The sequence below is a fragment of the Cyprinus carpio genome, chromosome B15 (genome assembly GCF_018340385.1).
Source record: "Cyprinus carpio isolate SPL01 chromosome B15, ASM1834038v1, whole genome shotgun sequence".
Lineage (NCBI taxonomy): Eukaryota > Metazoa > Chordata > Actinopteri > Cypriniformes > Cyprinidae > Cyprinus > Cyprinus carpio.
Genome location: NC_056611.1, coordinates 11024317 through 11096405, shown reverse-complemented (window position 1 = coordinate 11096405; position 72089 = coordinate 11024317). Strand labels below are relative to the sequence as shown.

The following is a 72089-nucleotide window of genomic DNA, read 5'->3' as shown; positions in this document are numbered from 1 at the left end:
TTTTTTTAATAAACAATAAAATAAAAAAAAACAAAAATATAATGATGTGATGATGCTTTTTTAGTGTGCCTATATGTTTTAAAAAACATATTGTAGTGTTTTTTTATGTTTAGGCGATTTAGTGATTGTCACATTTTTATGCTTTGCTCATGTTGAGCATCAATCAAAGAAAACAAAATCTAGTGGACATGCAATGTTTGATTGCACATTAGCGGCAGTACGGAAGGATGGGAGGAGGTAATCAAGAACGCTATGAGAGAAGTAATTAGGAACTCAGACTCAATCTATGTGTTTAGGAGATGAACAACTGAGCCGCACTGACAACAGGACCTGTGACGCAAAACTGAATCTTCAGCATCACTACTCCAGTCTTCAGTGTCACATAATCCTTCAGAAATCATTCCAATATGCTGATTTGCTACTCAATTATTATCAATTATTACTGGTGTTCAGTTATTAATAATAGTTCTTATCATTACATCTTACCCCAAATTTTTTAACAGTAGTGTACTGCAGTCAGGAATGTCCAGTATCTCTGAACTAATAATTAGTATCGTTTTTCACGCTATTCCACCGGAAACTGAAAAACGCAGATTGTTTATGACGAGAAGGAAAAGCATTATGTTGCTGATTGCGGAAATCTTAATAACATGGCAATGGTAAACACACAACCTAGAGGAGGCAGAGTCAACAGCAGCAGATGTGTGGGCAGCAGTGGAAGGCCTCCTGATGAACAGAAATAAAGCAAACATATTTTCCTGTGTGAGGATCATTTTGGAGATGCCGTAAATGTACTGTTGGGGAAGAAACTACGCTGTGGTTGCCATGCCAACAGGTTAAGAGAAGCACCTGCTACCTGCAGTTGCCGTCGAAATCCCCGCAGACCCAGGCTATCATTTTCAGCCTGCCTTTCCCATTTGATTAAAGGCTGTTATGGGCCTAACACCACACGCCTTGCATCTCTCTCTTGTTGTGGTTGCAAAATGACCCTGGACTTCATTAAATGGCTCATTACCTGCTGTCAAAGCTATCAGAGAGCCGGATTCTGTTCCAGTCTCTGTTCCTGTCTCTTTCCAGCCTAATCAGACGCTTCACATGACAGGAACATGAGCTCCTGCTCAGCTCGGCTCTGTGGATGTCGTGTAGGACAGCTGGATGGTTGGAGTCATGCTAACGCTACAAAAAATAAACACACAAATGAAAAACACTATCTATGTGTGAAAGTCCATTTCCGCCAGTTTGATTGACAGGCGATCTGACCAATCATAACGCAGAAGCTGTCATTTTGTCCGACAAACAAAGCAGATAGGAGAGTAGATTAACTTCTGTGGAACTTGAAAATGGTGTGTTGAAGTCTTTTTGCCGTTTAAACAAGATACCTTCTGATGTTTATTCATGTTTATTTTGTGCTATGACTAGTACAGAGGAAGAGATGATCTGTTAATATGCAGCTACAGTGATCTGTCATGACATTTTAAAGAGCCACAAAATTGTATTTATTGTTTGATTTTCTTTCAAATTTGAAAAATTAGAAAACTGAGAAAACAAAAAAAGAAAGAAAAAAACATTCTGTGTTGTCTGTTGGTGTGTTGTCAGTGTCCTCTTTGCACCGTAATTTATTTTTTACTATTTTTATTCTCAAATCTGAATTTATTTCTCAGAATTGTGAATTTATATCTCACAATTCTGACTTTTTAAACTAGTGACTACATGTTTATATCTCATAATTAGTTTTATATCTCATGCAATTTTGGTTTCTTTTCTCAGAATTCTGAGATATAAACTCACAATTCTGAGTTATAAAGTCAAATTCTGAGAAAAAAGGCTGTTTCTTACAATTGGCAGTTTATATCTCACAAAAAAAAAGTCAAATTTGTAAGAAAAAAAGTTGCAATTTACCTATTGATTATATATTATATTATATTATATTATATTATATTGAGAAATATCTAGGTGTTTTATTTTCTAATGGTTTGAACTTTAGATATATTATATATTGTTTGATTTGATTATTTTTGTGATGCTCTGTAGTGTTGGCTAATATTACTATTGTATTATACTCTCTTTAAAATGACAGAAATAAATTTTTTTTTTTGTTGAGTTATTTTATTAGCTGTGGATTGGTTTAATTTTTAATTTGCATTCTGGTAATTTTCTTGCAACACACATATTTGTATTGGAATTACCACACTCAAAAGGTACAGCATAATATGAGTGACTTCAAAAATGATTGTTTAACCTCACAACTGAATTTATTATCAACAATTGTTCAGTTCAAGTCAGATTCCAGCAGTAGATGAGCTGCGTTATTAACATTCAGCTTATATATTGTGGCAATGCCAGTTACCCAGCATGCTTTGACTAGTCTTCATTTCTGATTAGGTTTGGATCAGATAATTCAAAGTGGCAGTGGAGCTATGTGAAATGGATTTGTGAAAGACCTGGAATCGTGTGCTATATTGGACTTTGTGCTGTAACCCTAAGTTAAAAAATAAAAATCTTTCAGATTTCATGCCTTTGTCTATTAAGTGGTCTTTCATAATTTTTATAATGTAATGCAACCTATGGACTATATATGGAAAATATCCCATTTATAGAACAAAATGCCTCAACACAGTTGAGGTTTAGTCCTTTTTTTCCCCCACAATTTCAACACTACTCCCATGTAGTCCCATTAGATTCCATCGTGTCAGTCTTCTTCGATGGTGTGGTGGTTTGGAGACACTGATGCATGAAAAAACAAACAAATAAAAAATCAGATCTATACAGGCAGTTATGACATGAAATGGTAGTATAGAGGTTAAATGTTTAGGCAGGTGTACAAAGATCAGAAGTCTTTGTGTGAGAAACCACTTTTCCACACTTTCTTGTTGATACAATGCCTGTTGTTCTGTACTTGTATTCGAAACCAAGATTTGCTTTAAAATACTAACAAGCTGAGAACTACCAAAAGGAAGGTATGAAGTATAGTTTGGCTAAAAACTGAAATATATCCTAGGGGCAAAACTTCCTTGAATGAGTGTAACTAGCCCGACTTTCACTGGGTTATCTTGAGCACTGTTCCCACACACAGTTATCATGAGATAGCATAATGAGGCAACTTTCCAAGCCTCCAGCTATTTTCCAGTCCCACATTCAAACACAGCATTCTGTGCAAACTCAGATCTTTCACTAGTGCTTGGAAAGAGTTTAAAGTCTGTACACATGCTTCCTGCAGAGACAACGCTTAAACATAAAAAATCAATGTTAAGCTTATCATTGGTGTAGTGCACCTGAAGATAAGGTGGCGCTTTGTTTGTGGAATTGATTGGTTAGACGGCAGAATCTGAATGACTCTGCCCACGGATCGCATTACATGCACTCTGCGACACAGCAGTTTTTGCAGGTGGTAAAAAGGCCTGACGGCATGCCTGTTGGTTGTATCTAAACCTTTACCTAGAATATTTCCACAGTATTCTAAATAAAACTAGAAAGAGAAATGCAAAAAATTCCCTCATTTTGTGAGGACTCTTGAGTCTCAGTTAACCTTATTCGCAAAAGGGTACATATGCCTTTGATCTAGTGGTTGGATTAGACCTAAAATAATCATCTCAGCTGGTGCACTTGAATAATTGGTAACAAATATATTAACGGTTTTTCTTTACATTGTAAAATATTGTAGTATTCTAGCTGTTCTTTAAAGTGCAAGAGTCAGGTTCTAGAAGTAAACAACCCATTTAATTTCTCCATAGGGAAATTGGATTTGAAAAATAACTTAGAAATGGTTAAAGACCTACTGTGAGCTACGAGGTTGTTAAAAGGATAGTTCAGGCCATCTAAGATGTGGTTGACTTTTTTCCTCAACAGAACAGTAAAGAAGATTTTATCTGAAACCGAGGTCCTTGGTAATTCACATAATGCAAGTCAGCGGCTGTATCTTTTTGATAATAATAATAGTAATAATAATGAACGTATAAAGGAACACAAAATTAATGTCGGTGGCTCCTGGTGATATATTGAGGTCTTGTGAAGCGAAACAATCAGTCTGTGAAAGAAATGCAACATTATTATCTGCAATTCATAGCCTCATGCAAGCTGTCCAGAGTGATGTCCGGTTCACACGAATCATTCTTTTGAACCGTTTCTTTTTGCTGAACTATCGAACACAGATCTACAAGTTACTCAATCAAATCTCACTTTTGAACATGTCTGATAGTCTCTCCGATTTGAAATGAGCCAAAAAAACCAAAGTATATGATCTGTGATGCTGGTTTTTGCCAACTCATTCAGCGCTCAAGCCATTCAAACACTCACTGAACCAAAGAAACAGTTCAGACTCGGACCAAAGACCATTGAGCCGGTCATATGGACACGCGGGAACTGAGCAATTAAATGAAAGGGCAAAATGAAAGTTTTTATGGTTTCTCTTTGTTTATGTAATATGGAGAGCTGATGAAAACAAGAGTATTCACTTTATATGCATTAGGCAAGTATCATCCATGTTTCACATCACTGAGTTCTTTAATAATATTGTGTATACAGTACATTATGTCATTGCGTGATTATGTAAACAAACTAGTGATCTGAACCAATTCATTAAAACAAACTGTCAGGTTATGCCTGAAGTTATGGACTGCAGGTTAAAATGTTGTAAATAATGTTTAGTTTCTTGCACAAACCAATCATTTTGCTTCATAAGACCTTAACTGAGGTATTAATTTTGTATTCCTCAGTTAAAAAGAGAAAAAAAAATTCCTTCACGTTTTTGAAGGTATTAATGTTGTATTCCTCAACTAAAAATTAAAACTTTTTTTTTTAAAGGTTACACGTGCAGAAGACAATGTTGTCACAACAATCTTCTTTCATATGGATCCTAAAAAAAAAACAAACAAACAAAAAAAAAAAACTAAAAGTTCTATATTATGCCTGCTAGACCAGTAGATGGCACTTTGTAAAGAAACACGCTCCTTTGAACATACTGACTGGTCATGTAATACAAATGCCCATGACATCACCGTTGTCACAAATTTACATGTCTGTATTCTACAAAAAAGATGTCTCCTTTGATTTCTACAAAGAGACGAACAGTATTATTTTCAAAAATTTGCACTTTGGTTTTGCATTTTCAAGCACACAAAACTGCATTGTTTAATGGCCAAAACACATAAAACGTTTTCCATTTTAAATAAAAACAGTGTCATGTAAATGCCCTCTTGACTAGAAACTTCTCATGCATAAGTAATTACTTCGCAACCACTAAAAAAGTAGGTTTTATATTGTACAAACTAATGTAGTAGCTATGAATTTAATTCAGGCTAGTATTTTTGCAGTAATTGTCTTGTTGCCGAGCCGATTGTTTTGTTAGCTTGTTGGAACATTTTTTGTTTTAGTGGAAAGATAATATACAGCTAAGATTATAAAATAATTAACCTCATCAATATTTTATGTCAACGTATTTATTTCTTTGGTGAGTAGCCGTGTAATAAATGGGATAATGCACATTCTACTCTGCCCTGGGTGCCTCATAACCCTGTCTGGGTTTGTTCTGTGTTAATTACAATTCATAATCTTTTACACATAGTCTAAATATTCAAGAACAACAAAATACAGGTTTGTTTTTCTGTTGCATATCACAGTCAGCTAGTTTAACATTAAAGCATTAAAAACCCACATGAGGTTCTCGCATTGTAGAATCTGACAGATGAACAATAGTGTATGATGAGTGCAAGCTGCGAATAAGAAAACAAATTATGGTGTTTAAGTGCCTTTAAAATGCCAGCCCTCTGACAGAGTCTGTGTCATTATAATATGTCAGGAAATATTGTGACATATACATTACGTCTAAACAATGATTGCAACAAAACAGAAATTAGATACTTTCTTACGTACTTCAGCTAGTTCTAAATCAGTTATTTAAACCAAATATTGAAACTCAGTCTTCATTTATCACCATATTTAAAATTGTCTGACAGTCCTGTATGAGCAGTTATCATATCAAGGGTACATTACATGATTTTGCGAATGCTATTTGCATAATCCACATGAGCAGTGAACTGTAAAGTGCAGTACTGGCACAGAGGTGAAATATTATCCACCATGTTTGGATCTTATGCTGTCACGGGATAAAATAAGAACCTTTTAGTCATCTTGATTACAGTCGCAACTATTTGCAGACAGCAACACTTCAAGAACATGCTTGCCACAACGAATCTGTTCGGTTTAGTCATTTTATTCCAGCTTTTGCATTTCTCCTAATGCCATAAAATCAATGGACTATATAAAATGCTGTTGTAGATCTCCAATCTGTTAACTGTTAATTGGGTCCAATAATATAAGCAGGGCCAGATTTTGCACAGATGTATTGCTTTGGGGAAATGCTAGTCCTTCCATTCTAGCAAGAGGTAGACTTTAAATAGCTTAGACACAGCTCACAAAATCATACGTTAAGAATTTACCTTGACTTTTCCAGCTGACTTTTGTGCGGATTAAGGCAGATTTCAGTCATAGACTCTCTGTGTCTCTGCTGTTCTAGTAGGCCTATCTGATTAGGTTAATAGCTTTTACTGATTATATTGACTGTGTCTGGATATTACTCATTCATACCCCACAGTCACTGGTGGGTGTTTTCAAAATGATAGAATATTTTTTCAGCTCTTTCTTTGGAGTCCCAAAAGGATCCTGAGAGAATTCTGTAGGAATTGTGTGTCTCGGCTCTGAAGTAATGGATTATAAATGTATAATTCTGAGTAAGGCTATAAATGAACCGCTCAGTCTGATAGAAATGTTACATAAATCCACAGAAAATGTCAGAGGATATAGAGTGTACTTAGGGTAAAATGCTTTACAGTCAGAAAACTGTCCATTTAATTTGATTTAGAATACATTAGGCTGTAAAATGCTGGCACTGATAAATCATAAAATTATGAATACAGAACCATTAAAAATAAATAAATAAAAAGACTAAACCTAGATTACAAACTTGTTCCAGTGAAGTTTATCACATAATCAGTGGTGAGTTTATGTTGTTATGAATGTGTTATTAACTTGAGTATCATGCACAAGCAACAGTACTTTAGGAGTAAAACTTTACGTGAAAAAGCTTCAGTTTGCACATTTGACATCAGCTATCAATATCACTGGATAATTAGATGCTATTTTTTTTTTGTAACTACAGCTAGTTAATAGCTCGATAGCTAGATGGGATGCTAATAATAGAAACCAGCTGCACCACAGGAAAAAAAGAAAGAAAACAAACAACAACTGTTTTTTGACTTAGAAAAACAAAGCTTCTTTGACAAATGTGTAATCACATTCATTTTAAAGCCATTTTATGTTAACATTTCAAATAAAACTTTGTCTGTTTGTCACCTTTTAGCACTGCTTATAATATTGTTGATGACGTGATTTATATTTGTTTGAATTTTTTTAGAAACTAAAAGTCAAAGTTCTGCTAAATTAAAAAAAAAAAAAGTAAATGTATTCAAAATGTTATGCACTCTTACTTCTCATCAGAGAATGTTTCTCATCAAAATAAATGGTTTCCCTGGACATACCACAGATATTTAACAAACATTTGGCACATATTGTACTGTACAGAGATGTACTGGTATTTTCTATTGTCATTGCAATGTCCAACTCATATTATTTTTACAAATTTGGCTATATTGCCTTTTCCCACAATTTAAAAGTTTAGCCTGCTGTATGTTTCAAGGCCTGCTTTGTTATATTGTTGCCATTCATTCATAACATGTTTTGGGTATCTGAGCACATTAGCAACCATCACGGCCGCTTTTTTTGGACACAAATTTTGTCAAATTCTCATCAAATTTGCTTCAGATTATCTTCAGACATACACTGTAAAAATATTTTAAAGCTCTAAATAAAGCTAAAAAAATTGCAATATGTTTCACAAGAAAATATTATTTCAGTCCTTATACCTAAAAATGTAACATTTAGGATGTATTTTTTTTTTTTTTTTTTTTGTGAAATTTACTAGCAATGTCTGAATGAAAATCGTTTCAAACTAAATCTTACACCAAATTTATGTTGAACAAAAATTATTGAGGATTCTATTAATACAGCTACTGTATGAAGAGTTAAGATGCAAAAGCCTCTAAGTGCTATCTGAAATCTCTCTTCTTTATTGCATAGAAAAGGACCTATGCATTGCCATTAGAGTAAAATTACTGAACCTAAACATAGGAGCATGATAAAATGCTCATTTTAGATAGAAATTTCAGATGGGACTTAGAGGTTTTTGCATCTGAACTCTTCATATGTTAAACAAGAAAACACACACACACACACACACACACAAAAGGCACCTTTTAGAAGTTTAAATTGGTGGTTTTAATGATTTTCTAAAGTTTGCGAAATATCCTTTGACCTTGTCAATAAAACACTCTTGTTTAATAGTAAGACCTGCATTTTGTATATTTATTTATTTATTTATTTTGAGCTAAATTGGCTCTCTTTTTCACCTGTGACCAACCCTGCAAGTGCATTGGCATTCATTACTAACTCCACTACGGTTTGAACAACAAACTAATATTGTTGAATTCACACAGGCAATCAGAAGTGATAGGCATGTGGTAACTTAAGGGCTAGTCTGATGTCAGAGAGCTCTGGCATGAGTCACAGTGATTCATTGTTTGCTGCGTAGTTATTCTACATGAGTGACGACATCATTCTGAATGGCATGTGATTAAGAGCAATTACTCATCATGCAATTTAATAGGATCAATCTCAACGCATGTCTGCTGGTCTGAATAGATCAAAAATTTCAATGACTGATGCGTCCAACTGGAATTAGTATTTTCTGATCATTTTTCCCCTTTTGTTTTCAACTAAAAATACATGTGATAGGGGGAAAATAACCTTTTAAATACATTCCTAAGAAAATCTTGTGTCATTAGCCTATCCTCAGTTTATGAGACAACCTCAGCAGAACCGCAGGTCTCACTACCTAATGAGACACAGGCTATGCATTAAAGTACTGCACTCTCTCTAATGGTTTACATCAGAGATGACTAAAGATTTCTCAATTAGGGCATTTGGACGCTTCGGTGGCATTCTTTCCACCTCCTCATTACTTTAATATTTTATGGTCAAAGCTGTCAGGTTACCTCTGATTCGAGTGAATAATACACTCTTAATTGAGTGAACAGCTGGGGAGTTTAAAGTTGGTTTTACAAGCTTTCATAATGTGCATAATGGGAATTTTCACTTTTAATATACTGTAAGGCTGGAGTCGGACCGTCTGGACTAAGGGACAACTTTTTACTAAGAGAACAAAGGACTTTCCTGAGAATTAACATTTGAACGCTCTCTTAAACACTCTCCTGCATAAGTAACAGCACCAACCGAGACGCACCACACCGTACACTCTTCCCATCACTCTTTGTTCCCCGTCCTTCTCCCTCACCCAAAACTCACTCTAAATCTATGCGATGTTAAGTGTGTGCAACAAGGGAATATACATGTTTGGTATCATTTGAAATGTCTCAGTGCACCTGGTAGAATGGTCTCATTCTCTTAAGGCCACTTAAGGTGTGCCCTCCCCCTGGTCCTTCATTCATCCTATTTTGAGAATTCAATGTTTTGCATTGATTTGATATTCTGAATTGACTATGCAATTGGCATAATACATATTTACCTGACTGATAATAAATTGTTACATTTGAGTTTATTCTGACTTACTCTGAGATTATTGATTCTACAGGCTCTCTGTGCTCAGGTTAGTAATGGACTAAAATGTTTTAGAGCTCCGGCTAACACATTGGCATTAGTTATGTATACTTAGACTGTAGAGGCTATAGGGTTTTTCCATTTAGAACAACAGTGTGTTGATTGACCAACCTAAATTCAGGTCAGCCTCAATCTCTAATTATTGTAACATTATTCTAATTAAGTGTACATGAGAAATCACGGCATGATTATACTGTATAAAGTTACTTAGAAGAAGTTAAGTTGGTCAGCTTGGTTCTGTAGTAATGGTCATGACCTCTGGTTAGATATAGTCTTACATTAATTAAGTGTTTACAGATCTATGGGGACTAATAAAAATATTTTAGAATGAGCTAAGTATTGCACCAGCCATCAAGAATATTAGTCATTCGCCTCTGTCTAATGACCAAGACTGATGAGTTTGTTAACATGAGATCCGTACACTGGCCGGTAAGACTCAAAGCATTATGAGAATAAGATTAATGAGATTCAATACGATTAAAGAATGAAATAGAATAATCAGGTGTTCTCTTATAAATTATCAACAATAATTGGCATTTTAACCTAAACTCAAGATCATAATAAATTAGAGTCAGATTTGAATTTAACCTAAATTGAATAACTTTGAAAAAAGACCGTGCTGAAAAGACCGAACACACAAGAAACCTTCAGCCACCACTGGATACCTTCCTTGGGCCAAGTGTGTGGACCTTACAATTTTTTGACATTTTCTATTAAAAGTTGAAAAAATAGCTGGTAATGCAATGAAGTGGAAATGGAGGATTTCAAATTAAGCCATCATTCATGCAAGCAGGGATAACATCAAACAATCAATATGCCTAAATCAACACTGCAAAAATTCCAAGCTGCTTCAACTAATTATTATCTAGTAACTAGTTCTACATAAATGTTACATTCAATCAGTTTCTCTCTTCAAAGTGTTATCTGAATTTTTAGTTATTAGTTGGCTCAAACTTTACTGAACTAGTTTTCTAGTCCATTCAGCTAAAATGTTTTAATTGGTCAAACATTTAGAAAACTATCAAGTTATGTCAATTAATATTTAACCATTTACTCCATGTGTTTTATATGATACCTAAACTAAGATTTATTATTTGGGCATCATAAGAAATTGCCGTGGAACTAGTTTTTATTATTATTATTATTATTATTATTATTATTATTATTATTATTATATGGTTATATATTTATCACTAAAAAAGTCACCTACACCTACTCTCACCTACTCTCACCTAGTCTTGGATGACCTGAGGGTCAGTAAATTAACAGCAAAGTTTCATTTTTGGGTTAACTATCCCTTTAAAGCTCCAGTTGACAAGCATTGCATCTGTAATACTGTAATACCATATGGACTTTTTTGTTCTGTTTTCATTGCCCATGTGTTCTGTGATGTAATTTCTGTTCCTTCTTGATTGTGTTTTTTTATTCACCTGTGTCTTAATTATCTTAATTTGCCTGTGCATTTAAGTTCGAGTCTGTTTAGTTCGTCTTTGTCGAGTCTAAAACTTCAATTGCTACGTGTGAATCCTGCCTTCCTTCTGTGGATTATCTTGTCGATTTATTAAAGACTGTTTACGTCATATATCTTCTTTGTGCATTTCTTATCCACCGTAGCATGCCAGATACAACTACAAAATTCAGTTTAAACTTCAGTGAACTAAAAAAAAAAAAAAAGACCAAACAAGCTCACGTATCATGTTAGCAAGCAAACTTTTACAAATAGTACTACTGTTCACAATTACATCTTTAAAATGAGGCAGAAGTAAAAAATAAAAATAAAATAAATAAATAAATAAATAAATATGAACCAGGTGTTACAGTATATAAAATCAAGTCAACTTTATTTATATAGTGCTTTACAGAGTCAAACAGGAAAATAGTTTGTCAAAAATGCAAGAGGACAATAACAGAGATATTTTGGTTTAATTCCAGGCTGCAACATCGGTCAGATTGTGCAAAGGACTCGTCTGGTTCCCGTGGTCTTGCCCCGATGGCCGTCTAGGTGATGAGGTCTTCACAGGGGATCTGTCTCTGTGGCTCACCTAGCTGACATGGTCTTTGCTAACATTCAGGGCTGGTGAGGTCGTCTCTAGGTGCTGATCCACCATCTGATCTGGATGCAGTCTGGATGTGGTGGCTACGATGACCTCGTAATAAGAATGAAACAGACTAATATTAGCATAGATGCCACTGCGAACAATAAAGCACATTATAATTGTTGTAAAAACTCTAAACATTTACACATATTGCCTAGTCTTGAAAGTACACACACACTATGTAGTTGCAGTGGAGCGGTCTGGTCACGTGCCAGTGTTTGGAGCCTTGGAAGAACTGACTGGGTTGCATCTGAAAACTTGCAACGATGACAAAGCACCAATGCAACATTTAGCCAAACCCTGAAGGAAAAGAAAAGTACAATTTGTCTCAAAAAACGAGATGAATACCATGCCACTTTTTTGGGACAAAAACCTCCCTAGACTTACAGCTATGCATACCTAATAACACTGTACTATTAATGAGATGTTTTATTTCCACTTTTCAGATATTATTACATATGATCTGGTATATGATGGGAAAAGGAGAAGCACGAGTTTGACAAAAGCCAGAATCGAACTCGGGTTGATCGTTTCAAAAGCACACCTCACATCTTTTACTCACTGCACCACTGATACAGTATTATAGATAAACAGGTGTCTTTTGCAAGTGCTGTTTTATCATATCAATATATTATATTACTGTAATATCATTATTATTATTTAATATCTTTGAAATAATCAGTACTGTATAAAGTGCTATAGAGATAATTGTTAAAAAAATCAAAGAGTAGTCCAGGCCAACCTTATGAAAGTATGACTTACAAAAGATATACTTAATTAAGAATGTTTCGGGAAACACGTATAACCGGTAAGGTAGTGGTTAAGGTACAACTTAAGAATTACGTAGCATTAAGTAGGTTTCGGGAAACACACCCCTAATATGTGATGGGGAAAAAAGAGAAGAGCAAGTCCCATGTGTTATTTTTAATTTTTTTGTGGCCAAACCAGACATTGGTGGACATAATTAGTGACACTCCATTATTGAAACTGTGCCGTGATATCAGCTGCTATATAATATAATGTCCAATAGAAACTTCAAGGGTTATGAAAATAGCCTATCCAATATATAAAAATATACTGGATATCAAAATTTGGATTTTCGTTAGATCATTGCACCCTGCATTAAATCTGTCAGCTCATTCAACTGGAACAGCACTTAAAAAGAAGAAGCGTCATATTTATTAAAAAGGAGCTTGCACGTTAAAAGGTAGCAAATATTGCTTATGTTTGTGTGCAAGCATAGAACCATTTCTGTTGTGTTCTGCTAATTTTGTTGTGTTGTGGCTTGTTTCTGTTGTTTTGCGGCTTTTTTTGTCAAAAACACAAACTTGGATTACACTACTTGATGTTTAGATGACTTTTTGGAGCTTCAAAAGGTTGGACCCCATTGACTTGCACTGAACAAAATGCACAATGAGCAAAAACAGCTGGAACTACTTTGGCCGAGAGAGCTCAACACGCTGCAATTTAAGAAAACACATGCAAATTGAAAAAACACCAGCAAATGAAGAAAACATCTTCAGTTTGACCAACACAAGTGTTGCAAATCTTCACAACACATGCAAATTAAGAAACGCGCTGCAAATCCTCACAACACATGCATGTGTTGTGAGGATTTGCAGCGTGTTTCTTAATTTGCATGTGTTGTGAGGATTTGCAGCGCGTTTGTTAATTTGCATGTGTTGTGAGGATTTGCAGTGTTTAATCTGCATGTGTTGTGAGGATTTGCAGCACGTTTGTTAATTTGCATGTGTTGTGAGGATTTGCAGCGTTTCTTAATTTGCATGTGTTGTGAGGGTTTGCAGCACGTTTCTTAATTTGCATGTGTTGTGAGGATTTGCAGCGCATTTCTTTATTTGCATGTTTTGTGATGGATTTGCAGCGCGTTTCGTTATATGCATGTGTTTGTGATGATTTGAAACACTTGTGTTGTCAAACTGATGAAGATGTTTTCTTCTTTTGTTGTTGTTTTTTCAATTTGCATGTGTTTTCTTAAGTTGCAGTGCGTTGAGCTCTCTCGGCCACCGTATGGAACTTTCGAATATTCAAATAGTGAAAATAATAGAGCTTTGAATAATGTCATAATTTTTATATGAACTGTCCTTTTAATTAAGCATGCTTCCTGCTTGCTAGACCAGCACCAAACCAAAATCAAGCTCTTTTATCAGCTGCAACATTAGTTCTCATGTAAGGTAAAAAGTCTTAAAATTACATATTGAACTTATCATTTGCAGGATGTTTTTCACCCAATGTTTGCCTCATCCCTTCCGTTCCTTGGTCACATTTTTTTCTTTTTCTTTTTCTTTTTCTTTTTTTCTTTCAAATGCAAATTCAAGCATTTCTACACTCAGATTATCTGTCACATTCCCAGCCCAAGGAGAAGGAAGAAAGTTCTATCACCCTGCTTTAATGGTCCTTTTATCTTCAGTGAGCCACAAATAACCTCAGCCTTAACCGATAATGTCTGCGCAGTGACACTTGTGTTACATTACCCTCTCAATATCTCCTTGCATTGCCATTATCATTTATCTTTTTTCATTCTCTGACTTGATTTAGGCACATTTCTATGGGCTGCAAGCGATGCACGATTCATGACTACTATGAAGGCTGGAGTCTCAATGATTAAAAGTACACACTTTTTTTGCGACGCGGTTCCGCGATCAGTCAATAACCAGTACTACATCAAACCACAGTGATGGAATTGGCTCTTGTTGGCCCTTCCAAGCGGCGACATTAATCATGACCGAACGTTTGATAACAATTTCTTATCCTATCCATAGACAACAATTTCTGAGTAATTGGATTCTCCTTAGCAACATATATATCCATCTTTAGAGGTGTGGAGTGCTGAGAGCAATTCATCAGATGCCAATTCTAATCAAAGTGCCTCTTAATCACATTATTTGCTTGCATCTCTGTTTTGTGCTGAGATTAATGCTAAAATGGGATCATCCAGGATTTGATTTCTGTTTTCGGAGCGCACCTTTCTTCCCTTTTTGCGGACTGTCAACATATCCCAGTGTCACAAAACCACTTGCCGTGTAAATGATGAGAGACATATAAATGGTACATAAGAGCATTGAACCTTTGGGCCAGTAATTATTCCAGTGAGATGTGGAACTCTGGGAGGGACTAAACGGCTGTATTTTTGGGAAGACACATTGAGGGCATGTGAAGGTGGTCTACAGGGCTCCGTCAGGCTGAGATTAGGCTGCTGGGGAGGCACAGATTGCTTTAGGAATAAGCAGCACACACAGCATGGTGGCAGAAAAGAGAGGCAATGGGTTTCTGAGGCTCTGATAGGTTCTACTGTCATTATTAATAGCTTTTTTTCTGTTTCTTTGGCATGGGGTGCAGTATGCCTTGACACTTTTTACACGTTAATGGCTTTGAATTTCCAGGTGTCAGATTTATTATTACAGATCATTCAAAGCTGCTGAAACTGTAATTTCAGGAGTTACATGAATTCAGTGAAGGTCTGCATTTGGTCAGTAAATTAGATGGTTATATTTGATTATTAAAATAAATTAGGTAGATTAAGATTTTGCCTTTTTTGATTTAAAAAAAAAAGAAAAAGTTATATAGTTTAAATGCTTAATATATGGGGTATTGGGAGTTTTTTTTTTTTTTTTTTATAATTTTTTTTCATACTGTACATTATAAAGCTGTTATGCCTAAATTCACTAAAATCAGCAATTAAAATGATGAATGTTGGATATGGTGTTTAATATTTATTTATTTAGACAACATAGTATAGAATTCTAACATTGGTGATTTATCAGTTATTGGACATAACGTATTATGCACTATTGTTCAAAGTTTGGAGTTAGTAAGGATTGATTAATTGATTGATTGATTGGTTGGTTGATTGATTTAAATAAAATAATGGTTTTATTTGAAATAATGGATTGAACCATATACATTTAAGGATGCTTCGAGGGTAAGTAAAACACAGTCTAATTTTCATTTTTGTGTAATATAAATTTTTGGGGGAGTTTTGAATATGTGTTGTGGATTTTGTGTAAAGATATAAACGTGTTGTGGGGTGTGTTTTTTATGCTCCATACTATGTCTCATCCTGAAGTCAGGTATACATTTCATTTTTATTCAAAATATGTAATTGTGTTAAACACATTGTGCCCATAGAGCACACTGTATAGTTGTTTGTGCTACTACATGTGAATAGTCTAGTTAAGTTTATTCTTTAAAAACACACGATTACTTTGCTGTAAGTGTTCTTTGAAATACTTAGGTAAAAGGTTGTTGATGCTATGCATTTTAGACCATGTGTTTTGTGTTAAATTAGGATAACTGTTACATGTGTGACTATGTTAAACTTGTTTGTATGTACAGGAGCAGGGTTACCACGCAGCTACAATGTGATTCACAATTTCATCATCCTTTCTAAATTGGCTTCAAATTGTTTCATTATGTAACTGGCATGATACAATTTTTCCTGACAAATGATAAATTGTTATATTTGATTTATTCTGATCTCTTCTGAAATCATTTTTCAAGTAGATTATTGTGAAGTCAGGGTTTTTCCTGGGTCAAAATTGGTCTTCGGTGGTGGCTGACCGACATGGTCATACACACACATCAAGGAGTACCATAGTACCCACATGATCCGCAAGCCCAATATTGACAATAAATGTTAAATATAAAATAAATACAAAGAAACAGTTTGTAATTTTTTTCTTATCCTATTTATTTATGAAAAAACGATCACTGTCAGGCTAGATAGTAAAAGAAAGCGATTACAACTTATTTTACATCTAAACATCATCGATACCAAAGTATATTTGAAATGTCAAAGGCATCACAATTTATCTATTTACAAATTATGCAATTATCAGACACAGATATTGCCCTCTTTGCAAAAAAAGCTGTGATTTTTCCACCACTGGCTTTCATAGTTTTGAAAGATAAAATCCTTTTTTGATAGACCTGATAATTATTTTAGTATAATCATATCAATTAAAAAGCAGCATTAAAAACGTAGCGTTAAAAGGTGTAATAGTGTAATTTTTACCATATATAATTTAATAAAATTAGCAGCTAGCTAGCAACAGCTTGCTTTGTGCTTTGATCTAGTTTATCTCACTCCAGTCTGACTTTAAACTAAATTATTTTATAGGTAATTTACTACACAATGTCATAGGCCTATACATACTGTGGATTATTAAGGCTAAATTTTACTAAACACGCTTGCTAAATGGGGTAAGCACACTTACTTTCTCATTCCAGATGTGTATGTTCTTCTAAGAAGTAATGATTTGTTATACACCGATTCAGACACTGACGGGCAGACCAACTGCTGTAACCATTCATTATAATGAATCGGCTCAAAGGAGTCATTAGGTCGCGAATCGGACTTTAGCGGACTGTTAGGACATCGCGAAAGATTTGTCAACACACACACACACACACACACACACACTTACTTCATAACTGGATAGATTTTTTTTTCTATCGTTTATTTAAAGTTATGTCAGCTGTATGTGCGGAATGCTTGTCACAAGTTATAAGAGAAGATAAGGCAACTTTTTTTTTTTTTTTTTGACTTCAATTCACAGCCAGTGGTAATTCAGCAAAAATATTCTCCGAATGCACCACGTGAAACATGGGTTCGGTCTTCCGACCTTTAGGATCAGTTGATTTTGATGCGAGGGAGAGAGCAAAGACAGAACTGAAGACGGAGAGTGCGAGCGCGGGGGAGGGGCGCTGTGCTCGTTCTCTCCGTCACTCCGTCTGTAGCCTGCTTCACTCACAAAACCCAATTACACATCAAATAAGGCTTTGGCGGGACAAAAAATCGTTTTGGCGGCCGCCAAAAAATTTTCAATGTAGGAAAAACCCTGGAAGTCTAACATTTCCGCAAATCTGCATCCAGGGCAGATCATACTTAAGTACCAATGAGCGGGGCAGGGGGCTCTCCATTAGGGATCTTCTGATTTCTGTCTGCCACTGGCTTAACAAGTTACAATTTTTGTGATTATAGAACAAAAAAAAACAAAAAAACTTTTTGTTATTTGCTAGCAGGGTGCGACACTTTAAGGTATTATGATCACCCTGTATCCTCTGAGTAAGTTACAGAACTGGCGAGTTTGTGTCCGTGCGTTCACTGTTGGCTGAGTGAATTTCTGAGCGATGTTAGGTCCTTCATGAATGAATAATTTTAAATAATGGGATTTCCAGAATACTCAATTATCTAAATTAATAAACAATTAATATTTGTGATCAGTTTTTAATTAGAAACATTGCCTAAATTAAGTGATCATTTAAAATTGAAGTCAGATTGAAAATGGAGCTAAACTAAAATTTACACTAAATCATGATAAACAGGCAGTTGGATTCCATTTTGGGGCCTGCGGAGTAATGATGCTGCAAATTCAGCTTTGCATCACATAAATTAATTCCATTTTAAAATATATTTAAATAGAAAACTTTTTCTATTGAAATAATATGTCAGAGTGTTACTGTTATATACTGTTATATACAAAATAAATACAGCCTTGATGTGCATGAGTATGTTTATATCCCCCATTATTACATTTACAGTAGATTTTGTTTGCCATCATATAACTCGAATTTAAAATGAATCTTTAAAAACACTAATAATTCAAATTATTAAATGTAATCTTTAGCAACTCTCAAAATGAATATCCAATTTCCCAATTCATTATAATTTTGCTATGCCTAAATTCACTTGTTGCATATAAAATGACTGATATTAGTTATAGTGTTTTATATTTAATTTATTTAGATAAATAGTATATAATTGCAATATTGGCACTTATTAGTCATAACTTAAAAAATAATGATAATTATATAAAAAAAAAAAAAAAAAAAAAAAAAAAAAAACTAATCAGTTATCCCAGATTTTAACATGCTTCCTTATATCTAGGCCTTAAGTAGATAATACTAACCAGAGGTGCCATCTTTCATTAAAAATTAAAAATGGTGTTTTCATTTTTGGGTAAACTATTTTTTTTAATGTGTCACTAGACATGCCATAAATGTCATAAAATGCCCACTTTCAAATAATTTCTGTACCTGTTTTATTGATATTTAACTGTAAAGATCATGTCAGTAGCATATATGTGCTAAGATACCTGAAGCTTCCTGAAACATCTATAATCTTATCTCATTAAGTATTCTGTCCATCATTAATACCTCCTATTCGAGCATCTGTCCTCACCTTGGCTACGCAAACACAGATTTTGATCAAAACTGAGCTGGGATTTTTGGATTTGAGGAATCTTCTTTTTTATTAAAAAGGAGAGGAGATGTCATGTTTTGAGGTAAAGCCAGCTGTGTGGATATCAGATGGCTCGTCTGTACCGGTCGTTGCAACTAAGGAGTTGTTAGACTGAGAGCAGCTTTGATGGGCTGCAGCGTGCCTAACTCAGAGCAGGCTGATTATTGGATTTCCTTCAGTGTGATCTGTAAAAAAAAAACCCTGGGGCACAGTCACAATGAAAAACACTGGTCTTCTCCAGCTTTCCCCAGCTCATGCTCTTTCTCCTTGCTTTCCTCGATGTCTATTCTGAAAACGAATCTATAGACTGCAACAGACCTCAACACACCATGCTGCGAACAGTTTCCCCTCAAGACATCTTTGACTTCTTTGATGCCAAGTCGCTTCCTGTCCTTTCCTCTTATGTCTGTTCATGCTGACAGTGATTGTATCGCTGGAGGTCATCAGGTCACCATATTATTGGTCATAGTAGGTGTTCCTGCAGCTAAATGAGAGGTATTGTTGGTAAAAAAAAATAAGATGGTATTCGATTTTTGACAAGAAAACTGTCTGAACAGTCCAGTGTTGGTATATACTGAAGCTGTATATAATGAACAAGATGAACAATTTTTAATCCATGAATCAAAACATTGTTGCTTATATCGCCAGAATCACCATTTGTTTGCTTTATGCTGCATTCCATTCTACTGTATACGTAAGGGATAATGTACATCCAGCCGGTTGTTCTCGCAGAATAAACCCCAACAAAGTGATCAGGACCCTGACGCGAAGCGGAGATGTTTCTATTGCACACATCTCACGAAGATGGCTCCTAGTATGTCTGATTGTGTTTCCATTTGGTGTTTGGACCAAGTAGCTTCTTGACTCCCTGCACTTTTCCACGATAGTCCTTGGGTGCCATGTTCTCCTCTCCTTGTCCAGCATTCGTACACTCTGTCCATGGAACAGTGGAGGTAAGTCTCTACCACTACACTGATCATGATGTGTTTTCATCATTGTTGTCCCTTTTACCAGGTGTTGTCTGTGTTCCATTTTCCCTGTATCTGCATAACCTGGTAAGAGTGTGGTGATAGGTTGCCAAGGAGCAATTCTGCAGGGTATGGTAGATTACTGTCAATGGGTGCCACTCGCACCTGCAACAAGGCTACTTGTACATCTCCTTTGAGTGTTTTTTTTTTGTTTTGTTTGTTTGTTTGATGAATTTAATCTGTTTCACGTGTCTTTCAATAAATCCATTACTTTTTGGGTAGTGCTGTTAACTTGTGGTGTGTTTTATCACCCAATCAGCTATGAAGTTTTTGAAGGGTTGTCCTGTGTACTGTGGTCTATTGTCTGGGCATTTCATCAACCAAAGGGTATTTGGAATAACTGTCCACAGTAAGTAGGTACTGATGTCCATGAATCTCAAACAGATCAGATGGCAGGTAGGTGGAATGAGTGGTTCTTTTGGTTGTGCGTCTTGGTGCTCTGCACAGGTACTGCAAGACTTGCACATTTTTTCAATGTCTGTTTATCTTTGTCCAGTACACACTCTCCTTGGTGCCCTGCATGGAGCTTAATCAGAATGTCGGTGCTCATAGATTCTGGAATAAGCACTTGTCTGCCTTTGAATACAACTCCTGCTTCTATGGCGAGTTCATCTCTGAAAGGCCAATAGCTGTGTAGGTCTTTTGGCAGGTCTTGTTTCTTATCTGGCCATCCCTGATTTATTTTAATGCAATGAACTTGGGGTCCTTCACAGTCTCAGTTATGAGAGCCTCCTGCTTGTTCAGAGAAACATTTACAATTGCAACAATATGACGCTCAGGGTCTTCAAATTCTGCATCCAGTCCATCAATGTGTTCAGCAAGTTCAGTGTCTTCATTGTTTTCAGGATTTGGCAGGCGGCTGAGGGTGTCTGCAAGAATCATTTGGTTTCCAGGATGATGCATGATGATGTAGTTGTATCCCTGCATCTTGATCAGCATTTGTTGCAGCCTGGGAGGAGCAGCATGTAGAGGCGTGACGAGAGGTTTGTGGTCCATTACCACAATTAATAATTTGCCATACAAGTATTTCTCTTTCAATGTTGCTTTATCTTGATTGACACTCAGTTAGTGTTTTTGAACCAAAAGCAATGGGACTGTTGTCTTGTAGCAGTGCATCACCAGTGCATCTCTGTAATGCATCTGCCTCCAGCGTGAGGGTGGTTCCAGGGTTGTAGTATCTTTAGCAAGCATCAACAGTCACTATTGTCTTTAGGTCTTCAAAGCACTTCTGATAATCAAAGTCCCAAATTCACTGTGAGTTGCTTTTCAGCAGTCCTCTCAGAATGTGGGCTTCATCTGCAAACTTCGGAATGCAGGGTGACAGGTAGTTCAGCATGCCCATAAATCGATGGAGATCATCCTTGTTTTGTGGCATTGGCATTTTTTGTATGTCTTGGACTTTGGCTGGGTCTAGTCTGATGCCTTTGTCTGTGTACAGATTGGCAAAAAAATGATATGCTCTGCTGCTTGATGATACACTTGTCACTGTTAAACACAATTCCTGTTTCTGCAGCTCTTTCCATTAGGCTTATCACGTTCATGTCATGATCCTCTTTGTCAACTCCACATACTGTGACATCATCTGCTATGCTGATTATACTGTGAAGGCCTTCAATAATTTAGCCCATTCTAGCTTGAAAAAGGTCTTGGGACACACTGAGACTAAAAGGTAAGCGTCTCCAGCAGTATCTGCCAATATGAGTGTGGAACGTGGTTAGGATTTGTGATTCCTCATCAAGATGTATTGACCTGTATCCGGCTTTTGCGTCTAGCTTGCAGAAAACTGTTGCATTTAAAAATTTTGGGTTTAGTTCTTCCTGAGTCGGAATCTTGTAAGGGCACCTGTTCAGACTTGTATTTAATTTCTGTGGGTCTAAACAGATCCGCAGCGACCTGCCTCTCTTTGTGCTGAAGGCAATGCTGGAACACCAGTCTGTAAAAGTAAAACTAAAAGTGTTTTGGTATACATACTCATCATCATCTTTGATTCTATCTACAACACCAATGCTGGGTTCGTCTTTGCATTTGTAATCTTTCCTTGGTTTGGTGTGGCTTTGGTATCTGTTACACGTTCATGACTTACTCCTTCTGTGCTGGTTGAAAAGCTGTCTTTGTAGTCTACTCTTTTAACAACACTTTGCCCAGTGGCCTCTGTTACCACATATAGAACATTTATCATTGTATGCCGGACACTGTCTTGGCTTGTGGTTCTTGTCACAGTTTTGACATGTTCGCCCTCTTGTTATAATATGGACCTTTTCAGTGTTTGACATGCCAAGCTGTTGTATCTGGTCATTTCCAGCTGCTAAGGCTATATATTATCTCCTCTCTGTTAGTACGTCAGCAATGGGCTGACCTCTGGGCTTCCTGTAGAGATCATTTCTCAAAAGATCAAAAGGAGTACTGGCAATGATAAGCTCAACGAGACATTCATTAAGCTCATTGTCAGTAAATTGTAATTTTAGTGCTAAAGTTCTGGCTCTAGTCACAAAGTCATCAATACTCTCACTTGTTTTTTACCTGTATTGCATGGGATGGAGACTGTGAATTCTAAAGTTCACATTTAATTTTATTTGTCCTTAAAAAAAAAAAAAAATCCCACAAGGTGTCAGACTTTTTCTTATCTGCATCACTGAGCCCACTTGCATTGAGTTGTTTCAATCCTTAATCTCCAATTCCTCTACAATTTTTCCTAGCATGTTTTTCTGCATCTGTTTTCTCTTCATCCTCCAGGTACAGATTCATTTTTTTGTCTGAATAAAGACATTGCTAAACTCAGATCGGGGTCAGACCAGTTCAACATCGGAAGATGTAATGCCATTTTGTTGTGTTTATCTTGTACTCACTTTAAAAGCAGTTGTTTACTTTACATGTTTTGTTGTAACATTACTCTGGACCTATTAACAGTTATCATTTGAATCTGCATTTGGTCTAGTCTAATGAAATTTTGTGAATTCTCAGAATGACATTTTATCAACGTGCCATGGTAACACATTTTACAAAGTAAGAATTTGGACATTGTGACTTTTGGTGTTGATTGAAATGCAGCATAAGTGAAAGCATGGGTTATCAGTGATAAATGATTAACTTCAGTCTTATCTCATCAAGAAGCTGAATTTTCAACTGAATGGTAAAAACCCTGTGCAGTATTGAGGGTCAAAAAAAGAAAGACAATTGCAGAGCTTTTACAGTAATGGTTAGAGGCTAGAGTGATTAATTTCTAACTCCGCTGCACTCCGCATATACAGCAGCTAATTCTCTTCTGGAGTGAAATGCAAATGAACATCTCAAAAGTGCACAACTCATAAAAAGCTCACCAGTCTATTAGCATTTAGAATTCAAGAATGAGGTCAAACAATAAAATGAACTCAACAGGGACTTCAGGTCCGACTGAGTGAAGCCTCCCTGTAATATAAACAGCATTTTTGCAGCATATTCAGAAGATAACTCCCACCGCCTGTGATGTGTAGCACTCCAGGACACATGTGAAACATGGAAATTAGAGATGGGATTGAGGGTTTTCTGTCCTAAGCTCTTCCCTTTTATGTCCAGCTTTCAGAAATAACACCACTGAGGATTCATTGACGTCATCTTAACATATCATTTCACATTGTGAGTTGCTGTGTAATGGGCAGTAAAGCATAATGGGTACAATTGTGGGATGATGACTAAAGGTTATAAATTCAGATTTTTTTTGTAGAAACTTTACATCTGTGAATTTGGCCGAGACACTTCAGTAAAGGTTACTCCAGGTTTAGGGTGCCTGAAATAAGTGTACTTTAAAGACGTGCTTACTAAGGTTGTGTTGATGGTTTTTGTTTTTACAAAACCTCTGCAAGGTTTTTGTTTAAACATTTTATTTTTCCACTCATACTCATTCTGTTTGATCTGCCTGGAGGATTGCACATGTGCTGAGCCATACCAACACTTTGATCAATGCTATTGACTTAACTTCTGTTATGTTAAGTCTAATGTGTATATTATGTCTGTTATTATTTTGTTTGCGTGGCTTGTTTTGTTCAGATGCACAAAACAAGGTTTTATAAAAGTTTACATATGTGTGTGACCATCTGATCTGGATACAGACTGGATCTGGTGGCTATGATGACATCGGAATAAGAAAGAAACAGACTAATATTAGCGTAGATACCATTCTTCTGACGATGTAGCATGCACATCGGGTTTAACGGATTTGAATATTAGAGATGTGTTAGTGTGTTATGTGTAAGCCAGGTTAAAGAGAGGGGTCTTTAAGCGTGCAGAACAACCACCCAATAAAGCATTACAATAATCTAATCTTGAGGTCATAAAGGCATTAATTAACGTTTCTGCATTTGACATTGAGAGCATAGGTCATAATTTATATATATTTTTGAGATGAAAAAATGCAGTTTTACAAATGCTAGAAACATGGCTTTCAAAGAAAAGATTGCTATCAAATAGCACACCTGGGTTCCTAACTGAGTGTCATCAGCATAACAGTGAAAGCTAACACCGTGTTTCCTGATGATATCTCCCAAGAGTAACATGTAAAGCATGAAAAGTAACGGCCCTAGTAATGAGCCTTGAGGTACTCCATACTGCACTTATAAGTACTGTATGATTTGAACCATGCTAATGCACTTCCACTAATGCCAACAAAGTGTTCTAGTCTGTTCAAAAGAATGTTGTGGTCAACAGTTTCTAATGCAGCGCTAAGACCCAGTAGCACTAATAGAGAGATACAGACATGATCAGATGATAAGAGCAGGTCATTTGTAACTCTAATCTCAGTACTATGATAAGGTCTAAATCCTGACTGGAAATCCTCACAGAACCATTTTTTTCTCTAAGAAGGAATATAATTGCAAGGACACTACCTTTTCTAGTATCTTGGACAGAAAAGGGACATTTGAGATTGAGTTTTTGAATCGAATGTATTTTTAATGACAGGCTTAATAACAGCCAGTTTGAAGGTTTTGGGGACATATCATAATGACAATGACGAATTAATAATAGTCAGAAGAGGATCTATGACTTCTGGAAGCACCTCTTTTAGCAGCTTAGATGGAATAGGGTCTAACATACATGTTGTTGGTTTAGATGATTTAACAAATTTATACAATTCTTCCTCTCCTATAGTAGATAATGAATAGAATTGTTCCTCAGGGGATCTCTTATGTGATACTGTAGCTAACAGATGCATGGCTACAATTTTATCTCTAATAGTATTGATCTTAGAAGTAAAGTAGTTCATAAAGTCATTACTGCTGTGCTGTTGGGAAATGTCAGCACCTGTTTTGATCAGAACGGAAGAGCGGTGTTTTGACCCTCGACTATGCCGCCTCACACCCACATCCGTCATCCAGTCGCCCTGTACAGGACTCCCTGAGCTAGTCGCATCCAAAGCAGTATACAGCCCTCACATTCTTCCTACCTTCATTTAAAGTTTGGATGCTTGTCTCTAATTCTGAAACCTTCTCTGTCAGCCTAACAATTTCCCTGCATGTATCACATGTGAATCTCTCACCTCCAGCAGAGAGAGCTAATCTATACATGTGGCAAGTGGTGCAAACAACAATAGCAGGAGAAGAAGCCATTACTCATCGTGATTAAAGAATGATTCTGACTTACCACTGTTGTTTGATGAACTGATGTTTGAATTGAATTGATTGAATTTAATTGATGTTTGAAAAACAGCGCGAGAGAGAAAAAAAACGGCAAGAGAAAAAAGAAAACTGAAATAGACGTGAATGGAAACGTAAATAAGCTAACAAATGCTAACTCGCTGTATGTGCGATGCACTCACAAAGTTTATATTTTATCACTTTAGACAACAGAGAGTGATAGTATGAGATTCAACAGAAAAGCGAAGCTACATGAAGCAACAATCACAAACCACTCAGCGGCACGCAGACAGGAACCGGAAGTCTAGATGATCTGTGTGTTTGTGTGTGCACTCTTAGAAAAGATGTGTTAAAAATGACACAACTTGTGTTAAATTTTAACACATTAATGGGTGACTTCTGGGACAAAAATTTTTGTGTTAATTTTTACTCATTCATTGATAATAAACATTTCTTATTATCAATGTCTGTACTCCTCCATCTTTTCCACAGTATAGGAGTAAAAGTCATTATCAAAATAGTCTTTTAAAAGCTAACACAATGTTTTTGTCCACCTCTGGGAATAAATGAACTTCACCTAAGACTGGACTCAGAACTTGACTGACAACATAAGAATGTTCCCTGGTCTGTATGTGTGTCCACAAACACAAATGCACTCAGTCCTTCAGTGAAGATCCTGGGTTTCAACACTATATTAAAACAGCAAGAGAGAAGAAAATTCCACATTAATGTCAATTTATTTTTAACCTACATTTTTAAACCTTTTTCAATAACATATTTAAAAACATTTCAGCTTTACTGTAATCTAAATTATACCATATTTAATTTAATACTTACATTATCCTAAATTTCTGTCCAAAAATGATGAGATTCATAGAGAGAAAGACTCCAATTGAGGATTTAGCCCTCAGCTTGTCTGCAGTGAAGGGGTAGCTATTTGAGACAAAAACACACTAAGACACATGCAAGAAATCCCTTTGTGATGATCTTTCTCCTTCTTACAGTAGTTAACCCACCTGTGTGCTGATATCATGTACCTTCCTGTTCATGTGGAACTGCAATGGTAGAGAGTCTTCTGCCTAATAAAAGATCAAAATAATGCTAAAATATAAACTAAAGAATGCTTGATTTGGTATTAATTAATGGTTCAGTGTAAGTTTTACTGCAGTGCTTACCTAAATGGTGAACACAGAAAATGGTCCATCTTCTGATTGGTTAATTTCCTGTGTAATAAACATAATGTTAACCATCACTTATTTGATATAATGGTAGCAAATTTAGATTGTAAGCTACCTGGTCTGCAACAGTGGCTATATGGCACTTACAACATATTGCTAATAATTTCAGCAAACTTTAAATCATCTGCCACTACTTTACACATAATAAATAAAGAGCATTGCTAGCACCATTTCTTTTTCTTTCTCTTTCACTCTTTTTTTTTGTACAAAAACAGTGAAATACAGAGTTTAAAAGTTCGGTCACATTTACCTAATTTAAATATCTTCACTCCCGGGGTTTTTTTTTGTGAAAGTGTGTCGATTTGATATCAAATTTAAACGCATTTTCGCCGTTCTAACCAACAGGAAGCTGCTTTGTTTACAGTAAAGTTATGTTACATGACTATGTGCTTCAGCTAACGTTACACTATTGACAATGGCCGCGTTTTGACCACAAAATTTCACTGTGTCCGTATGTTTAAAACAGTATTAAAACAACAGCAGCAGGAAACATTGCTTTTGTTAATAAATTTAACATTAAGCAAAACATGATTTCAAGTACAGCTTACCTCAGGAATCTTGCAGCAGTGTCCAGCTCGAATCGGCGGGACATGGCGCGAGTCGTCTCCTCCGTAGTAAAAAGGTGGTTTTGAAGAGCAGTTTTGACATGAGGTAGTCGATTAACATAATAAGGCGATAATGGTATAAATACGATATTTTACTTTACAACAATACAGAAGTAAAACGAAATGCCACATCGCTGTCATTACAGACTAAAATGATAATGAGCTGACCGGATTATATCAAAGACCCTATTAGTCCCTATTGGTTCACACTAGCTAATTTAAATAACGGACATCTTTAAAAACTACACATAAAAGTGTTAACACATCGGTCTTCACATATTGTGTTAAAGGCTGTGTGAAAATACACAAGTCGTGTTGATTTTTAAACTACATATAAATGTGTGTAAAAGAGGTTATTCTTTTCCACACATTTTTATTTAATATTGACACAAAATGTGCAAATTAGAGTGTTACACATAAAGTGTGTTATTTTTTCTACATATCTTTCTAAGTGTGTGTGTGTGTGTGTGTGTGTACAGTATTTCTAACTAGCACAAAATTACTGAGTGCACCTTAACCTTTTCAGTGGTGAGTTTAAAATATTCTAGCAGTCCCCCCAGAGTGAGTTTTTTTTTAAGGCGACCGCTATTTTAGAACGTTTCCCCTTGCTGTTTCCATGGTGACGCATCATGCACACCACGGCCACAATAACACAGTATGACAGATGGATCGCTTTTATTTCATTTTTACTTTTTTATTTAAAATATTCACAAAATTGCATACCATATCGTGGATAATCTAATATTCTGATTCACAAATATGTGTAAATGAGTGTGCTTTGTTGTTTAAAAACCTTTCTATATGATCTTGATCGTGATCTGTAATGTGAGATGGGCGCAGCCATGTTTGTTCGCGCTACAGTTCATAGAGTAAACTTTATAATTACTTACACTATGTGTATCTGATATAAATATATAACAAATTGGCAAATTAAATTTGAATGGATTGTTATTGTTGCTTCCATAGACATATGTGTGTATTTTTCAAATTCTAAATGTATTTTTTATTTTTTTATTTTTTACTAGTACTTATGTGTATTTAAATGTCTGAAACCTAAAATATGTATTATGTGGTTAAGAACACTGCATAGTTGTGATAATATGACAAGCGCAGTGCACGTCTCTCTCTGGCTCAGCACAGCTAAAGCACGAAAGCACAGTTTGAATTTGGCCGCTATGTCACGTCACTGAAAGTTCGAAATCCCATATGTGGGACCATACTCCCAGGAGCACAGAAATGAAAATCCCATATGTGGGACCGTACCACTCAAAGGGTTAAGTTAAAAGCATTAGCTAAATTGCTAATTAGTAGATTACAGCAACATCTTTTAATCAAAGCTTATGTGATACAGGATACAATTAGATCCATATTCTTTATCACACGTTTTGTTTTGTGAACAACATGAATATAAATGTTAGTGATAATATAGGTTATGTGTGTTAGTAATAACCTCAGGTTATTCCAAAGGGACTTTCACTGTAATAAGTATACGGTAAAAACATATGGATAAAAGCATCTGCTAAATGCCAGCTTGCTATCTGCTTTCTTACTAAATGTAAACATGAATATGATATTTGACATTGCCTATATGCATAGAGTGAATAATGCATAGAGAGTGAGTGAATGAATGAATGACGGAATGAGTTCTCTTGTATTGGCATTTGACTTTAAGGTACAGTTTGGATGCATAATCTTGTAAATATGCAGGACTCAAAAGACTATCCTCACTACTAATGTCACCTCTAAAAAAGCCACAAACCACCATTATGTCAATATCGTGTTAAGGTAGTTCCACTGTGTGTGACAATGTGTACAGTAGCTGTCAGTAAGTCCTTGGATAAGACCCCAAGTCAAGTGAGCATGCTAGCACGATAAGAGGGCTCTTTCAAGCAGAAAATTGTTACAGATAATGGGAGAAAAGATATGCAGCTCAAAAGGATATTGAAAACCCACTCAGTCCCATCGTGATGTAGAACATATGTTTTACATACATAATAAAGACATTTCCAAGAAGATATGATGGTCATTGCATAGAGTAAATTAACAATGGCATGCAAAACAGCAGGTGAAGTCTGTGCAAATTAACAGTTATCAGTGCAAGCTGAGAAGCACTAGCTGAAATACAACGGATTAGTGTGCTTTAATACTTCCATGATCACAGTGCCAGTGAAATCTCATCACTTACATTTCCACACTGTCACAAACTTATGCTATATCATCACAATATATACTATACTATAATCACAGTATATAATATATGTCAGTTGTGTCACGCCACACGTTTCCAGGTCTCAGACATCCATGCCAAAACCATAATCCTTGGATGAGCCCTTCATCTATATCCAGCCCAAAATTATTCTATCTGAAAAGCACACCTCTCACCTCATTTATTATGTGAGTAAATGTAGTTACGGTAATAACAGTTTTGGAGCTGGCAGTTTTGAACTTAGCACTGACAGCCAGATAACTGAATACAGCTTGAAATGTGGTACTTCAGATGTAATTATGGAGCCGGTTTCTCTCTTCCTCTCTCACTACGACACTCTAGGCTATGACAGGAAACCCATTAATGGGTTGAAAGAACTGCAAACGCTATTACACCCTTTGCAGTGTTTCAAACCAACTCGACAGAAGCTGAATAGACACTGTTTGTTCTTCTTTGATAAACTGGAGCGTTCTGAAAGTTAGTGAGTTCTGCAAACGAGACCATGCTCCATTTTTCTGTGAATGTGAATTAAGCCTTATCACCGTCTAAAGGGGATGGAATGAATAAATGAATAAGGGATAGGAACCGGGAGAAAAAGTGATCATTTCTAGTTTTGTTAACCACTGGCTTACAAATGCAGAGTGACATCAAAATGTCATTAGTGTGGTATTGCTGTGAAACCACATGGCACTTCACTTGGGAAAGAGAGGGAGAAGTTTTGGCAAAGTCAGAGCGGTGCATTCTAAAACCATAAAACTCTCAGAATGGCACAGGCTGATGGAGTGTGAAAATATATAATGCTTACTGAATGTTTAGAGGTTTCTTTCCTCAGAGAGAGCAATTAATAACAGCAGTCTGCTGCCTCGCTGTTATTCCTGTCAGTTTGGCCCGAGAGGGGATGGAAAGATGCCTCCGTGATGAGAGATCAGCGCTGGTTATGGTGGCACTAGCTGAGGGGAAGCAAAGGTAACACACAGCCGCTAATTGCCCTGTAGCACTATGTTGTGTGTTATGTGTTTATAAAGACATCTTGCACTGACAAAGAGTACACAAATAATACTTTTATTATTGATTAATTAATATTATTTTATTTAATATTATTAATTTGGTATTATTAATTAACACAACTATTATCAATGTCAGTATGTATAAAAGCAACAGTACACAGTGTAATGTATTTTGTGACTGTGGAGCCCCCTAAAGATAAGTGAGTGCATTTCACTGTAGTAAATACAGTGGATCATATATATATATATATATATATATATATATATGTATGTGTGTGTGTGTGTGTGTGTGTGTGTGTGTATATATATATATATATATATGCATTTGATGCAGCCAATATGCATAATTATGTACCCGCCTACTAAACTTACAGTGTGTGCACACCAAAACCAAAATTAATTATTAGCATGAGTAGATTACATACAGAGTCAATGCGAAGACGCAAATAGACGTGAATTTGAACCAGGCGATGCAAATGATGCAAATTGGGTAACATGCTGTGAATGCGCAACATTCACCTTAGTCGAGTCTTCTGCGCAAGTTAAAAAAATTTCAACTTGAGCGAAAAATTCACAATACATGTTGTTGCACAAGCCAATCAGCTAAGAGCTTATTAACATGTCTGGTTTGACACATCGGTTGTATCAGAAAATCTTTGTATTGTTTTTATTGGCTAAAACAGGGGTCTCCAACCCTGTTCCTGGAGAGCTACCATCCTGCAAATTTCAGCTCCAACCCCAATCAAACACACCTGAAACAGCTAATCAAGGTGTTCAGGGCTACTTGATAATTACAGACAGGTGTGTTGGATCAGGGTTGGAACTGAAGTCAGCAGGATGGTAGCTCTCCAGGAGCAGGGTTGGAGATCCCTGGGCTAAAACATCCGGCGAGTAATGCAATGCAAATATTCACTTCGCTTTTGGTGTGAACACACTATTAAATAATCCAATAACATTATTAGAATGCCTTATTAGAAGTCAGTGTGTACCAAAATAATGAGCCTGTCCTCCAACAAAAAACGACCATATAGGTCGTTTGTGCAAGCACCTTATTACGACCTATTTTTATGTTTTAACGTTAAGCGGCCTCTAGCGGGCGTAAAAATAATGACAGTATCGCGTTGCGTCTGTCGTCATGAAATGACGTATAACGTCATTACCAATCAAAACGCACGTTTATTTAAATGCAATGTGTGGACTTTTTTCACCGATCTCACAGTAATTCGTACATATTTTACTAGGAGGCTTATTCGTTCGAATGACCACACCTAACCCCACCCCCTAAACCTAACCCTCACAGAAATCATGCTAAATTATGATTTTTTGAGCATATACATTTTACGTGCACGTCCATTCTCGGGGATCGAACCCATGATAGCATGATTGCATATCAAGTTATAACGCAATAATCTACCAACTGAGCTACACGAAACGCAAATCACGGTGCAAATAAAAGAGTACAAAACATTAATATGAACACGACTTTTGCCGATAGGGGCGCAATTGTAGTATACGCTCTGATGGGTCGTATTTCAGGGATTTGGACAAACGACCTATACGAGCGTATTAGTTGGAGGACAGGTTGAAAATAATGCTTCTGAAACTGATATTTTGAAATATATATTGTTAAAGTTAAAGTTGCTTTAAATTTGTCAATTTATTATAAGATTATATTTCAAGATCAAGTTGTAGATCAAGTCAGCATGCTAGAATTCTCAACAAAGTAGGAGTAATATATTACAGGAATAAATTACATTTCGAATGCAAAACGTAATTTACAAATAAAAGTTGTTGTTTTTTGTTATGTTTTGGTTGGTTTTATTTTTACATTTCCATAGATATTTAGGGTTACACAACAACTAAAAAGCAGTAAAAAATTTCCCTTCGTGTTTTTAAAAGGTTTTGCATATGGACAACAATAACGTTGTCAAAACTATTACTGTTTTCACTGATCCTACAAAGGACTTAAAGGCTGTAATATGAATACCAGGCCAGTAGCTGATGATGACACTTTGTAAATAAACTCACTTGTGCCTATAGACTGAATACATATTGTGTAAACGGATGATGTTACCGCTTTTATAAATGCAATTTTTTTATATACCTAGTTTATCCAGAGACGATAACAGCATAATTTTCCAAAACTTGCACTTTGAAACACTTTGTGTTTACAGGGCCCAAAACCACCATTATCGTGTAAATAAATGGCCAAAACGCATCAAAGGTTTTCTGTTTTTAGTTGAAAACAGTGTTGTGTAAATGCCCCCTTAGTTTGTAAGTTTCTGTTTCTTGTTTTCCCCATGTCTAGTTCTCTCATGTGCTTTAGTTTAAATAATTGTTAGATTGCCTTCTTTGTTTTTGTTACTAAGATCCACTTCTCCTTCTCATCCCCACCACCCCCCTCCACAAAAAATAAAAATAAAAAATAAATACTACTACTACTACTACTACTAATAATAATAATAATGATAATCTTTCAATTACACACAATGTGTAACGTAAGTAAATCATATTATTTCTTTGTATGCTTCTGGTTATGCTATTAGCTGCTTGTCTCCAGATAATTTGCATTCAAAGACAGCTCACATTCTTCACATCTCTCGCAATGCATCTGTGGCAGAGAGACACAAACGCTGTTGTTCCAGGGACAAATACTTCAATAACAGCAAAACTGGCATCTTCTCCTGAGTCATCACCTACTTCTAGTGTTTAACAGCTGCCGCAAGTAATCACGCTGCATTCATGCTGATGACACACGTCACATGGACCATGATTCAGACACAAACATATTTGCATTAGAGAACCAGGTGTAAATGAAATAGGTCCAAACCAAGTGTCAAAACATTTAACCTAGAGTAATAATTATATCAGTCCAATGGAAAACATAACCTTATGCTGTTACAACTTTTATAATAAAAATCGTAAGTTAGATCGAGTCAGGCATATGCTGTAATAATCAAAAACAAAGCAACCTGTCTGGCTTGATTCTGACCCAAAAATCTGTAGTAAATATCCTGTTTAAGTGAGACACACTTTACTAGTAAAATAACATTTCCTATTTGAGCGTTAATTGGTCTTAGGAGAACTCTCCGTTAAATTATTTTGCCAGTTTTGTGGAAAGGATTTGGGGACACATGACAGAAACTATCACAAACACAGATAACAAGTTGGCCAAGAATTAATGAAAGTGTCTTGTTTAATTTACAAAACCTTTTCAGGAGAGGATATTGACCTTTACAAATAATTGCATAGTTACTCATTTTTAGGTCTGTGGATATAAAATAAGGAAATCCACAAGCACAAAGGAGACTAGGAAGTGCTGTAACACATTTTCATTATATATATATATATATATATATATATATATATATATTATATCTATATATATATATATATATATATATATACATATATATATATATTCTTCTTACTGTCTCATATTTTTATATGATATTACAATTTTACCAATAATGTTACAATAAATAAATAAATAGATTAGAAAATCCACAATAAGTGAGTTATAAGGGAGAACATGAAACATTTTTGTATGTTCGTTTTTTTTTTTTTTTACATTTTATGTTATGTAGTTTAAATTACATTCCTATATTTGAATGCTAAAGAAAAATGTTTAGAAATATATGATTATAAAGAAACCCACACTCGTTTAGTCATAAAGGGAGTGTTGATTGTTGATTTTAGGGGTGCACAATAAATATTGGATAATAATTAATGCGCATCTCGTCAGTAAATCCGGTTTTCTGATCAGCTGTAAATTCCATCAGGTGCGTGAATTCACATAGAGCAGCTGTTACTACACAGAGCAATTGTTAACTGACAAGCTGCGCAAATCCACGCTGATAATGAACGTCAGTTAACAACGGTTATCGTGCACCCGAAGTTGATTTGATTTGATTTAAGATTGTTATTATTATTATTGTTATTATTATTATTATTATTAGTAGTAGTAGTAGTAGTAGTAGTAGTATAAATATCTCAAATATTTATATAGTACTCCCATATGTTAGTACAATAAAAAAGATAAGTATTTTTTAAAATAATAATAATAATAATAAATCATTTTATTTGAAACTGAATTCAAAATGGTAACTGGTATATAAATCATTTTAATCTGTATTACAATATGTTTATATTTGACCTTTTTACTTTTACTGCAGTTTCATTATGAACATAGGCCTGTCACTCATTTTGTGGTGCTAGCCACGGGTTGCTAATTACTGCTGTATTAAACATGCAGATATCTGGTTGTAACAGTAATTTATCACCACATTCAGTATTCATTTGCTGCCATCATTTCTGAAATGAGAGGGGTTTGTAATGGCAGATTTTAGTGAAATAACTGTTTTAGTGCTGTCTCCGTTCTGTGCTGTCACTGTGAACAATGTCGGCCTCTTTCAGAGTGACCTTGCTGTAAAGCTAGTCTATTTCTCAAAGTCTTGTGAGACTCCAACCGTTTCTCATATAGGGATGAGTGAAGTTCCCAATGTCAGAAAGGTTATGGATACACACAGCCGAGACCTGGATGCATTGTCTTGGTTCTGGTCCATCAACCATTACAGATTTACAGATCTTACACTCTGGAGTCCAATAGCAGAAAGGAAGGGTAATTTAAAAACTTTTAAACCCAGCACACTTAATGGGCCAGACTTGGTAAATTCTTCACGCTGTTACTTTTAATGACCAGCAAGGTTAATCACTATCTGGGATCTGGGTCCAAACACAAGTTTATTTCACCAAAAAGGCAGTCACAGTCGAAGTAAAACAGAAACCGACCAAACAAGATATGAAAAACAACTCAACCAGTAACAGGACCGGTATACAAATATGGCAACAGAAGGTGCTTGCATCCATATCCTATGAACAATTAATTAATTAGCCAGACAGAGTAGCGGGAATGTGGTGTATAAATAGTAAATAATTTATAAATAAATTACAATGGGGAACAGCTGAAGGTGTAATAAGTGACAGGTGTGTGGAGTTTGGGGAATGGAGTCCGGGAGATGGCGACCTCTTGTGGTGAGAGGGAAAAACGCAGGGCCTGGACTCATGAAAGAACCCCCTCTCTAAGCAACGGCTTCCAGACATTCCCAAGTGCCCAACCAGGAGGATGGCAGAGCCGGGCTGGAGCAAGGGGAGGGATGGGGAACCAGGTCCATGTGTTGGAGGGGGACCTGGGGACTGAGGCAGAGATGGAAGTTTTGTGAGCAGGAACCGCCACCTCTGGAATTTTGTAAAGGAGTCCCGCCACCTAGGAGGGACATCAGCAGCCTCCAATGCTTTGGGAAAATCAGAGGCTAGCACCATGACTTGGGGAAGGCCAAAGGCGATTTCCGCCATCTTGGAGGGAGTGCTAACGGGCTTCACCACCTCGAAAGCCTTGTGAGAGTTTTGTGAGAGGACACCACCACTTCAGGAGCTCTGTGAACAGAGACCGGCATTTCGGGAACTCTGTGAGCGGACACCGCTGCCTTGGGAGCTTTGTGAGCAGACACCACTGCCTCGGAAGCCTTGTGAGCAGACACCGCCACCTCGGGAACCTTGTGAGCGGACCCCAGCCATTTTGGAAGATCTGTGAGCGGACACCGCCACCTTGGGAGCTCCGTGAGTGGACTCCGCAATAAGACTCCGCCACCTCGGGAGCACTGTGAGCGGACTCCACCACCTCGGGAGCTTTGTGAGAGGACACCACCACTTCGGGAGCCTTGTGAGTGGACAACGCCGCTTTGGGAGCTTTATGAGCAGACACCACCACTGCAGGTGTCTTGTGAGTGGGAACCGCCGCCTTGGAAGGAACACGAGCAGACAACGCCTCGCACAACGACCTCAGCGGAGGATCCTGCATGCTGCGTATCAGCCCAGGGACGGGCATGAGGTTCTGGGTACAGCTGACAAGACCTCTGAAGTCTCCTGGATCGCCGCTCCGAGAGAACTGTGAGTGGGCTCCCCAGCTAACTCCACCCTGAAGGATGAGCCTCTTAAGGACAGAGCTCGATTGACATATTAATCCAGTGACTCCTTGAGGTGCCAGTAAGGCATACGTGACATGAAGGTCTCAGCTAGGTCTCCCCAGAAAAAGACCATGAGGCAGATCTTCTCTGTAGCCGACCAGTGAAACATTTCAATGAAGTCCCTGGAGTAATCCTCAATGCTCCGGTCTCCCTGGCGGATGTTGAGGAACTTCCCTGCTGGACTCATGTTTGCTGGCTAATTCTGTCACAAAAGGTGAGGGAAAGACACCGTGACAACAGGATTTGGGTCCAAACGCAGGCTCATTTCACAATAAGGCAGACACAGTCCAAGCAAAACAGAAACAGAAACCGATCAAACAAGATCTGAAAAACAACTCAAACAAGTACAGGAACGGGATACAAATACGGCAACAGGAGGTGCTTGCATCCATAACCTACAAAACAATTAATTTATTTGCCAGACAGAGTAGAGGGAGTGTGGTGTATAAATAGTCCATGACAATGGGGAACAGCTGAGGGTGTAATAATTGACAGGTGTGTGGAGTTTGGGGAATGGAGTTCGGGAGGATGGGAGATGACGACCTTTGGGGGAAGTTGTGGCCTAATGGTTAGAGAGTTTGACTCCTAACCCTAAGGTTGTGGGTTTGAGTCTCAGGCCGGCAATACCATGACTGAGTTGCCCTTGAGCAAGGCACCGAACCCCCAACTGCTCCCCGGGCGCCGCAGCATAAATGGTTGCCCACTGCTCCGGGTGTGTGTTCACAGTGTGTGTGTGTTCACTGCTGTGTGTGTGCAATTTGGATGGGTTAAATGCAGAGCACGAATTCTGAGTATGGGTCACCATACTTGGCTGTATGTCACGTCACTTTGTGGTGAAAGGGAGAAACGCAGGGCCCGGACTCATGACATCACAGCTCAGCCTGTTCTGGAAAAAAAAAAAAAAAAACAAACAAAAAAAACTGTTTAGATGTGAAACCCAGACAGGCGGAGGCGAGCATCTCTTTAAGAGCGTGATTTATAGTTTCCTTGTTTTGGACATGTTGCTGCCCCTTTTCCTGTTTTGTGATGGTTAATTGAACTGAAATTGGCTAATTGATGGCAGATTATAAGTCTCTTGCTTGAGAGACATGACTCTCAAACATCTTGCATGATGGAGAGGATTTCAAGTGTCATTAAATTTATAAAGTTGATTAGGGAGAGCAAATTACATGCAATAAACTTTTGTGCTTGACAATCTCTGCCTTCTAACATCTGCTAACTTTAAGATACAACAAAATATATAATTTATAATGGGGGGAGGGGGGATGGCAGGTATTTGACATTTTTCATGTATAAATATCACAAAAAAAAAAAAAAACTTTTCTAAGGCTCATTTCACCCCAAAAGTGGAAGAAAAACAAAAATAAATTATATTTAGCAAAAAGAAAGTGAACTAGTACCATTAAGACTTCTGCACTGGCATTATTTTTGGATAATGAAGCACCCTCCCCCCCCCCACAAAAAAGTTTCATTACTGTAATGAGTTTATTTTATATTTCATGATATGAAATAGTGATTGCTATGTTTGGATGATTTAGGTTGTATGTATGTATGTATATATGCATTTATTTAATTCTTTGTTTATTTAATTATTTATTTATGCATTCATTTATTATCAAATCATCCTTCATAAGGTAAAGAACAATCTGTAAAAATGTAACCATGATATCCTTAATATTGACAGCAATGCCATATCAAAGATTGAAATCATAGTGAAAATAATGGTTCAAATAAGTATTTGAAGCTTGTTATCTCATAATTAGTTTTTTAAAACTACACAGACAGGGCTGCATATAATATAATATAATATAATATATTATAATATGTTTTTTATTTTATATTATAATATAATATAATATAATATAATATAATATAATATAATATAATATAATATAATATAATATAATATGCCTATAATATATTTTTTTTTTTATTATATTATATTATATTATAATTTGTGATTACTGAAGTGTTCTGTTCACACTGTGCCTTGGTGAAACAGTAAATTGAGCTGGCTGAAGCTGCCTGACCAAAATGGGATTTCAAGTGATCGTCACGCCACAACTGTTTTGGGTGAGATAATAGGAAATTGATTTTTAGGGAGTGGCAATCTCTGGTGTTTCATGTTCACATTGTCTTTGGGTATTATGGATTATAGCATACCTAAAAACATGACCTCAAATGGTTGAAAAGGTCAAACATTTTTTTTTTTTTCATATACTTAAAGAAACTGTTTATCAAAAAGTAATCCAAGCAACTGTAATGCAGACTGATTCTTTTAAGCATCTAATTATGACATTTCCCTTTACATCACGTGTCACCAATGGATCCTCTGCAGTCAGTGGGTGCCGTCAGAATGAACAGCTGATAAAAACCCTGGAAAAAGCAATAGTATGGATAGAAGCAATGGTTTGAAGTTAACAAATCTTAACGGTTTCTTACAAACAAACATAATGTTAATTGATGGACTGTAGTTGTGTGAATTAATTGTGGATTATTGTGATATTTTTATCAGCTGTTGGACTCTCATTCTGATGGCAGCCATTCACCGCAGAGTGTCCATTGGTGAGCAAGTGATGAAATGCTATATTTCTTCTTATCAGTTCTGATGAAGGAACAAACTCATCCACATTTTGTATGACCACACAAACCATATCACCTCAAAAGACTAGAAATATAGTACATAATTCATATTGAAAACTTATTTGCATCCAAAGCATAAAAACTTGATGAAATCACTCTCATTATATACTATAATTGTAAAGTGCAATGTCCCTTTAAAAATTTATTCAAGGTGCTGAAAAGAATGACCGACAACCTACTATTCAGCACAGGATTTGAAATGTCATCCCAATACCCAAACCCATAAGCAATGGACATGCAGAAACCTGATATATTACTCCAATATACTAGTTGTGTGGGATCTGGCCTTTTGGAGATGCTGGTTTAATCATGGGGTTCTGTGAGTTTCTCCTGATCCCTTCCACATAACATCAAACCCTTTCCCCTTTCTTTACACACTCATTCACCGAATGGTCTTATTTACTCTGCTTTATTCATGCCCTTTGCCAAGAAAAAAACACTTTGTACTTTCACAAGCAAACCCACTTCATGTTACTTGCAGAAAATACCCACACAATCAGTTTAAATATGTTACAGCATACAGGCTAACTTAATCTAGTCCAGCTTCCTTCCTGCAACCTGTTTGCTTCTTGCTACATGACGAGCGAAGTGACTGATGCATCGAGTATGACAAACAGAGCTGAGATCTGCCCTGTAGTTCGTTTTAATGGGATTATGAGCATGTCTCCATCACCATAAACAATCTCTATCATCCAGAGCTGAACTGCAACCCAAATCCTCTTACTCTACAAAGACTATTCCAGAGAACACCAGTTCTGCTGATTTGTGTGATTAAGCTTCTCGTTTTAATCCCGGGGTACAAATGAGGCTGATGTGAAGTACACATCACAATACAGTGAGTAAAAAATAGAAAACATTTACTTTGAATCATTTCAAAGGCATACAGAACAGCCTTGTCTGTTTTATCAAAAGAGAAAAGAACAGCAGCATTGTGTGGTCTGATTCTGAACTTTGGATCAGATGCATTAATTGCGTAGATGATCATCTCATGCAAGATGTAAAGCAAGTTTAAATAAATAAGTGGGGTTATAATTATGTTATATTTTCCCTGACGGTTATTCCACTGAACAAGTTGTGTATATTAGAGTGTTTATAATCAGAACTAGTGCTACCTGATAAAATGAATTACACTATGAGTTATATATTTTAATCAGTTATACAAATCAAGCACTTTACATGGGATTTGTGTTAATAAAAATAAGTAATACCTTAAAGCATGATAAAAGATTACAACATAATAATTTTAAATGTTCTTTAGATGATCCATCTATCAATTAACCTGCAGAGTGCAAAATAATGATATTTTAAAGAATGTTGGTAACCAATCATCAATTCACCAATTCAAACAAACAAACACACACACAAAAAAAGTAAAAATGAATAAATAAATTAACTTTTTATGTCTGAACTATACCTTTAATAAATTTTCTTCCATATTTTACATTTTATTAACACAAAAAAGGTACAATGCAGTTTAATTAATCTCTCTCTCTCTCTCTCTTTAGCCTTTTAGGTCTATTTAGAGATATGTAATTTTAACATGACATGCAAATAAGCACTTAGTGCCAGTCACAGTGATTTGTGTCATAGCATTTCACTTCGCATCATCATGGCCATAAAACACCCAGGTGCACTGCTCCATTGCTCTGAAGTCATTACACATTTCCACTGTTTAGTGAAACTTTATTATTCTGCCACATCATTCACAATCTGTTAATAACATGCAGTTCATTTACTCTGTTCTCCCTAAAAAAAGAAACTAGATTTTTCAATTAAATAGACTTTTACATTTTACAAAGAAACTTGCCTTCAAAATTGTAAGGTGGTTGCCTGTTTCATCATATATATATATATATATATATATATAGCTGCTAGGTGGATTATGTGAGGAGCGAATTATGTTCTAATGTTTAACAGTTTGCTCATATCAAAATATAAGCAATACTTGACCGTGCAGACACTACTAAAGATGGTGGTCTTTTTAGTACTTGATAAATGTCTTTTATTGGTTGCAAAAAAACAAACAAACAAACAAAAAAACACTATAATCATTAAAGGAATATTTCACCCCAAAAAATAAATAACAAATGTACTTACCATCAGGCCATCCAAGTAGTAGATATTTGTTTTATCATCGGAACAGATTTTAGCATTACATCACTTGTTCACCAGTGGATCCTCTGAAGTGCATGGGTGCCATCAGAATGACAGTCCAAACAGCCGATCACAATAATCCACAAGTGATCAATACAATTTCAGTCCATTAATCAACCTCTTGTAAAAAGCAGTAAAAAGCTGTGTGCTTGTAAAAAAGATCCATCTTTGACCTGTTTTAACTTTAAAATGTTGATTTATATCTGTCCAAAATACGAGATCATAAGTAGGAAATAACATGGTATGAATTAGGGTGTGCATTATTTATTATTTTTTTAATTTTTTTTTTCAATAATTAAATGACCTAGAGTTTATTATTTCACTTATTATATGGTTACCACACCTCAAGACAGATGATGTATTTCAATATATTTGTTTCAAAACATTCAGATTATTATTATTATTATTATTATTATTATTATTATTATTATTATTATTATTATTATTATTATATTTATTGTTGCTCCTTAATAGCCCCTATAGTATAATATGTAATAGCTTCCTTGACTTAAAAAAAAAAAAAAGTTCATCCTGTTGTCCTCTCACGTCATAATCCACCAACATAATTTGACGATTTAAGACTGTTTTGGACTGTTTCCACTTATGAAGGGTGCTTGATCTGTGCATATTTCTCTTCTGAATCAGACACATTATTATTATTATTATTATTATTATTATTATTATTATTATTATTATTATTATTATTTATTTTTATTTATTTTTTAATTGGAGAGAGCAATAATAAAGGACTCGTTTCAGCAATGAAAGAAGTGATGGTTTAAAAAAAAAAAAAATAAAAAAATAAAAAAATCTTAATGATTAAATTGTTTCTCACAAACAACCAGCTTTTTACTTGACAAGGCATTAATTGATGGGCTGGATTCATGTGGACTACTTGTTGATTATTTTGATGTTTTTTTATCAGCTGTTTGGACTTTCATTTTGCTGGCACCCATTCACTTCAGAGTATTCATTGGTGAGCAAGTGATATACTGAAATATTACATTTCTCCAAATCTGTTCAGATGAAGAACTAACCTACATCTTGGCTGGCCTGAGGTTGAGTAAACGTTCTGCAAATATTCATTTTTGGTGAACTATTCCTTGATAATCACAGTCTCAAGATTGTTATGCTATTTTAAACATGAAAGATCAGCATTTACACCCTTGTGGGATTTGGGGCATAAAACCCCTCCTGAATCTGTGATAAATGGCCTACCTGTGAGTTTCCTGAAGTCTTTTCCAATTACAGTTCAGTGGTCCTGCATAAATACAGAATTCTACTTAAGCCCCAAGTAATGCCAGACCTTCACTTATTGCAGTGTTTTACAGGGCTTGTAAACTTGTAGAAATCAAGCACTCTAAAGAGCATCTGTTTTTAGGTTCTGCGCTGTAAGCTATAAATCACAAGCTGGGCTCGGTGATTACACTAGCTCATCATCACAGGACACTTCAGCAGCCCATTGGGCATTGCAGAATATGGTAAAGTATAAATAAACATTGCTGTGCTGTTAATGAAAGGAACATTCAGCCAGCGTAAACATCTCCTGGGCCACCTTTACCTGTGTGCTTGCAGCATAGTCATTTCACCAGTCGATACAGTCACACACCATGAAAATCAAACCGTTTCCCCATGAGCTTCCTGATGATTTGCTACTTAAATACATCAACTCTGCCCTGCATCCTTGAAATATTAGTAAACAGAGGAAATAGACAATCTGAAATCTATTAAATCCAAACTTGGAGTGCTTAAAGGAATACTTCACATAAAAATTGAAATCCTGTCATCATTCATTGATGTCCAGTCCTGTAAGATTTTGTGCAACTCAAAAGTAAACATTTAGCTGTTGTGAGGGCTGCTTTATTTCTTTTCCATTTACAAAAATAAATTAAAAAAAAACACCGGAACCAAATTTTCATGCTGTTCAGTTCTATTAACAGAGCTCCAAATTAAAATACTCTAAAAGTGTTTCCTGCATTAAGGTGGTCTAAAAAATTGGGCAAAATCCAGTCATTTCAATTTGAAAGGAATCTGACCAAAACCATTGTACTTTAACATGGCCACATCTTTGTCATTTGAAACATGTTGGTTCAACAATGTATTATTAATAACATTAATAATGTGACATACTAGTGGTGAAGTAATGACTTCTGATCACAATTAATAATAGATTATTCTATATTTTTGTGATATCTGCTTTCTCCACAACATAAATTAACAAACATGCATCTGTAATGCATATGGCATCTGAGGACCACTTGACTGTTTTTGTTTCCTTTGGTTTTGCTTTCATCACATGCATATCATACTCTATGACTCCCTTAAACATTTATGCACAAATGATTCTGAACTATTCTCTAAACTATATAGAATTCAATATCAAAAACACATAGCATGACCAGTGAAGTCCAATTTTCAACTAATGAGGGAATAGTTGAAGATGTTTCTAAATTAATGTTGTATGTTATGTTATGTTATGTTATGTTATGTTATGTTATACCTAAAGGACACCTATTATGACCCTTTTTACAAGTGTCAGGTGTCCCCAGAATATGTCTGTGAAGTTTGAGCTCAAAATACCCCACATATCATTTGTTATATAATTTTGAAAATGCCTATTTTGAGTGGAAGCAGAAACACACTTAGTGCATTTCTCTTTAAATGCAAATGAGCTGCTGCTCCCTGCCCCCTTTTCCAGAATAGGGCTGGTTCTTTTAAAATAATTTCTCAGATACTGTACTCTGTCAAAAAATAAAAAATAAAATAAATAAATAAATAAATAAAACATCGGTTTGGCTTTTATTATAATGTAAGTTTGCATTAAAATCATGTGTTTTAATGCCATATCAGTTTAAACTTCTGATATATGTTTTTTTGTGAGCGCTCTCAGAAAGCGGCTGTGATATGGCAAGTACAAAACTAGGTTCTCTTTCATGTGTTATTGCACTTAAACTGTCAAATACATGTTTATGTTAAAATACAAACATAAGTTACAAAAACACAGCTTTTTGTGGCTCACTCAGGACAGGGTCTCTGCAAATACAGCAGTGTCTGTCAACAGTTGTGGGCAGGTCTTGTAAAATGTGACGTCACATTTTACGGATTCTGTGATTGGCTTGCTCTGACACACTGCTTATGATTTATGGGGATTAAAAATAAAAATAAAATAAAAAAGTAGCCGGTGGATTTGTATTATAATAGGGTGGTTGTGTACACACACTGCCAACATATATGTATGTTCAAACAACATGTAAAAGTGAATTTTGCATAATAGGTGCCCTTTAAAGCTTGTAAAATCTAAATCAGTGTAATTGTTGCTTGTTAATAGCACAATGTGTAATAAAAACATATTATGAGTTTTGTAGCATTTTAAAATGTAGCATTTAGTAAAAAAATAACTGCATAAAACAAACCACCACATTTTTTTATTCTTTATTGTTTAACATTTGCTATTAAAATGACAGAACTAGATTTGTGATTGCAACAGGGTGATGAATGAGTTTGGGACTACACTTCCCATAAGTCGGTGGGGTAGCTTAATAACATCTGCACCTGCTATAAATAGATTCACAGTAATATAGCTTCTCTCTTCTCCTTCATCCATTGATGTTACAAACAAGAGTGTGCATGAACATGAACATTTATGAACATTTATGAAGATGGTGTGTTTCATAAAGGTTTGTTTTATAGGTCTCTTGAAGGAGAACCATCCGGTTGGTTTTTAATTCCTCTTTCTTAGATCCAGTTATTTTAAAAGGTATTTGATTGGAATAAAGAATTTAATGCTCAATTCAAGGTACTTACAATAATCTTTTTTTTTAAATTGGCCTCCTTTCTGACTTATTGGTGGCTGCAGGGTATCCTCCATGGGTGTGACTGGCACTGGTGAGGTGGTGGGGATTCTTCTGTGGTTTCTGGTGATCCGTATATCCTTTCGAGTGCTGTGCTGCATTGGCATTCAATTAGTGGTTATATTTTCACACTGATAGTTGTGCCCTGTGGCGTGTCAAAGGTGTTATTCTATTTCCTTGAATGAGGTTGGTCTTTGGATGCTGTTTTGGATATTTATTTTATGTGAACATTGGTATCTGTGAATTGTAATAAAACTGCTTGTACAGGTGATAAAGGTTTCACTACAGTTTATGGCCAGTTATTAGTTGATGAATCAGAATGTCCATAGAAACGTGGGCACTTTCTCCCTCTATCAACATACAGCACCCTGTTAAGAGACATTGGAGGAGTATTGAAATTAGTGGAGGCAGAAGGATTTGAAACATGTCCACTGGATGGTGATGCTCGACTTCTCAGCTGATCATTCAATGCTTGCAGACTACGCAGCTGTTCACGCAGGTCCATTAATTCCTGCTGCAAATCTTCTGACGTACTGGAAGAAAATTACAAGAGAAGTCAAGATAACCCAGGAGAGAAAAGACCAAACCAGCTGCCTTCTCACATGACTATTGTTACTAGTACATTTACTTATTACTTACCAACAATAAATGGTGAAGCCCAAATTCAAACCAACATAAAATAAATTGTAATTGGCACACTCTACAATGGCCAGGTAGAAAATGGCACATATATAAACAAAATTGACCCTGCCAACTACGCCAATTTGTAACCCACCAAATCAGGGAGGGCTAGTAACTGGCCACAAACTGTAGTGAAAGTTTTTACTTGTACAAGCATTTTTATTACAATTCAGATACCAACTTTCACATAAAATAAATATCCAAAACAAAGACCAACCTCATTCAAGGAAAAAGAATAACACTTTTGACATGCCACAGGGCACAACTATCAGTGTGAAAATATACAACCACTGATTGAAATTCAAACCCCAATGCAGCACAGCACTCGAAAGGAAATACGGATCACCAGAAACCACAGAAGAATCCCCACCACCTCACCAGTGCCAGTCACACCCATGGAGGATACCCTGCAGCCGCCATTAAGTCAGGAAGGACAACTTAAAAAAAAAAAAATAATAATAATACACACTGTATACAAAAAGAGCACTGGACAATAGTCGTGCTAGTCCTGCAACACAAAAGATTATTGTAAGTACCTTGAATTGAGCATTTACATAAATTCTTTATTCCGATCAAATACCTTTTAAAACAACTGGATCTAAGAAAGAGGAATTTAAAAACCAACCGGATGGTTCTCCTTTAAGAGACCTGTAAAACAAATCTTTATGAAAACCACCATCTTCATAAATTTTCATGAGAAAACTCAATTCTTAGTACCTTTTGAACATTATTCACTCACACATCATTCATTAATTCTGAAGACTGTGTTGCCAGGCCAATCACCAGTAATACAAGCAGGATTCTGAAAAAGCAAAATAAAACCACTTTTTCTTACCCCTCATAGTTTACTACCTTCCTCATAATAAAAACCCATAAATGAAAATACTTTCTACCTACCTTTAATTAAATGATGACCTAACACAAATTACTCTAAACATGTACAGCATAAAACAACTTGACAATGTCTTTGCTTAAACAGAAACAGCTCTCGTGATTTAAATAAATTCATCAAAAAAAACAAAATCACTATTAAAACACAGTTGAGCACAAATTACCTGATCTTTGCACACTCTTGTTTGAAATAACGATGAATGAGATGAGAGAAAACTATACTACTGTGAATCTATTTATAGCAGGTGCAGATGTAATTAATTTACCCCACGGACTTATGGGAAGTGTAGTCTTGAACCCATTCATCTCCCTGTTACATATTGTTTTCCTCCCTTTTTATATCCTGAAGCTGAAAAGAATCATTAAATAGAACTGTTAAGGAACTTGAATTGTTACATTCCTTCCAACTCCTGGGGTCATAGAGTGCCATAGTCTCAATTTACTTTAAATGTACGGAAAACAGCAGCTTGGACATTCTGCTAAATATCTCCCTTTTTTTTCTTCACAGAACTCAAAACCATTTTAAAACAACACCAGGGTGAGTGACAGCTGACAGAATTTGTGTTTTTGAGTAAACTAGCTTGTTCGAAACCAATTGTATTTTCTGACACAGTGCTGATATGGCTGGTCTTAGTGACTTTCTCCCCTGGGCTTCCGTTTTCTGCTCTCCGTTTTTTGGGCTTGCAGTAAATAGCTGAAGAGTTGATTTTTACACTTTATGAATAATATCACCCACATCTAGAAGATGAAAGCCGAAGTGTTAGCAAGCCCGCACCCAGGCTGAGGAACGTGGGTAGAGAAGGTGATATATTGTTTCATTAGAAGCTTAGAAAATGCATGGCGGAATTCTCCGGAAAGGCTAGATACATGCAACTCATTCAAATGCATTATCTAACAATTTAGATGAGACCCAACTCTTCCTGTCTCTTTCTCCTTATTATATACATTTATACATTATATGTGTTTATCTTTTGCGTCTTCCCCTTCAACTTCTCCAGGCGATACCTTAACTATTAAGCCGAGAGTGAATTGGATTGGTTGACAACTGAGCTGAGCTGGATTCTTATTAAGAACAAATGACAGCGGAGGTGTTGCCGGTTACATTAGCTCTAGGCTACCAGGTGAAATTATATACAGGACAGGGCAGCTACATTAATCATTGCATCATCTCACACAGAGGAAACATTTATTATTCTGTGGTTACCGTACTGGAAAGCATTGCAACTGTACCTGCCAATAAAATGGCTGATGTATGGCAAATTGATCATTTGTTTTCTTGTACGAGGGAGTCACACATACAGCAAGGGAGGCATCGGTCAAAGTCCGTGAGGGAGTTGGTGCTGTGCATTGTGTTTCCTGATTTCTCTGCCAATGTCAAAGCTGTGCAGAGGCATAACAAGCCAGGCGGTTGGGAATAAACAAAGCCGAGTGGGCTGAGGGGAAACACTGGCCCACGATGCGCTCCTGCTGCCAGTCTGTATTTATAGGCCCGCGCATCATCGGCTCCGCTGTTACACAACCAACTGTTCACGCTAGATGTTTTTTTTCCTCTTTCTTTCCTTTGTCTTCTCAAGGACTCCAATTAAAGTCAAGAGAATGCACGGTATGTACTGGTGTCCTAGAAAATTTCTGCATAAATATTCAGGCCCGTAAACAGTTCTCTCATTTTACAGAGTCACACACTGTATGTTCAAGTTGTTCTAATCTCAAAACACTGAAATTCAAATTAATGAGACATTGTTGTGACAAAAAAAAAAAGAAAAGAAAAAAAAATGCATGATTTCTTTATTTTGTACTTTTTTAACAGCTTTTTGATAATATTATGTGAGTATAATGGCTTCATACCCTTTCAGATGTGAGCCATATTTGTATTTGTCATAGGGGAAGTCATGGCCTAGTGGTTAGAGAGTTTGACTCCTAATCCTAAGGTTGTGGGTTCGAGTCTCGGGCCGGCAATACCACGACTGAGGTGCCCTTGAGCACGACAACGAACCCCCAACTGCTCCCCGGGCGCAGCAGCATAAATGGGTGCCCACTGCTCCCTGTGTGTGTGTGTGTGTGTGTGTGTGTGTGTGTGTGCGTTTACTGCTGTGTGTGTGCACTTTGGATGGGTTAAATGTAGAGCACAAATTCTGAGTGTGGGTCACCATACTTGGCTGTACTGTATGTCACGTCACTTTTATATCATTAGCAAAACTCCAGGTTGTTCAGAATAGTTAAATGTTGATACAAGTCATGTTTCAAGTAGTGCACAGATTTTAAATTGGGATCTGTGTATAAATCAATGTTGTATATGTTTAAGCTTTTGTTTTTAGCATTAATTTTTATTCTCTTAACATTTAACATTTTTGTTTTGTGTGATTGATGCAACGTGATGTCTGAGGAACATTTGTAATTTGTGTACTACCATTAAAAAAATAGATAAAAAGATAATAATAATAATAATAATAATAATAATAATAATAAATACATAAATAATGTGTCTGCAGACTGTTCATGAAGACTGGAATAATGGCTGTTTGAAATTCAGTGTTACTGTCACAGGGATAAATTCTATATATATTAATATATATTAAAGTATGTTAACATTTAAATCTTAGTTAAAATGTTTAACATTTCCTATTATTATTATTATTATTATTACTATTATTATTATTATTATTGTACTTTATGCCTCTAAATCTTAAAGGGTTACTCCTCCGCAAAATTAAAATTTTGTCATTAAACACCATATCAGTGTAGCACCATTTTGGAAATTCTGAGCAGTATGCAGACGGCAGACGCTTTGCTGTGTCAGCAGCGCTGCGCCGATGCGCTGTTTTCATTCAAACCAAAGCATAAATACACATAACCATGGACTATTCTGACGATGCTTTTCATACTTTCCTGGACCTTGACACTGTTATTTATTTGGCAGTCTATGGGACAGTCTCAAGCCTACTGGTTTTCATCCAAAATATCTTAAATTGTGTTCCGAAGACGAACAAACAGGTTTGGAACAACATGGGGGTAAGTGAATAATGACACAATTTTCATTTTGCGATGGAGTATCCCTTTAAATGAATTGTTTCCTTGAGGTTTATTCTTTTTTTATATATAATGTAGTGAATGTTCTTTTATTCATGTATGACTGTTGGTTGTGAGGTTACACAGCTGGTGCTATTGCTTGTGGCTGTTTGTATCATGACAGCTGAGAGAAATGAGAGATGCCCATTAAACCCTACTGTCGTTCATTCAACACCACAGACAGCAGCAGCAGGCGCTCTTCACCGCTCCCTCACCGGCCTCGCTCATCAATTCAGCTGCAGTCTCCACTGACAGCCAAATCTCCACTGCCATCACGCATCTGCGGCCTCTTCTGCATCTGTGGAACTGCAGGATCACTGATCCTGCTCTGATCCCGAAGCAACACAACAACAGTTTAGCGTATCCCACGGTACCAAATCCAGTTTCGATAGCAATTCTGCTCTTAAGCTTCAGGTGTTCTAGAGCCTTCGGGGTTCAATTTTTGTTTTCATCCACAAGTAAGCAATAACCAGGCTTAGTCTCGAGAAACCTATACCTACTTCCTGAACTGATCCAGCCTCTGGTGATGCTATATCCTCATCCAAGATGTCCACAGCTTCAGGTTTTCTGTGTTTATGAGCTGCAAAAGTCTTAGTCTTGAGGTTTTTTTTGTTTAAATTTGATTTATAGAATCACATTCTCACCTGTTTTCTGTTGGCATGTGTGAGGTTGGTCAACTAAACAACACTGCTGCTGCTAGTCATCATAAGAAATACATGACACGTTTATATTTAGCAAATTTTTACAATGGCTACTTTAAAATTACATTATTTAAAACTGCATCATTACATATAACATATAATATAATTATAGAATATAGTTAGTGCTGGGAAACGATTAATTGTGATTAATTGCATCCAAAATAAACTTTTATATATATATATATATATATATAATATATACATGTGTGTGTGTTGTGTATATTTATTATGTACTGTATATATAAATACACACACATGAATAAATGAAACTCATTTACCACAATAAGTAGTTTTGTGTAGGCTACTGTATGTCCAGTCAAACTGGCATAATATGACAATAAAGCTTGTTTATTGTTTACGGTTATATCCTCATCCAAGATGTCCACAGCTTCAGGTTTTCTGTGTTTATGAGCTGATCAAATGCTATGTTAATATCATAATGAATGGAATATCCATAAAATAATGTTTTGTTGCTTGTACACGTCAAGGTTTTCTTGCAGATTTGCAGTTACTTTTCATATTTTTCATGTGCTGATTTTAAGTTGGTTAACTTTTATGTGAGTGATTCTGTTTATAACAAGCTATTGGTCTTTTGATTTGAATAGATATGTCTATATTGGCTGACATTGTAAAAATTAAACTGTGTTGCAAATGTACTCACAGGCTATCCAATGTGTAGATGAGTTTGTATCTTCATCAGAACAGATTTGGAGAAATTTGGCATTGCACCACTTGCTCACAAATGGATCATCAGCAGTGAATGGGTGCCATCAAAATGAGAGTCCAAACAACTAATAAAAACAACACAATAACCCACAAGTAATAAATTGTGAATGAAAAACTACATGTTTGTAATAAACAGTTTGATTAATTGATAACGTATGGCTACTTCAAATGGATTGCATATACTTTCTTAGACTAATCAACTCACAAAAAAAAAGAAAAGTTTTTGAACCTTAAAATACAATTGGTCGAGATACACATCCCTCATCCATTCATTCATTTATTGTGTGTGACCCTTCTTGTGTTCTGGTACAGTACATCAGGATCATATGCACCGAATTGTTCTCAAAAGCCTGGCAGAAACACAATGTCCTTCTTCTTTTATCAAGTCGCACATATAATAGACCTGTGTTAAGTTGGAGGGGTGGTTATGCTTCAGTGGTGCTGAGAGGGATATATTTCAGTGCATGATTAATTCAGGCTTTGGACCCTGTTAACCAAGTGATCTTATCCGCTGGACTACTTATCAGAGAGCCGCAGTGCAAAATAAAAAAATAAAAAATAAAAAAAAATGTCTCCGTCTGCCTCTAGACATTGGAAAGGCTCTTGATATTTTATCCTGATTCTTTAAGTGGCCCCTCACCTCGCTGGATCACTCAAACTCTTAGTGCTCTTTTGTGCTTTGCTCCCTGTGACATTAGGACAGGATGGCCTAAAACTCCTATTCAGTTTGGTTAGTGGGTGGCTGTGTTGGTGGAAATAGCAGAGAGGTGGTTTAACCTTCGCCCAAGATGTTCTGTAACAGAGAAAACTCTGGATGTGTTGACTCAACTCATCTTTAGATTTGTTCAGTGACCTGATCATTGTGACTCTGAGCTCTAGAGCTCTATCAGCATTATATTTAAGGGGTTTGTATTGGTGTTTATTTTGCTGACTGTACATTATGGTGCGCATTACACGGCTGTTCACCAAATATAGTAGTAAATGGACTTGAAATATTGATTTGACTTGAAGTCATTTTAATATGTGAGAAGAACGAGATGGAGAGAGATGAAGCTAGGGCAGTTCTGTAGAAAGTCTAAGGTTAATTATACAGTTTACTGATCAAGCAGAAGGTTAAAGAGTAGTTGAACTTTATCTTTAATCATTGGCAGTGAACATAAGACAGAATTATTGTTGATTTTTAATGTACAATTCATTACCAACAGTTCATCTAAACAGCCTGACCTTAACTTGCAGTGGTTTCTCAGGGATGTTTTACTTGGTGAATTAATTTAATTTATTATTATTATTATTATTATTATTATTATTATTATTATTATTATTATTATTATATTATTATTATATTATTTTTTTTGTTGTTAATGCTAAATAAATAAATAAATTAATAAATAAATAAATAAACTAACATTATATATCAGGGTCAGTTTATGAAATTAGTAGTTTTATTCAGCATGAATGCATTAAACTGATTAAAACTGACAGTAAAAACATTTAATGTTACAAAATAGTTCATATTTCAATAAATGGTGTTCTTATTATCTAAATTATGTTCTTATGACCTTTATATTATTTAAATAACAATAATAATAATAATAATAATAATAATAATAATAATAATAATAATAATAATTATTATTATTATTATTATTACTATTATAATAAATCAACATATTAGATTGAATTTTGAAGGATCATGTGTAATGATTCTGAAAATGTACCTTTGCATCACAGAAACAAATGACTTTTTTTTTTTTTTAAGGATTTTAAATTGTAATATTACTTTTTTGTTTGCTTGTTTGCTTGTTTGTTTGTTTATTTTTTTTTTGGTCAAATACACAGCTTTGGTAAGCATCTTTCTTTCAATCAATCAATCAATCAAAACCTCAAACTTTTGTATATTTATGTATTTCTAAAGGCAAGATTGTACTGGGATTTTTCATGTTCATACTATTGCATATGATGTTTATGTATGAAGCAGAACCTATTTCAAAATGCAAAGTTTTAAAATGCAATGTATTATTATGCTTGTAGGAGTTCAGTGTTCAATGTATACAACAAGATAAGATACAGATGTAAGTTTGGATTTGGAGAACTTCATCTGATTTGAATACAATGTCAATGAATAAATATGTTAAGCAAAGTGAGTAAAGATGAACATGTCAGTGTCTACAGTTGCATTAGGTTTGAAATACAATCTGGAGATTAACATTCTGCAGCCACATAAACTATAAAAAACATTCACTACTGAAAAATGTACAACTCATTTTCCTCACAGGCCATTTGAGATACTGCTGTACATTACAATGAAGATGACACAGTAAAGTTTCAGATGAAGCTAAAATAACACTTAAAATGATAAAGGTTTATTTTTAGTTTACTTGATTTATTCAAACTGTTGACAATAATACAGCAGGAGGAATTTCATTTATCCAGCTTCATGTCAAATGTGACAAAGATCTGTTACACTGTATCACCACAGGATAATGTGAGTGACCAATCAGAATCAGCTATGTGCAATACAGTATGTGTCTATTAATGCTATTTGCAGTAGAAGTCAAACCTTGTCACTTGCCTTTTACACTATTAGCTACTATTACTCTTCTGGTAATATGCAATTTCTAAATGATTTTGTGTAAATGGCAACTGCTAAGAAAATAATAGTAAATGACAGTGTTAGATGTTATATGAAATGGCAGTGAAATTTTGCTGCTTCGAAATGCAGGATGAACCCAAAGAGGCAAAATCCAGGGCCATTCTCACAACAGCAGAGATCTTTAAATTCACACAACCGTGTCGCTGTAAAACGTCTCATGTATTTTTGAGACTTTATCCATTTTAATTAATTCATTCTAGACCGCTTTAGGTGCCTGAATCTTTTAAAAGCCATAACAAAGCCTTGACCCCCATTTGTGGTTTTAATTTATGGACAGACAGAGGAATACACCTGCCAATCGTAATGAATTTTTCATGAAAGCTTTTCTATGATTTCTGTTCCGTGTGGTTTGATGAAATGTTAATGTTTCGAGACCAGATTATATACTGAAATCTTAATGTGTGACGGGATTCGTGACATACAGACGCACACACTTAACATGAAGAGGGATTACTGTTTGAATAGATCAGATGAAACATGACAAGTTCGTTCAGTGTGGCTGTTGATGGCAAGAGAGAAGTGTATACTGTATCTGTATTCATATGCTGAAGTTTTGGTGATTCACACGCCTTTTTCTCTGCAAGCACAATGTAAAAAGTAAATAGAAGAAAAAAAATAGTAAAGCAAAGCTTTGAAGTTAAGCCTTTTATTGATGCAGTTTCTATTGCCGAGGTCTGTTTTGACAGTCTCACTCATTTTCAGCTTTAATAAATGAAAGAATTCACTTATCAAGAACGCTCAAAAGAGAAGCATGTTTTTTGTTCTGACCGTTTCATGTTGGGATTCTAGGACAGATGAAGAATTTATGTTGTTTTATCTGTTCTTCTAAAATTGTCAGCTCCAAAATACCTACTCTCGTAATAACACACATAATAAATAGATTAGGCCATGTCAAATGCATGAGTGCATAATAAATACAGAGACTGAGACAGATTCGAGCAGCCCTATTCACTAGTTGTGTATGGCCCCACAAATTATGCATGACTCCCCTTCATGTCAAGCAGTGTGGCACTATCAGTTTGGTGCAGAGAAGAGAAAAAAATAAAAAATAGGAAGGAAAGTGAGCAAGATAAGGATTTTATAAAGATGTTGATTTTGAAATTGTAGTTGCTACATTGTGTTTTGTCGATTTAATTTGGTACTTTGTGAGTGGGCACTATAAATTACCTGAATAATTTTAGAGACCTTATTGTCTTTGCACACACACACACACACACACACACACACACACACACACACACACACACACACACACAACAACAACAATTTGAATAACAATTTTCATATGAAAATTCCATTTTGTTTCCTTATGAAAATCTGCTTAGGGCCCCCAAAAATGCTAGGGCCAGCTCTGGACTGAGACAATACATTTTCAATACTGAATACTATATGCACTCACCAGCCATGTTATTAGGCACACCTATGCAGTTGCTTGGTAAAACAAATTGCTAATCAGCCAATCACATGGCAGCAACTCAATGCATTTTGGCATCTAAATGTGGTGAAGACGACTTGATGAAGTTCATACTGATCATCAGAATGGGGAAGAAAGGGAATTTAAATGACTTTGAACGTGGAATGGTTGTTGGTGCCGGACGGGCTGGTCTGAGTATTTCAAAAACTGCTGATCTGCTGGGATTTTCATGCACAACCATCTCTTGGATTTACAGAGAATGGTCCAAAAAAGAGAAAATATCCAGTGAGCGGCAGTTGTGTGGACAAAGGTCAAAAAGTTGATGTCAGAGGTCAGAGGAGAATGGGCAGACTGGTTAGAGATGATAGAAAGGCAACAGTTACTCAAATTACCACTCGTTACAACCAAGGTATGCAGAATACCATCTCTGAACGCACAACACGTGGAACCCTGAAGCAGATGGGCTACAGCAGCAGAAGACCACATCGGGTGCACTCCTGTCAGCTAAGAACAGGAAACGGAGGCTACAGTTCGCACAGGCTCACCAAAATTGGACAATAGAAGATTGGAAAAATGTTGCCTGGTCTGATATGTCTCAATTTCTGCTGCGACATTCAGATGGTAGGGTCAGAATTTGGCGTAAAAAACATGAAAGCATGGATCCATCCTGCCTTGTCTCATCCGGTCCATCCGGTTCAGGCTGGTGGTGGTGGTGTAATGGTGTGGGGAATATTTTCTTGGGCCCCTTGGTAACCCTTAGTACCAATTGAGCATTGTTTAAACGCCACAGCCTACCTGAGTATTGTTACTGACCATGTCCATCCCTTTATGACTACAGTGTTCCCATCTTCTGATGGCTACTTCCTGCATGATAATGAACCATGTCACAAAGCTCAAATCACCTCAGACTGGTTTCTTGAACATGACAATGAGTTCACTTTACTCAAATGACCTCCACAGTCACCAGATCTCAATCCAATAGAGCAGCTTTGGGATGTGGTGGAACGGGAGATTCTTATCATGGATGTGCAGCCGACAAATCTGCAGCAACTGCGTGATTCTGTCATGTCAATATGGACCAAAATCTTTGAGGAATGTTTCCAATACCTATGAAACTATGGCACGAAGAAATAAAGCAGTTCTGAAGCCAAAAGGGGGTCCAACCCGGTACTAGCAAGGTGTACCTAATAAAGTGGCCAGTGAGTGTATACTATTATTTTCTTTTAAAATCTAGTGTGCTGCCTACCTAGTCAACATTTTAGGGGCCATAAGCAAAATTTGGACTAAAAGGTGAGCGGTATCATACTGGATTAATAATGCAGGCTCATAATTATAATTTAAATGACATCAATCATAATACATAACTAACATATATATTATTATATATTAATATATATATATATATATATATATATATATATATATATATACTATATATATATATATATATATATATATATAATATATGCTTTTTGGACCCACATATATACATCTCTATATGCAGTTTCATAATTACTTCTATAGTTTTCTTATATATATTGTTAAACTGTAGTGCGGAATGTACGTGACAATAATTTATGGTAAACTAAAATATACTTATGAAACTTGTATGTCATATTTAAATATATTTATAATTAGACATTTTAATGATACAATTGCAATTAAGTGCATTACACATACTGTACGTATATACACACTCACTGTCATGGTTGCTACCGTGTTGGACATTACCAGACGAGGAAACATGGAAACACAGATGGCTTAAATAATAAGGGAGCTAATGGGACACACCTTGGATCAATAGAATTAAATGGGAAACACCTGTTAACACAAATAATCATAATAATGACAGGAATGGGAAGGACCAAATAGAGGCATAAACATAACACATGGGAAAACCAGGACATGGAACACGTCGGGAGCAAAACAGTATGGAACAGTGTCCGACACCTACACTATTGTTTCCCAATAGTCTTTTTTTTTTTTTTATTAGTGTGTTTGTCTATTTTTTTAGTCTATTTTCAATGTATTGTTAGCATAGCAACATGCTATTGCCAGTCTCTATCGTCTGTGTGTACAATAAAACTATATTATATTACAAATATGTTTGAACTTATGGTATTTTTTTTTAATGGTCATTACTCATTTAAAGTTGTGTTTTTGACATTTTTATTACTTTTGTTCAACAAACAATTTTAGATCACCACTTGATGTTGGATATAAAATCTGGTTCAAAAAGCAAAACCAGGTGAGATCCACAGCTTTAAGACCAGCGTTGAAGTACTCAAGATTGGTCTTGGGTCCATTTTCATGGTCTTGGTCGGGACCATTTGGACTCGGCCTTGACTTGGACTCGACCCTCTTCTAGTCTTCTAGGTTTTCAGCCTGATTCAGCCTACTCAGGTCTCGGCCTGGACTCAGACTCAAATGTTCTGGTCTTGACTACAACACTATAGACGCTATACAACTCAAGAGAAGCTGAGCATTTCAGTAGGTGTTTGTACTTTAAAGTGAAGTAGATGCCTGAACTTTCTCATTTCTTTCTCTCTCACACACTGATTCACATCAGTGCTCTGGATTCATTTTTGAGAATGGCTGTATTGATCATGTTCAATCAGCAGCAATCAACAACGATAACAGAGAAATATAGGAAATAATCGACACAAACACAGATTGTACAGACACAATGCCCTTTTATTGATCTAAACGGCTCTTTGCCAATGCTTAAGCTGCTTAAACCCTGTCCTTTTACTTTACAAATAAAATACCTCTGCCTTTTCGACTCAGAAATAAAAGGCCATTATGCTTGACTTAAACTGAAAAACAACGTCCTGTCGCTTTATACAGCATTGACCTGAAGCTCTATGTTGCTATCCATTTCCCAAAGAGTCTCTGAGAGCAACTATCTGCTCACTATAGGGAAGACTGTTATGGTAACACTTTAGCAACCCTGACGATATACTTGTGCTGAACAAGTGTTGAGACAAGCATTTATGGTTCAGCCTGGTGATAAGTGTTGTTTTTCAGGGTTTAAGTGCAGCTAGAGAGAGAAAGGGAAGTTGGGGCAGACATGACAGGTCACTCAGAGTTAGCAGACCACCTTATGATCTATTACCGGTAGCTGCCAATGTGGAGAAGGCTAAAGCGGCCCACCTAGACTTGCAGACATTTGACTATGTATATAAAGTCTGGTTAACGTTACAGCTTATTTTGGTCAAGAATCTGTTTTACCAACTCATATACCAACCTAAAAAGCAATTACAGGGTTACTCCACTGCAAAATGAAAATTTTGTCATTAATCACATCTCCATGTCGTCCAAACCCGTAAAAGCGTAATTTTTCTTCAGAACACAATTTAAGATATTTTGGATGAAAACCAAGAGGCTTGAGACTGTCCCATAGACTACCAAGTAAGTAACACCGTCAAGTTCCAGAAAAGTATGAAAAGCATCGTCAGAATAGTCCATCTACCATCAGTGGTTCAACTGTTAGGAAGCAGCGAGAGCGGCTGACACAGAAGAGCGTACGCTGCCTGCATACTGCTCAGATTTGCCAAAATGGCACTACGCTGATTCGGAGAAACACAGAGGACAGGAATTGTTGAATAAAGTCGTTATTTTGTGTTTTCTTTGTGTACAAAAAGTATTCTAGTCGCTTCATAACGTTACTGTAAAATAGGAAAAATGAATCATTGAGCGAGTCGTTTGGGAGTCTTTGAGCAAGTAAGGTAAAAATAAATGCATTCAAGGTCAAAAAACACTTTCATTGTCTTATAATATATATGTCAAGCTGTTACTGGAGACTCACAAAACCAATATATATATACACAAAATTCATAATGTGGGAAGTCATGGCCTAATGGTTAGAGAGTTTGACTCCTAACCCTAAGATTGTGGGTTTAAGTCTCAGGCTGGCAATACCACGACTGAGGTGTCCTTGAGCAAGGCACCAAACCCCCAACTGCTCCCCGGGCCCTGCAGCATAAATGGCTGCCCACTGCTCTGGGTGTGTGTTCACAGTGTGTGTGTGTGTGTGTTCACTGCTGTGTGTGTGCACTTTGGATGGGTTAAATGCAGAGCACGAATTCTGAGTATGGGTCACCATACTTGGCTGTATGTCACGTCACTTAATTTCGTATAGAAAATAATGTAATTTAAAAAAAAAAATATGTACAATAATTTATATAATAAAATCATTTCGATATAGTTTTTAATTACACATTTGTAACAATGAGGTTGATGAAGTTAAAATATATTAGCTTTAGCCATAATATTAAATAACACACTTTTATAATCAAGTATGTGCTATTATGTTTGTCAATACAATAAAGTAAGCATACATAATTTAGTATGACAAAAGATTATTGAAATATGATGATTTAAAATTTACTTTAAATTAAAATGTTTAATTTGACATTAATATTTTTTAATATTATTACAATATTAGAAGTCAAAACTTTCAAGACACTATATTTTAAGTCAGTGTACTTTTATTACATTGATATTATATTATTAATATTATTATTTTAAATATATTTTTAAGGTTTGAAGCTATAGTACAAGTGCATATAGTACATTTTTCACAAGGGCTTTATATATATATATATATATATTATATATATATATATATATATATATATATATATATATATATATATATATATTGTGTGTGTATATGTATATATATATATATATATATATATATATATATATATATATATATATATATATATATATATATATATATATATATATATATATATGATTTTTTATTTTTTATTTATTTTTTTGACCATGTGTAACAGAGAATAATCTCTGACACTGACTCTTAAAGAATGTAAACAGGCTGTTGTAAGTAAGGTAGGAAGCTTTTTACCACCTCCTTTGGCCTGTGAAAATTAGCTACACAGTAAATGTTAGCGGATGCCCTCAAAGGATAATCACAGTTCTTGGCTGAGAGAAGATTATGGAAGGGCACACAGAGCGAGCGAGAGGGTTTGTGCATGTTAATGTGCGCACATATTCGCATCCACACTTGAATAAGTTGGGTCAGCCCTTTAGACGTCGAGTCCCTTGGCTAGTTCATTATGCTGAAGCCATTTTAACCTGCAAAAACGGCCTGTCAGTGCAGTGAAGCATCTTTGCCCCTATTTCAGCAGACTGTCCTGGCACAGCTGACAGATTCTCATTCCCTGCCTTCCAGAGTCAGCTTATACACGTGCTGAATTATTAACCAGGCTAATTTGGGAAATCATGAATCTTTCAAAATACAGAGGCCCCCATTTCGCATTTTCCTATGAAAACAGCATCTACATTTCATTCAGAATTAAAGAAAACCGCAGGAGGGTACGGAGGAGAGGAGGAAAGAGTTGGAACGACAGAACTGAGATGTGTTGACAGTGTGTAACTGCTTTTTTTAGATGTGACACCTGAAGAGGAGAGTGAAAGAGACACTTATACCAGTTGAATTATGGGAATATGCAAGCAGGGAAATGACTGAAGGCCCGTTAATGCGTTCTAGCTGATTGAGGAAAACTTTCTTGCTCTCAGATGGTTGAAAATACTTTTACATTTCTTGGAGTGTTATCCCTTGTTTTTAAAAAAAGATGATATGTGCAATTTTCTTACTTGTTAGTTCACTTAAGGTGAGTTCACTAAGTTCTGTATGCTCAGAGGTAAACATTTGTACCTTATCAACCTGTAAATAAATAAATAAATAATGCAATTTAGTACATTGGGATGCCAAGGAATGATTCTGAGTGTAAAAGTAGGCTACATCAAATTATTCTTACAATATAAGTTTGGCTCCATTGTGTAACAGGTAAATTAAAATGATACACATTTTTATTCAGACAATGGAAAGAGGAAATAAAACAGAGTTTGTTAAGAGCATGACTCAAACATTATTCAAGTCCTCTTTTATTTTTTGACATACATTTATCCATTCCACATCTCCCACATATGTGTGTTTTAGCAAGGTGGTCTGTGTTGCAAGTTGGTGAATGAAGATACTTGCCAGGTTATGTATCAGTAGACTGCTTTATTAATTTATCCAGTGTAAAACCTGGACACCGCCACACAAATGTGACTTTTGGTTAATGACTGTCCTGCTACAGCATTTAACACAGAGTAACAGCTCACTACCAGTAACAAAAGACACTGTAACAGTCTGTCACAGGCGATTCTAGTTGCATTGTTCATCAATTAATTTCTTAAATTATCCTTTGATTATGTTCTGGTCCGCCATCTAGTGGCAAAAATCTTTTTGGCCCGATGCCAAACTTACTTACCGACCCCTGCCTTAAAGATATATCATGCTTACTAATATGCACCTTTTGGAGTTAGATAAAGTACAAAGATGTACTATTGAGGCTACTGCCTAAGTATTAAGCAGTATTAAACACTATATGCACAAATTCTGCACATTTTATTCTGACAGTGCGAAATGCTGTACAATTTCTGAAACACATTTGCTTCCACTGCCAAAAAATAGCAGCAGCATCAACACATTAACAACTAGGTGTTCAAGTTTGGTTTTGTACACAAATGTATTGAAAATGTAGCTGGCAGTATTTGTGTTGTTTAGAGAAAATTTGGTTGTAAAATGAGGTTGTAACTCACATAATCAACTAAAATCTGTGTGTTCTGAACAGTACTGCACACATTATATTTAGCTGCAGTGTATGTGTGGCTTTAATTTAACTTCATCAAAACACTCTGCTTCCAAGCTCTTTACGTCTGAGAGCAGAAATACAGGCAATCCGTAAGTATGTCTATTGTACAACTCCTCTCTCTTTTTTCGAGAGCATGTTTTTTTTAATTTCTAAGACAATTAAGCACATAAGCTTTCTGTGCTCGACATTTGAAACAACATGCATTCTACTCCAAGGACAAATCTTTAGACGACCACAGTCACAGAAAACACCCACCAGAGACAAACGCTGCTTTTCCAAAATCCAGTTGGCAGCCATTTTATGATACAAAGCGTGTAATTAATGCCTCCTCCCGAGAGACAAAAATCTGTCGCCATCCCTGACACAGGCTGTAAAAAGAATTCTCAGTCAAAATGCATATAGAAAATCATAAAATATGACACATTTGAAGTGTAAAAACATATTGTGTATAATTTTCTTATTTTATTAATTGTAAAACTGCTACACCAAGTTCAGTCATGAAACTCTTCTGTGAACACTGTTTGGCTGTCTCATTGCTGGTTCTGCAGCCAATCAATCACTTCTTTCTATTTTTGCTACCCTTTATTTTCAACTACATGGAGCTTAGTCTGTGTGGTATATCTATAGCCCTCCTCCTCCCCAGAACCACCTGTCTAGATCTGCTACAGTTGAGCAGATATATAATATATATGCATATAGTATATTTGTGATTGTGTGTATACTTATTATATTAATGAAACAATTTAAGACTAAATACTATACTTTCTTAATTTCCATTACATCTCAAATAATCACCAGAAGCAAAAGAGTGTGCATTTGGGTGCACCACAGGTGAATATGTCATGTGTGTGTGTGTTTCCAGACATGCAGACACACCATTTGACTGAGACCTGCCTGCAGAGAACATCTCAGACAGCTCACAGGACTGATGACCATCCAAGATCTGTTACAACAGAAAGGTGCCAACACATCAGACGGGTCCACAGACATTACTCTTCCCCTGCCAAAGGCCAGCAAGTTTGTGAAGCGCTTCTGCCAGGATTGGATAGGATCCCAGTATTGCAGGTTCAGAGGATCGTTGCCTCGACCTGGCAGTGGTGGCAACAAGCAGTGTCGAGGAAGCTACTTCAAAAGTTGCCAAGCTAAAGCTCGCTCATGATTAAAAGAAGTTTTCTGAAATGAGTCGAACTTGCCAAAAGTATTGGAGAGAGGACATCCTACAAGAGTGTGTTTGATTCTTGCTTCAGCTATAAATTATGTATGTATGTGTGCTTAATACAAAAAAAAAAAAAAAAAAAAAAAAAAACATTGCTACTGAAAAATATAGTTAAATTAAAGGTTGAATAAATAAATGCCCTAAAATTGCCTGCTTCCAAAATAGCATAATTCCCTAGTACACAGTAGGTGAAAAGTAGAATTCATAAAGCATTGCATAAAAATACCTGGCTGGCATACTATTTAAGCCGAGATTCTGAAGTGCCCATCTGATGGGCATTTTATTATTCCATGAGGCCACAGGAGAAGGTTTGTGAATGACCCTGAAGCAATGCATCTGACACTGGTTGGTCACATGACAATGACGATATGATGAATTTTTCATTTTTCGTCATTTTTCTTTCTTTCTCATCTCATACTTTTCCTATCACCACATCCCCTTAGGAACTCCATATGAATGTGATGAATGTTACCACAGACAAATGTTTTTACCCATCTCTCATCTCTTTCAAACAAGACATGCTAGAGAGTTTAAGATCTCATATTGTTGTTATAAAACTTATATTCATTTATATAATGTTTTGTTTTCTTTTGTTTTGTGGGATTGGGATGAATTTCTGACATAATTCAAATGTAATCGTAATGGTATCCTGGCAGGGGAAATTTATAAGACTTAAGGATTTAAGGCCCGATCACACCAAGAATGATAACTAAAATGATAACCATATTAACGTCTACACCAAAGAACAACAGCATCCCATTTATTATAAGTGCAAGCATTTAAATCAGAACTGGCCATGATTTTAAAAATCTTTCTGAAAGTGATTTCAATTATATTGTTCCTCTGTGTCGTTAACGTTATAGTTGTGGGGACTCCTATACGTTTGAATTTAGAATGATTTTTTTTTTAAGCAATACCTTTATCATTATAGTTATCATCATTGGTGAGAACAGGCCTGTTGGATACAGTGTCATAAAAAAGTAAAAAAATAAAAATAAAGAAAGAAAGAAAATTAAAAATTAAACAACAACAACAAAACAAATTAAAACTAAGGTTAACAACTTTTATCTCACTAACCATACATTAACAATTATAATGTTTAAATTGTGCAGCTATACTTTTAGAAAATAGTGTCTTACCATACAAACTTTGATTGTAAATAAACTACCATAAACACATTTCTGACATGCTACTTGTTAGTTACTTCCCGACAATACAATGAAATATGATACCAATACATTGTAAGATTGTTGTTAATGTTCCCAGTTATTATTTATCAGCTGACATTTTGCTTCAGCAATGAAACTGTAGCAAGAGACTAGCATTTATTTTTATAAGCCTCTAGAAATGTAGCATTTTACTGCCATTTAAACTGTTTTAAAGGGGTCATATGATGTGATTTTAAATTGTCCTTTCTCTTTGGAGTGTTACAAGCTCTTGGTGAATAAAGTGTGAAGTTGCAAAGACTAAAGTCTCAAATCCAAAGAGATATTCTTTATAAAAGTTAACACTAGTACACACCACCCACCCGAAACGTCAGCATGTGGGAATGTAAGTATGTGGGAAGATTTGCATAACACCGCCCAGATGTTCATGGAAAGAAAGAAGGCATACCTTTTATTCTTGTTGTAGTATTGTTGTTGCCGCCACCGCCATGTCGTATAGACGCTGTGTGTTTCACTGTGAAAGCGCAACTACTTTGTTTGGCCTTGCAAAAGTGGACGATATCCGATTCGTCATGCCTGGGGCTGATCTGTGCTGGTCTGTGCTGTACATCAACTTTGCACTGTGGATTCCAGAATCGGCTTTCACTGTGGATGAAGCGGAGTCCAGCCCGGAGTCGTCACATGTGGTTGCTACAAGCCCAATGTACGCTCCTTCGTAGAATCCGCCTGCAGCACCATTCTCAAGCTGCCTTAATCTGCTCACTCAAACCGGCCGCGGCTCACTCTAGACTGCAGCACACTCTAGGCCTCCGGCCTCTGCTCACTTAAGGTTGAGAAAGCGAAACTAGCTTGTTTTTGCCTTCCAAAAGAAGACATGACTAGAAATCATGTTTATATCATGTTTATAATGGGTTTTATGTTTATGTCTCATCGCACCGGCCGGACAAGGCATCACAATATGTTAAGAGGCGTTACATTTCCATCACACGCTTGAGGCATTTGGCCAATCACAACACACTGGATAGCTGGCCAATCACAGCACACCTCGCTTGTAAAAATCAACGCGTTTCAGAAGGCGGGGCATAAAGGAGAAACAATAATGTACAGTATGTGGAAAAAAAAAATTATAATAAATAAAAAAAATTTATTACACCAAATACACAAAATAATGTTCTTTTTAGCAGGATCATATGACCCCTTTAGATGTGTTATTTTAAGATGTTGTTTTTTATTAGCTATTTTTCAATTCTAAATATAGAGCACAAACAACTGCAGTGACCATAGGCAGAAATCCCAGGGGGGTCAGGGGAGACAGGACCCCACCATCTGAGGGTTGTCCCCCCTAAAAATATGATTAAAAACCACGCTGTGCATTGTAAATAACAATGTTTTATACTTTAAATTATTGTGTAAGTAGTAAAACAACACAAACAGAGAACAAAAGCATTTTAAGTTTAGAGACATTTTGAGTCTACCCCTACCTTGCCTCACAGTGCTTTGGTCCAAATGCCTGCTTTCCTGTTTTGTATCACCTACACACACACAAGTCCGGTGAGAGAGAACAAAGCCAATAGTTGTGGAACTTCAGAAAGTAAGGCTGTCAAGGCTATTTTATTCACTTAAAGGGGTCATATGATGTTGCTTAACTTATTTTCCACATACTGTACATTATTGTTTCTCCTCTTGTGTTTTACATCGGTCTGAAAAGCGAGGTGTGCTCTGATTGGCCAGCTATCCAGTGCATTGTGATTGGCCGAATGCCTCAAGCGTTTGACGGAAATGTTATACCCCTTGCCATACTGTGATGCATGTTCCGGTCAGAACACCGGCGCGACAAAACAAAAACAATAAATCCCATTACAAACGAAGCATTTGTTGCATCCAGTGGGGACATAATTACGGATTATAACGACTTATACCATGTTTTTACGCGTTGAATCACTCCGTGTAAACATAACACCATGTCTGCATTTGTGATCAGAGAAACAACAAACAACAAGCTCTAACAGTCACTGCTCAAAACGTGGGTTTGAATCATCAGTGGCAAATCATTTGTAAACATACTTACAGACTGTGAGTCAGAACAGCCGGCATTGTAGTCTTTTCTCCCAGGATCAGGAAACAGTCCTCCATAAAATGTGCTGCACATCTGGCCAAACAAAGTATTTTTACACTTTCACAATGAAACAGCGTCTCCACAATATGGCGCCGGTGGCAACAGTGGGAATCAAAGTAATGCCTTCTTTCTTAGCTTGAACATTTGGACGGCGTTATGCAAATCTTCCCACATCGTGACATAGACATATCGGGGCGTGTTTAAACAAGGTGTTTTAGGAGGGCGGGGACGAATCTCTTTGGGTTTGAGACTTTAATCTTTGCAACTTAAGGAATCTTATCTATTCACGAACAGCTTGTAACACTCCAAAGAGAAAGGAAAACTTGAAATTGCACCATATGACCCCTTTAAACATTGGATTAAGTGATTATTTTCCGCTATGTTAGCAATAATAATGTTATCTGATGAGGGAAACGGTTTCCAGGTTTTCATAACAAAACCCACCCAATTGCTGCTCAAAACTAATCCAAACTATAGCGTATCAAGGGGGTCCCCCAGTAAAAATCACATTCCGGGGGCTAAAATACACGTTATTGGGGTCGTTTCAACCCGCGAATATGAAAACCAACCAGCGGCAAAAGTGACAAAGTAACCCAATTCCACAGGAAAACCGCACACTTGGCAACACTGTAAAGGGTAGTAATGTCTACAATAGACACAAGCACTGTCGCGGCACGACCACAACAGCTTGTCGTTGTCTAATTTAGCACGGTCTCCCGGCTGCACTAACAGTAGTACGTAAGTCATTCCTCTGTGTATACATATCGTTACAAGTACAATTTTAGCTGTATTATATGTGTCTCCTTCAAAAATTGCTCTTGATAAATTGTGTTTATTGTCCCCCCTACTGTTAGATGAAATTTACGCCCCTGACTGTAACTGCTATCTTTATTTCCCTCCAGTGTTCCTAAACCGGCTTTAATGCTAGTCTCTAGGTGTAGACTTAAGTAATTGATTTTTTCATGTCGTACCTTTTTTCATGTCATCTTTTCCGATTTGTTGTACCACTATGCATACTTTTTTATCAGATGCAACCCTTATTCCAATCACAGTGAATATCTGCAGACGACCACAGGGGAAGAACACATCCAGATACACACTCCGTCAGCACAAACCAGTTGGCAGCCATTTTGCAATACAAAGCAAGTAATTAGTGCCTCTTCCAGTCAGCCAAGAAACTGTTGCCATCTCAAATAACATCCCAGGTCCAACATGCCAGCAGAGTTGTTCAGGTCTGCAAAGCACACTAGAAACACAGGGAAAAAAAATCTCCAAATGTCAGCTCCTTCTGCATCCATGTGTAATAAGCAGTGACAGTTTCATAGCAAAATCAATTGGAAATTTGAATAATAAAATCTGTTCTCTCTCCAAGCGTAATATCATTTGAGAATATTGAGCATCTGACGTCTTATGATTTTGATTCTAGTTTTTGTGATTGAATGTACCCGGTGATGCCACTTGTAATGGATGATTTACAAATCCTTCAGATATTTGATTGAGAGGAGTGACTATGTTCACAATGCAGACAAAGACAGTTTGTTTTCTGAATGTGATATTAAGGATTGTCCACACTGTTATTTACTAGCGATCAAATGTGATCTGTGCTCAGGCAGTATGATTATTTTCTACTATGGTTGCTATAGTAATTGCATGGGCATCTGCACTATTCTAAGTGGTTTTCTTGTATAACTAGGAGCAGTAAGCTGGCAGCATGTACTGTAGAGCAGATAGACAGCTTTGTACACTGTGGAGTCTAAAGGAAGTTACTGTATGTGTTGCTTTGTTTCTTGTCGCTCTCACCACCGGAATCACTGTGTGCTGTGGTATGTGGAAGTAGCAGAAAAGCTGTGACGTTCCTGGAAATAGTCCAGGAACGTCACAGCTTTTCTGCTACTTCCAAAGATAGTGGCAATGATCTGTATTGGATTATTAAATTGAATATGTGTTTTGGTGTTTTGTACAGAGCTCGTAGAGGTGTGGTGATAGGGGGAATGAGATGGAAGGAAACTATATTTCAATGTTTTTTTTTTTGTTTTTTTTTCGAGGAACAAAAAGTTTCTCTTGGAAACACAAACTCAAAAGTATTTCCACTACAGTATGATTTAATCTCAAATGATGTAATCTTCATAACATACTATGCTAGAAATTATATGTTAAACTAAATTATGATGCTAATTTCATAGCTAGCATTTTATGAGTACTCAATAAACACAATTAAATAATATTTTCCCACCTTCTTTTGTAATTTAACAAAAAAGCACAGTTTGTTTGGAAATGACATATAATACAAATATCCTGTTCAAGTCATTTAGCTTGACATTTGTTTGTTAACTCAATTTAAAACTATTTAAATTGTTTTCGGTAACTGAAATTCAGATGAAATAAAATTTGATTTAAATGTTAGATGACAGACTTAAACTAAATTAAAAGAAAAAAAGAAAAATGCTGTGTTGAAATTAACACATTAAAGTACTAAATTATTAAAATAAAATTGTAGTAAAAAACAAAAAAACTGAAGCTAAATTGAAATATTTTTAAAAAGCTAATAAAATGATAAAAGCACAAAATAATTACTAAAACTAAAATTTAAATTTAAATAATGAAAATATGAAAATATAATTAAATATGTCAATAATACTACATAATACAAAAATAACATTGTTTCTTAACACATAATGTCTTTTCATATATAAAAAAATAAAAAAATAAAAATGCTGATTGTGATGAAAGTAACCACATCTGAATATATATATATATATATATATATATATATATATATAAATACATGATGCATTTTCACATTTAAGATTAAAAGTTTTGGTCTTAAACCAGATTAAAATACAATCTAGGTTTAAATTTGTTGATTTTCATAAAAATGAGTATCTTAATGGAAACCCATTCCATTATAAATGGAATCTAGTCTGGATATGATGTGTATTGAATCCATGTGGTTATTATGCTGTTTAAAATCACATAAAAATAATCAGATTTGAATTAAATGTGCAAAACATGTGGATCTGAGCCAGCAATGCAAACACCTCGCTTCCGAAAGATCAATATGAATATTTGAAGAACCACAAATACTATGTCATCACTTTGTTGCAAACTTTTGAAGATAACTTTTGTTCCTCAAATCAATTGCCCATTACCTTCGATAACACCTTTGTATGAATAATACATTACACAGTGATTCTGTGACTGTGATTGTTCTGAATATAACATGCAAACAGACATACGTGCAGAAAGAAAGCAAACATAAGTGATGCGGCATAATGAAAATCATATATAAAATGTGACAGGATGATAATTTAAAATAAATTGACTTTCATTTCTCATTAACATTTTACATGGAAAATCCAGACAGCATCACAGACATCTGTCCATAATTGCTTTAAGGAATTAAAGATAAAATCCATCTTGTAGATGAATGTGATTAAGACTTTGGGGAAAGGCTGTTATTTGGATTCATAAGATCATGTATGTTTTATCATTGTAAAATTATTTCACAGGTCTCACAGAAATGGCCTCACCTCGTGCTTTCTGCTCTTTTTTTTTTTGTATTCTTGGAGATGAATTTGAGTGACCGATTCCCTTGGAGTTCTAAAAACATCTAATGTCTGTCTCTGCAGCACTGTACATTATTTATAGCACTGACCTTTGCAACATGGAAATTTGGACTTTGGTCTATATTTATCGATATTTATTGTGGATTCCAGAAAGCTGAAGATCTGGTGAAGTATGGAGCTGAATACTCTACCTTTCAAAAGTGTTTTTATTTTATTTTTTTACCTGTTAACTGTCAGCATCCTCCTAGTGGCATGCTTGGCACACTTTTATTGCCTTTTTTCCTATCACATATTTTAGCAACCATCATAAACTATATATCATTCAAAAGCTTAAACACTCAGAATTCATCCTGCTTGATTTAATTTAATGCTTTACAATAACATTTCACTTTAAATCCTTTTAGTTGGCTCCTCCCCCTAGTGGTTGGTGTCAAGTGTCATATTACAAAATTTTACTACAGTATTTTATAATCTTTTTTTTTTTTTTTTTTTTTTTTTTCGCATTTTGACAAAGATATAAGTGATGTTGTCATAGAAATAAAATTGAAAATAACTTCAATTTTGGAACAAATTATTACATATGTCTTTGATTTTAGAGCAATTTTAGATTCCAAAATATTTATTTTACATAAAATATTTTTAGTACAGTACTGTACATTTTAAAAACTTAAACGTAAATTTATTTTACACTTTAATTATTATTTTTATTTTCTTTTTTTTTAATGTTTGGAATTTCACGTAAATGTTAAATAAGGGAGGTAACAGTTAAGAGGCTAAACTTTCTATAAAAAAAATAAATAAATAAATGTTCCACAGTTTCAACAAAATTACAAAGCAGCTGTTTTCAAAATTGATAATACGGAATGTTTTTCAAGCACGAATTCAACATTAGAACGATATCTGATGGATTATGTGACACTGGCAAAATTTCATCACAGGAATAAAATATATTAAAATATAAAACTGTCATTTTAAATTGTATTACAGTTTTATTGTGTTTTAATAACAAATGCAAACAAATGCAGCCATGGTGAGCTTCTAAATATCCATAGTTCAGTCATGAAACTTTACTTGAGTGCTGATTGGTTCTTCTAACTCTATTGGAATAGCCAGTCAGACGTACATTGTAATCCATTTAACCATTCGAACATTTGATGTGAATACCCTCCTCCTCCCCAGCTCCACCTGTTTGGGTCTTTTCAGAATTTTTTTTTATTTTTATTTTTTTGCAGCAGCATGTTTCTTTATTATGTATGTTATTTTAATTAAACTGAACATGGCCCCCATGCCAATAAATGGTAGTTAGAAATCAATGCCGTCATGACTGAAACATGCTGTCCAATGATTCAACAAAATATGTACTTTGTTGGTTATTCTAAATTACCAACTAGCAAAGTACAAAAACTCTGTGTTATCCTTGAATTTAATTAATACAAATTTTAACAATGACAAGAAAACCCAGTAAATAATCAATTTTCCTGTCCAAGTACATTCTGATTAACCTGAAAACCTTACAGTGTATTTCTGTTAACTCAGGGAGAATTGATGAAAGCTAAGAGCTCGAAGCGCTCTCACCATATGCTTTAGTCCAATTATGCTAATTCTAATGCTGATGATAATGAGGTTCATAATATTAGCCAGTAGCCCACAATGTAACCTACGACTGATACTGCACAAGCCACAGAGCCTACAATACATTATCTCAGCCTTCCAAAAGACTCTTTTTGTCAGGACCACTATCGTCAAAGATGACTGTCAAAGAGCACCAATAA

General features: G+C 35.8%; 1 long non-coding RNA gene across 1 annotated transcript; it reads right to left on the bottom strand.

Annotated features, from left to right (window-relative positions):
- Window positions 1-45015: 45015 nt before the first annotated feature.
- Window positions 45016-47223, bottom strand: LOC122139786. The gene is made up of 5 exons (XR_006156539.1): window positions 47184-47223; window positions 46846-46930; window positions 46709-46776; window positions 46598-46636; window positions 45016-45980 (listed from the first exon to the last, which is right to left on the bottom strand). It is a non-coding gene; the product is annotated as an uncharacterized LOC122139786 (long non-coding RNA).
- Between the last annotated feature and the right edge of the window lie 24866 nt (window positions 47224-72089).